This window comes from Ochotona curzoniae, unplaced genomic scaffold (genome assembly GCF_017591425.1).
Source record: "Ochotona curzoniae isolate NIBS_2020 unplaced genomic scaffold, NIBS_Ocur_1.0 contig_1014, whole genome shotgun sequence".
In the NCBI taxonomy this organism is placed as follows: domain Eukaryota; kingdom Metazoa; phylum Chordata; class Mammalia; order Lagomorpha; family Ochotonidae; genus Ochotona; species Ochotona curzoniae.
The window spans coordinates 23,265,986-23,338,074 of NW_024464920.1; the positions used below are offsets into that span (position 1 = coordinate 23,265,986).

General features: G+C 40.0%; 1 protein-coding gene across 1 annotated transcript; it reads left to right on the plus strand.

Moving 5' to 3' along the window:
- Positions 1 to 6,155: 6,155 nt before the first annotated feature.
- E2F7 (E2F transcription factor 7) lies at positions 6,156 to 36,651 on the plus strand. Its single transcript, XM_040989981.1, has 13 exons — positions 6,156 to 6,372; positions 7,085 to 7,177; positions 12,554 to 12,829; positions 17,171 to 17,339; positions 21,807 to 22,097; positions 23,344 to 23,502; positions 24,816 to 24,950; positions 28,538 to 28,720; positions 29,231 to 29,303; positions 30,115 to 30,610; positions 31,938 to 32,193; positions 34,147 to 34,565; positions 36,398 to 36,651. Exons 2-13 carry the CDS (start codon positions 7,085 to 7,087, stop codon positions 36,566 to 36,568), a joined length of 2,721 nt encoding a protein of 906 aa, XP_040845915.1. The 5' UTR covers positions 6,156 to 6,372; the 3' UTR covers positions 36,569 to 36,651.
- The last annotated feature ends 35,438 nt before the right edge of the window (positions 36,652 to 72,089 follow it).

Genomic DNA, 72,089 nt, shown 5'->3' on the forward strand with positions numbered 1-72,089 from the left:
GTTTCAGCCCAGCCATGGTTTGTCCATACCCACATATGGCTCACACATGGCTCAGCAAGGGGTTGAGACCTTGCCTAGTCCGTCACACATCTATCCCAGTCCTCCAGGACACCAGAGGGTGTTGGGGTCTGGCCCGGCTTGGTGCATCTAATCCCAGTCCACACTTGTGCCAAGGGAGACTACAACCATTTCCCAATCAGAAAGCAGCCCCTATTCCAGGTCACACGCCCCTTGGTGGGAACCTCAACCCAGCTGGGGTTGTCCCCTTAGCTCCCCAACTGGGCCTGTTCCCAGCCATAGATCACATGCATGCCAGTGGCTGCTCTGACTCAGCTTGGCAGAGCCCCTCACCTGTCCTGACCTCTGCCTTAGACACTGTGGCTTAGCATTCCTGGCTCACGCAGACGAGTAGGTGCAAGAGCCTAGCTCGGCATGATCTGTGCTCCCTCAGGGGCTTTAGTTTTGCTTGTGGGCTAAGGTTTGCTCAGTCCTGCCTGATCTAACCTGTTCCATTACCAATTGACACATTTTCCAGCTGTTGGAGCTGCTTTGCCCAGCTTGTCCGACCCGTAGGTCTGGACCACATGTTCACCAGCAGGAGCTATGACTCAGTAAGGGAATTTCCCAAGTTCCTCCATTAATCCACTCCCAGACCCAGTTCTCATACATGCCATTGGGTTTAGGCCAGTTCCCGGCACAGTCTGGCCTTCTATTTGGCCTTGTATGAGCTGGTGAATGTTGCAGCCCAGCCCACCCCACACCCTATTCAGGATGCATAATCGGGTGCTGCTGCACTGACCAGTCCAGACTGTTGGGAGTTCCTTTACTGTGATTGATGGCAGGCTCCTTGGTCATACCTAGCTTAGTCCATCACCACCCCAACTCTTGGGATAACCAGTGGGGCTAGAATTTTCACAGGGCACGGCCCATACATCCCTCACAGAATTTACCCCCGGTTTGGTTCTTGAGTGCTAGTTAATCTAATGGCTTACTTAATGTGACCCTTCTCCTGATCCATCATCATGTCAGGTAACATGATATTATTCTGCAGGACAAGCCCCAAGCCATAGCTTTTGCATGGACCGGTATTTGGTGGTCAGCATTGCTCAGTGATTACAAGTTTTACAAAGGAAGAGTTACTGTCATTGGGAACCTTTACGAATGCTTCACATCCTAGAAGCACAACGGGTTCAACCTGGAGCTAACTAAGCAGTGACTCAAAGAACCAAAACCCCAGAGCTCCCCGGCTGGGCGGCCAGCAGGCAGAGCGCCTGGGGACAGCTCGCCACGTGCACATGGTGGCTGTCGTCTGGGATCCAGGCATGAGACGCCCCATCCTGAGACTCCCAGGCCCAAGGTTGCACCCCTCCACAATCCCATTCACCGCCCAATGAAGGTGGCGGGTGAGTCCTGGACCTGCCCAGTCACGGAGACCTCCCCCCTCGGTGTACTCACCCCAAAGGGAGCAGCCCCCGGAGCGCAGGCAGGCCCCGGGGACAGCTCACCACGTGCAGATGGTGGCTGTCATCTGGGATCCAGGCATGAGACACCCCGTCCTGAGACCCACCCTGTAAACACATTTTGAATATAAATGTCTCACAAACATGACTTTACTTCCATTATGTCAAGTGCTGCAAGAAAAGTAAAGTATCTGAGGAAGCTAGTACATTAACTAGATAATCCAGAAGGCCTGGCCCTAGGGCTGACAGGCATGGGTTATATTTCATTACTGTATATTCTGTTATGAGGGATAAACCTGTTTGAAAAGCATGATAAAGCTTGCGATTTGGATCCCAAAGGGTGAAAGATTATTTACAGCCTTCAACAGCAATGGAGAAAGTCTTCAGTCAGAGAGAGACATTCAGAGAAGAATGTCATAGACCATACCATCTGTGTATTCCTCTGAACAGAACATTGTTACCCCCTTTTCTGTGATATACCCACCCTGCCCATGAGTTTTCTTGATCCCAAAAATCAGTGACATAGCTAAGAGCCAGCAATACCCAGCTTCATAAAACCACTACACCTCCTCCTGCCCAGCCTTTTCTGTCCCTTCTGATGGGACCTGAGGATCCATTTCTGAAACCACCAGGTCGTAAACAATTGAAGGCTTTAACACCAAAGGATATTCTAGGATAATGCTAAGGAACAAGACACAAAGTATTTTTCAAAAAAATAATTGTAATACCCGTAACCAATTTCACATCAGTAAAATAGAAATTGGTGGGTGTGGAATTCAGATACCAATATTTAAAAAAAAAAAAATATTCCCAGGTGACTCTAAAAGAGAAACGATGCTGAGTCACAGGCTGATATTACAGAACACGGGGGCTGTAGACCATGTAATACTATTGTTCTAAAATCAACATTTCAGGCTGAATTGTATGTTTTCATTGTTTTTATTTACTTCATTTGAAAAGTAGGGGGAGAAGGTGAGTAAGAGAGAAGAAGGAGAGGGGAGAGAGAGACAAGACAGAACTTCATTTTTTTTAAAGATTCATTTATTTTTATTTGAAAAGCCGATAGTCAGAGAGGAGAAAAGACAGAGAGGAAGATCTTTCCCGAGTGCAGGATCCCAGGCTTTGGGCCATCCTCAACTGCTTTCCCAGGCCACAAGCAGAGAGCTGGATGGTAAGTGGGGCTGCAGGGATTAGAACCGGCAACCATATGGGATCCAGGTGTGTTCAAGGCAAGGACTTTAACCACTATGCCATCGCACCAGGCCCAAGGACAAAACTTCTAGCTGCTGATCCAGATACCCACAATAGCCAGGGCTGGCCCTGGCTGCAGCTAGGAAAACCAGGGCTTCCCCTAGGAGACAGGGAGTCAAGTACTAAACTTGCTGATTCTCAGGGTGTACTTTAACAAGCAGGTGGATTTGACAGTAGAATAGAACTCCAATCCGGGCATTTTGATATGGGTTATGGGTATCCTAAATAGCATCTAAACTCTTAGCTCAGATAACTGGCCCCAGACCGTAAGTTATTGAGTTAGAACTGTATTTTAATTGCCATGAAATCTGATGTGGCATGTTTTTTTTAAATGACCCCCATTTCTCTGACACTTACTTCACTGAGAGGTGTGACACATCTTTCCCTTCACATATGGGATGGTTTCTTGATTACCTAATCCAAAAGAATATAGCAGAAATGATGCTATTTTATTTTAGATCTCAGCCTTTGTTACCATAAGTGATGGGATTGTTGGGAAGCTCATTCTCAATCCCTGAAGACATCACGAAAAAGATACTGATGCTGTGTGCTACCAGGCTTGAAGGAAGCAGAAACTATCCTTGATGTTGACACTGGCTCTCAACTCAGTAACAGTGAGACTGACAGATCATCTACAAAACCTGAGACTTAAAAGCATAAATATAAATAAATGTGTAGGAATAATACCACTGACTTTGTCCATCAAACATTCATTTTCCAATTTACTTTGAAATCTAAAAGTACTCTAACTTTAAACAATGAACGAAATTGCAAGTGTCTGATGCTGCGTATTAATTAACATTTTCTCGATTTGAACAGAAGTCCCCTGGATTGTTCCAGGTGAGACCTAAATCTAGGCACAAATGTCCTTCAGAGAGACACACAGACGAGTGTCTCTTTTCAAGAGAAAAAATGGAGTCAATGTGATTACAAGGACAGACACTGCCATAAGTCAGCCATATGTCAGGGATTCCCAAACGCCCCAAGAAGGCAGAGGAGGCAAAGGACAGACTCTTCCCCAGAGCTCCCCAGGGTGCATGACCCAGTCAACACCTTGATTTAAGACTTTTGGCCTCCCAGAACTGTGAGACAGCAAATTTGTTCTCTTGGGCTAACCAGTTTGTGATCATTTGTTACAGCAGTTACAGAAAATTAATACAATCGAGGGGAAAAAAATCCTTAAATGTTCTGCTTCTATATAACTGCTTTTTCATTCTTTACAGTCTTGCCATTATGCTTCTATATCAAAGACAGGTTTCAGCTCAAGATGTTACCTTAAAAATAACATTTATTTATTTATTTTGAAAGTCAGAGTCAGAGAGAAAAGGAGAGACAGAGATCCTCCATTCACTGATTCATTCTCAAGATGACCACAACAGTCAGAGCTAGGCTAAGGCCAAAGTAAGGAGCCAGGAAGTCCATCCCGGTTGGTCTCCCAAGTTGTCAGTGGTAGGACAAAGACTTGCGCCATCTCCCTCTACTTTTCCCAGCCAATTAGCAGGGAGGTGGAAGTGACGTAGAGCAGTCAGGGAATGGACTGGCCTCCATACAGGATGTCAGCATCTCAAGTAGGCCCTGTACTGCCATAGCACAGTGCCAGCCCCTCAAAATGTTATTTCTATTACAGAAATTGTCACGTACTATTGCTACATTTCATTACATTCAATGCTTTGCATGCTTTTTTGGTTTCTTTTTAACACCTGACTTCTGACTTTTAGGCTATACTTGCTAACAATCTAAACAGAGCATAACGTAAGGGTGGACATTTAGCCTTGAGGTTGATTACTGGATTCCACATCAGAGGACCTGGGTTTGAGTCCGGGCTCTAGTTCCCCTCTGCTAAAGCAGACCTTGGGAAATGGCAATGATGGCTCAAGTGAATGGGTTCTGATCACCAATATCAGAGACCTGGATCGTGCTCCCAGCTCTGGCCTACCCCTACCTGCTATTGGCATTTGGAACATGAGCAAATGGATGGGAGCTCTCTCTACCTCTGGCCTCCATGTTTATGCACACACACACACACACACACACATACTTAAAAATTGAAAAACAAATACAGTACAAAGTAAAGGATCTGGTTGCACGAGTTTTCTCATAGTTCATTTAAAAACACTTGTTTTTATGGGTGAGCAGCAGAAGGTAGAGCCTTGGTAGACAGGATCATGAGAAAGGTATCTTTTCTGGAAAGCACATGGCTTGTAGTGAAATATGAGCAGACATGCTTTAAAGAAGGCTACTGGGAAGCACAATGGAGTAATATACCATACAAAACACTGGAGCAGAACTTCTCAAAACAGGAGATCATCAAAATCCATGAAACCAGAAGTTGTCACAGGTAGGCATGATAATTTAAAGGACTGTTGTAGTCTGGAACAGGAAAAAGACAATAGATAAAAAAGAGGATCATCTAAGTTAATGATTTCAGGTAAGAATAATACACCCATATTGGTCTACTAACGTTAACAAATTATCACCAGAAGATAATACTAGTTGGTGAAACTATTAACACATGGAAACTCTGTAGTATCTTTTCCATCTTGTTAAAAATTGTTCTACTAAACAGTTTACAGTTCTACATCTAAAAAAAAAAAAAAACAAAACGCAGGTGTCTCTACCAACATATAAAACTTACATAAGAAACTTAAGTTGAAGGAAGTGAAACATTTAATACAAATCAGTAATGTTGAGGAACTGTTCATTGAGTCTTTCCCAGAATAGGAGTGCAAGAATTATCTATTGGTGCCTTTTCTCTAATTATTTATGATATCCTGGGGGGGAAAAGAAGGAACCAGGAAGTATTTCCGGATTTTAAAAAATTGGCTGGGGCTAGCAATCCAGTTTCCAGGACTAACTGGCGCGCCATCTGCTCTCACACGAAGTGGTAACCATAGATCACAGGGCCCACCGGCGTCCAGGACTTAAGAGTTCGCCCGGGCAAGCCTGGGCAGCTTCGCTTCCGCACAGGTTGCCGGGCGGGTGGCGGCGGCAGCATCCAGGGGGGCTGTGTGTGTGTATCGTTTTTCCAAAGCCCATCTGGTCTTCCCTCCCCTGCCTGCGCTCGCGGTCTTCTGGCGCGGTAAAGCTCTGGGATCGAGCGGGTCTTTTATGCATAACAAAGGAGCCCTGGGCCTCCGCCTCCCGCCGCCCTGCGCCGCCCCCACCTAGGTTTCCCGCGGCCGCCCGGGCCCGCGTCCCCAGCAGGAATTGGCTCCCAGGCCCGAGGTTTCCAGGTACCCGGAAGGAGGAGGGGGTCGAGGCGGCAACAATTGGGCGGGTGTGGGCGAAACGCGCGACCCGGAGCGCCAAGACTCCGAGGGGCGGCGAGCCCGGGCCGTGCTGCCGCGCGATTGGCCGGGGCCATCCCAGCCAGCCACCGCTGATTGGTGGATTCTCAAATTCGGTCTCAAGGCGCCAGAGGAGGTGTTTTAGCGGGGACTGCAATCCAGGCAGGAGTCGTGTTCGGCGGGTCGGAGCGCAGGCGCTTCCCGGACGCCACGGGGTCCCCGCCAGCGTAGTGCCTTCAGAGCGGGTGTCTGCGCCCCTCACTTTGCCTTCCCGATGTCTCCGTCAGGCTGCTGATCACTGCACAGGCGTCCCGCAACCGTGTGGGGCAGTGGGGGTCTCTGGAGAGGCAAAAAGCCTCCTTCGCAAAGCGGGAGTAAGTAAGCGTGTGGCTTCAGCGTTGGTGGGGAGGCGGGAACTGGGGGGGAAAAGGGGTTTTCTCCTGTGCTGCCAGCCTTTCCCTTCCCGACTGTGGGGCAGCCGGGTGTTCGTCTGCGGGACCCGGCAGGGGCTGTGCGGTCTCCAACTCTCCCTCCTGCCAGGCTGTACAGGGGAGTTTCCCCTTCCCAAGATATCGGTATTTTCTTTGGATGAGTTTATCTTGGGGGTCTGCCTTGGAGACCTGGGAGCGAGCTGCGCCCAGAGCTGAGCGGGTTTGAGCTGAGCGATCAGGTTTCCTTTACCCCCACCCCCTAATTCAAACTCCCTCTTAGCAAAATTCCTCCCAATTCTTTGCGCCAAAATTAACTGACCCGGGAGACCCTCTACTTTATGACAGATTGGCCCAACAACCTCCTCTCTTGGTAACTTCGTTTTTGCACTGGTGGCTTTGCAGAAAGAATGGCTGCTTTTATCGATTTTTTTTTCTTTCTACATTTTCAGTAATTACTAAGCACACTTTAGGTGTTGGTATTTATTAATGGGAGTCTAAGTAAAAAATGGAGGGTGGTTTTAGAGAGAAGTGGAAATTCCCAGGAATCATTTTGGGAAGGGGAAGTTCATGTTCACCAACAGTGAATAGATGCTTTTGCTAGGGCAGAAAATATTTAATTGTAAAATCATTTTTCTAATTCAATTGTGCTTTACAGATGGAGATAAATTGTTTAACACTAAAAGACTTGATCAACCCCAGGCAGCCCAGACTAGATTTTACAGTTGAAGATGGAGAAAATGCACAAAAGGTAAGCACCACACATGTACCTTAATTTCTAAGGTGTTAAGGAGACTGATGTCTAAACCAACTAGCTATTTCAGTATGGCACTTGTATTTGTCTTACAAGCATCCTAATTATAAAATATTTTTTTTAAAAAATGGGATTACCCAAGCCATTATTGTTTTCATTTCTAATCTCAGTCATTGTGCAGTAGAAAGAGAAACTAGGTTAACCAACTCAAATAAATCACAGAGATGCTGGACACAGTAATCCAAAGTTTGTTATACAGTTGTCAAGGCTGGCTTGGCTAATGCTTTGTCAGAATGTTAAGCCTCGGGTCTAGGAAAATAAGACTTTTGTAATTACGAATGCTGGATTATTAAAGTTCTGTGAAATGTTGTCTTCATACCAGCGATCCTAGAGACTGATGCAGTCCTGAGAGTAGGACTCCTGGGTGCCACAGGGGAGGATGAAGTGACTCAGCCATGTGAACAGTTGGCAGTGCTCCTGCTAGTTTTGCACTGAGCCACCTCTTCCCTTTTTGTACCTCTTCTGATCTCCATGATAGATCATGGTGGTGTCTCTAAGGAAGGTTATGAAAAAAATTGGACATCACTATATCAAAGCCACCACCTTGGACACAGCAGCATTGTTACACCAATTATCCCATGTGGCACTAGAAAAGTTGGGTAGCTTATTAGCTTTGAATATCTGAGTATTTGTAAGTAAAGGCAAAATAGATACAACACACCCTGTCTTAGAAACTCTTTTTTTGTGTGCTTTAGGAGCAACGGTGAACCTGCCAGGTTGCAAACAACTTGTTTTAGCGGCCTATAAGAATACTTAAGAGTTGTTGATGTTGGGTAGATGAGAAACTGTGTGCTTCTCCAGCAGTTGATTTATTTTTATTTTTTTGTCAGGATCAGAGCTATATTAACACTTCAATCTTTTAAATAGAGCTTTTTTTTTAAGAAAAAAAAAATTACCTATATGACAAGAGGGTAGAAATGTCTAAATTTTACGCGTATAGCAGAGCAAAATGTTGTCTTTTCCTTTACAATTTGAATGGTTGAGCCTTCAGAGAATTATGTACATTTATATAAAAATTTGAGCCTGTCTGCCAAGAACCATCAAGACAGATCCTTTTATTATGTTTAGCACCAGTAAGCCATGAGTCCAGTTGTACTTTCATAACATAGCAAAAATGGAAAAAACTGGAAGGACTCAAAAGACACTGGAAATGTAGTTGAAATATTGGAAATCGAATGCATGAATAGGATATTTTTCCTTTGATTTGACCTGGCAACTGAAGGTGACCTCAGTGAGAGCTGTGGATCACAGCTGACTATGGTTGTTTTAGAAACCCTTGGAAACCACACATACACACAGATATATTTAAACACACATACGCACACACACATATATACATACTTTTTGTTTGTTTTTGAGGCAGAGAGAGCACTCATGAGCCCCCATCTACTAGTTCATTCCCTAAATATCTGCAAAGATTGGGTTGGGCCAAGCCAAAGCCAAGATCCAGGAATCCAGCCCGGCTCTCAAAGGTGGTAAGGACCCAACCACATGAGTCACTGTCTTTTGCCTTCCTGTATGTGGAATTGGAGCTAGGACTCAACCGAGACACTTCAGTATGGGATGCAGGTATCTTAACTGGTACCTTAGCCAGTATGCCAAATACCTACTCCCAAAATATATTATTTGAGATGACATCATCCAGATAATACCTGGGTCAGAAGTGGGACCAAAACTAACATATTTTTAGCATCCAACCTATTTATCCATAGTCTTGCTGCTGGTCCTATATTAATAATGAACATTTGTGAAGTAGTTCACAAATGACTGCTTTAACTTTGTTATCTCAGATAATATTCCCAGGAAGTCTGGGTGGTAAGCCAATGTATCTCATCTCCATTTCTGTATAAGGACTGGAAGACTAATAGGCTACATTTCACCAAGCCTTCTAGTCAAGGAAGTGACTTCCTAGATGTTGCAGGTTAATAGCTATCAGAGTTTTATGTACAGTTTAGAGAGTGCTCTTGGAATCAATACCTAAGGACAAGAAGAGCATGGAAGGCATAGCAAAACGACTGGAAGAGAAGTGGAGCTGTGGAAGTTGGGTTTACCCTAAGGAAAATTCCCAAATGTGAAGTGGTCCTGAGTTGGAGCAAGGAGGCCAGGCTTTTACTTATTAGAGCTGTTTATACCAGCCATTCTGAGTCCAATCCAGGACTCCCAAGAAGGGGCAATCATGGACTTGTCAGCCCTCTGTAGCCAAGACAATTTGATAAAGGGATTGTTGTTTGTATTACTTTGAGCAGCTACGGAACAAGTAAGTCATTTGTGAAGAGATCTGGATGTAGCTCAGTGTCTGCTACACAGCTGGGTAGCCTTGTAAGAAAGTCTCAGACCCCTTAATTATACATATAAAAACTTACACCCAGACAGAATAAGCAATATGTCTACTATCAAGAAGATATAAATGAGTGGTGGTTAGTCTTGGTGATTAAGACACTGGTTAGGATGCCCATGTCCCACATCCAAGTACCTGGGTTTCACTCCTGGCTCCAGCACCTGATTCTAGCTTCCTGCTCACACTCTGGGGGACTCTGATAGTGGCTTAAGTTGTTGAGTTTCTGCCACCCGCAGGAGAGACCTAGATTGGGTTCCTGATTCCTGGTGTCCAACAAGCCCAGTCCTGGCCACTGCAGGCATTTGGGGAGTACAACAGCTAAGAGTTTTCATTTCTCTCTTTGCCTACCTCTTAAAACTTCTTAAAAGATGGAAATAGCAGAGTCACACATCAGGTTTGCAAATTTCCATTCTAATCCCTTTCGTACTACCATATTTAGTATTAGGGGAGTAAGACAGAATGGAGAGGGAAGGACTAGACTACAATTGACTTTCTTCCACCCAAGACCTCAGAACACAGCTTGCTTCGCACTTTCCCTTTTGATGTAGAGATAAGTACAATCATAACCTAACACATGAGCTAACTTCCCTCCTGCTTTGAAGTATTACTTTAACTGTAGTGAAAATATATCAAAGTACATGAGTCCATTCTAAACCACTCCACTAGGAAGAAAGTTGGAATTCATTGGTCCTGTGAGGACTGCTAAGAAGCAGTAGAGAAGATGCACCCAGCTTTGCTAAGCCATCCCCTCCTCTACCATGAAGATACCTTTTGGAATAACTAGATAACCAGGGCATAGTGTTCTGTGTGCATCTGTAATGGGAAGGCAATGTATCCCAAATTGTGAGCAGTAAGATAAGTGGAACTCGCTTCCTGTCCTCCACAGTTACACAGTCTCATTACTGAGACATGACACATACCCAGGAAGTAAATTGCAATATGCTGTGTATATTAGCTCCAACTGCCAGAGGGAATGATAATACAGAAAGGAAAGATGGGGAAAGCTATTTTATTGAGTGCTCACTGTATGCCAGAGACTATTTTTAGAATTCTTTGAGGTCGGTATTTTTACAAATTTCATTTTCAGTTGTAAGAGTTAAAGTACAGTGAGGTGGGAAGGAACCTGTCCCTGCTCACAGGGCTGATAAGTAGCAGAAGCAGGTAAGCTGGCTCTAATTCTTACATATGTCGCTGCTTCCCCATATAGCCTCTCCCTAGACAATCTTTGGGTATCAGTGACCTGCCGCTCTGGGAAAGACAACTTTCTCCCAGTTTACACCCATGAAAGGCTCATGTTTAAATGCAGAATTTCCAGAACATCTGTTTTTAGCTGTTTCTTTTAGACCAATGATTTTTGCCTTGGATGAAGTTTTATGAGGGCACTTCATAAAGTTAATGGACTAACGTGCAAAAAGTTTTCAGATCCACACATACTTTTCCCATAATATACACTGTTCACAAAGTTTTGGAAGACCTCTCATATGTGACCTTAGGTAGTTACTGACCCTTTTTGTGCTTCAATTTCTTCATTGGTGGACTGGAAAGATGATAGTATATATGCCACCAGATCGGATGAAAAGTTCATGCACATAAAGTATGTGAAACAGGGTCTGGCATCTATTGAAATGCTTAATAATTTCCATGAGAGTTCATTTGTGAAATGAACATAGGTGGGCAGAAGCAGCACTCTGGGCTGGGATCTTACTTCTGCTACTGCTATGGCAGACATCAGCCCAATCTCCTGGCTGCCCTTGCGTGAGGATGGGATGTTACATGGCTGCAGCACCTGCCAGTCTGAGGAATAACAGTTAGCTTGTGAGCACAACCTCTGCTCTTCCCGGTTGTCATTTACCTCTTCACCTGTTGTTTATATAGTTAGCACTTTTTATTTAAATCACTGCTCAGCCAAAATTGAGCATGTGGTTGCTGTAGAGCAAAATGTGTACTGATAATTAAATCCTCTACTTTCATAATTACGTAAGATATTGTTGACTGGAAGTAAATCTTACTACAGAAGAAGCAGAATCTTTCTATGAATTAATTATTTTAGAGGAAATAAATTTTTATGAATTACTGGCTTGTTTCAAAGGTGGATCTGTATACTTAGTGTTTTTTCATGGTGGGCTCATCATTCATCTTTTCTGCATAAGTCTATCCCCCAAGTGTTGTCTAGGGGCAGGTGTTTATCCACAAACTATTACCAAGGCTGCAAAACCTAAGAGCAAAATTTAGGAATTAAACATTTAGAAGTTCCAAAAGCAATCTACTGTTGCCAGTGGGCCATCTAAGTCTCTGATCAGTGGTTTCATGTAGGTTAGTTTGACAAACTCAAGTGGCAGATCACTTGTGAGGCAGATACAGATTAGTCTTACAAAGTGGAATTGCATGTCAGTATGCAGAGTCTGAAAATCAAACACTGGTCCTTTACTACAGATAGTAGTCCAGATAGAGAAACAGTGTTCTGACACAACAACATTAGATTGTTCTGTAGATTTGCTTAAGATGTGGTGTTTCCTTGGATGGTTTTCCATTAACTGATATTACTACTCTTTCAGCGCTGGTGAACATTGAAGTACAAAAGCACAATTGCTGTTCACTAGCTAATGAAACTGGTAAACAGTGTTTTTAAGAACATAGCACTCAGAAGGAACATGGATTTCATCCACATTGGTTTTCTTCATCTCTGATTATTATAAACATTGGCCAATTATAACTACAACTATGACTCTGACAGAGATGGCATAAAAAATGTTTAAAAGGAAGAACAGATTACAACCTATTTCTCATTTTAGAACCACTCAATAACCCGTGAATCTTTCTGTCTTATCATTAGTCCTGGTACTTTTCAGCCCTGAACATATGACCTTGTTTGTATTTTCGAGTGTTACAGAATGATGGAAGCAAATTGCATTTTTAGTTTATACTTGTCTTTGTTCATCCTTGCTAAAAAGTCTCTTTTTTTTCTGTCTTAATAGGAAAATATATTTACTGATCGCTCAAGGATGGTCCCAAAGACTCCAATCAAAAATGAACCAATTGATTTATCAAAGCAAAAAATCTTTACTCCAGAAAGAAATCCCATTACTCCAGTCAAGCTTGTTGACAAGCAGCAGGCAGAACCATGGACACCTACAGCAAACCTGAAGATGCTCATTAGTGCTGCCAGCCCAGACATAAGGGACAGGGAGAAGAAAAAGGAACTGTTTAGACCCATTGAAAACAAGCATGATGCATTTACAGAATCTCTCCAGGTAAACATGCTAAAGACTAGTAAAGAACTGAAAAATTGTGTTTTAATATTAAAAAAATGTGGAATTCTCATTATGTTGGTTCCTGTTGAGACAAAAGTAGTATTAAAATTAATATCTTTATTTAAACCTGAAATCTTGCCTTATACCTTATTTTCATTATAAACTCTTCTGTATGATACTCCTGTGGCCCACATACATTTGAAAATAATATTTTTTTAAGTATACATCTTAAAACTTTGTCATGGAATCCATGATTCTGGATTTTTAATGTTTCTGCAAGTACTACTGTGAATTTTAATTTTGTGCTGATATAAAAGATAATATTAAGCTAGATATTTTTGGTCCAGGAAATTCCACTGTTGTCATATGTGGTTCAATTCAGTGGTTTGGGGCTTTACCAAAATCAGAACAGTACTGTTAATTTGCATCAGAATACCTATTCTCTTCATTTTGTGTTTATGATTTCTTGGCCATACTTAACTCACTATGTTACATATGTATGCATTTTGGGGGAAAGGAGTTAGGATCTGTAAAACAGTATCCATAAAGTATACAGGTTTGAGTAACTTGATTTTGTTTTTTGGTTTTTGGTTTGTTTGTTTGTTTCAGTCAGCATACATCCATTTGTGTTTTTCTGTGTGGTCATACTTCTCATTTTTAGTGCTCTATGGTATTCCATTGCATGTACATATCATTATCCACTCTTGTTTATTGCCACTTTGGTTGTTTATGTAATTATGAAGTTACGATATGCCTGTTCTTGATTTCTAGTGATTACAGGCCAAAATTTGTCTAAGACAATGGTTTTCAAAATGTGATTCAGGGATTTCAGTGTCCCATGGATTATTTCTGGGGATCAAGGAAGTCTAAACTGTTTTGATAATACTACTGAAATACTGGCTGTTTGAACTTTTTTTTTTTTTTTTTTTTTAGTGTACTGTGGAGTCTTATACTATATTATGTTGATATTGCAACAGATTGAATAAAAACTAAACTTGGGGCCCAGCATGGTAGCCTAGCAGCTAACGTCCTAGCCTTGCATACACCAGAATCCTATATGGTTGCCAGTTCTAATCCCTGCAGCCCCACTTCCCATCCAGCTCTGCTTGTGGCATGGGAAAGCAGTGGAGGATGGCTCAAAGCCTTGGGATTCTGCACCCATGTTGGAGAGCCAGAAATTTCCAGGCTCCTGGCTTTGGATCAGCGCAGCACCGGCCATTGCAGCCATTTGGGGAGTGAATCATTGAACAGAATACTTAACTCTCTGTCTCTCCTCTGTATGTCTGCCTTTTCAGTATAAAATAAATCTTTTAAAAAAAGAAACAAAGCAAACATGATAATCCAGTTCTCTTATGAAGCCAGGACTGAAGAAACTTGAAATAATATCTAAACTTAGCCTTTTTCACTAAACATTTCGTTTCTGTTTAAATTCCTTGAGTTTTTTTTTTTGTTTTGTTTTGTTTTTTAAGATATGTTTATTTTTATTGGAAAGGCAGATTTACAGAAAGAAGAGAAAGAACTTCCTTCTGCTGGTTTACAACCCAAGTGGCCACAAAGGCTGGAGCTGGGCCAGTCTGAAGCCTGGGGTCAGGAGCTTCTTCCGGGTCTCCCACAGAGGTGCATGGTTCCAACACTTGGGCCATACTTTGCTGCTTTCCTAGGCCATAAGCAGGGAGCTGGATGAGAAGTGGAACAGCCAGGACACAAATTGGTACCCATATGGGATCCTGGTTCTTTTAAGGCAAGGATTTAGCCAATGAATCATCAGGCTGGGCCCCTCTACTTAAGTTTATTACAGTCAATATCAGTACATAAAACCAGTAAACATGAAATAATTTCTTAAGAATATAAAGAGATTCTGGGCCCTGCGCGATAGCCTAGCAGCTAAAGTCCTCATCTTGAACATACCGGGATCTCATATGGATGCCTGTTCTAGTCCCAGCGGCCCCACTTCCCAGCCAGCCCCGTTTCTGGCCTGGGAAAGCAGTCAAGGATGGCCTAAAGCTTTCAGACCCTGCACCCATGTGGGAGACCCGGAGGAAGCCTCTTCGCTCCTGGCATTGGATCGGCTCAGCTATGGCCATTGGTGCCGCTTGGGGAATGAACCATCAGATGGAAGATCTTTTTCTCTGTCTCTCCTCTTCTCTGTATATCTGAATTTCCAATAAAAATAAATAGATCTTAAAAAAGAAAGTTGGAGAACTGAGCTATATATACACTTAGTGGAATTACTAAGTCATTAAGTTTATGTTCACAGGATAATTCCAAATGGCTTTTCAAAATGCTGTTTGTTTCCACTGGCAATGTGTAAACATTTGTTGATCTCCATAGTAGATAATGTCTACAACACTAATCTCTGCCAACATAATGGTAATACAATTTGTGTCAGTGTGATACATTCATTTTCCTTTCCTTGATTACTCATGAGTTCAGTTTGCATATGGTTACTGGTCACCAGATTTCTTTCCTCCTGTGCAGTGCCTGTTTCTGTTCTTTGTTCATTTTTATTGGGTTATGTTTTTTTCATTACTGATCTGTAGGAACTGATTATGTATTCTTGATACTGAAGCTAATTCCTAAGAGTACTTCTATATATAAAGAAATGGATATTGTTGTATAGCAGGTTAAGCCACCACTCGGGATACTTATTGGACCCCTGCCTTCCATATTAGAGAGTTGGTTGTACTTCTCTGCTCCAACCAGCCCTGGTTCCAGGGATTTGAGGGGTGAACCATTGGATGGAAGATCTTTCTTCTTTCCCTTCTCTGTCTTTCAAATAGTTGAAAACAAACGTTAAAACAGGCAATCTCTCCCTATCCCAAAGTTAAAAAGATATTCTCCTGTATTTTCTTCATTTAAAATTACCGTGTATGTTTAATTTGAGATTGCTTTTGGTATACTGGAGTCTGGAATACAGCTTTGGTTTTTTTCTGCATGGTCAGTTATCTCTGTCCCATGTATTAAGTAGTTTCTTCCTCTTGTGATACACCACCACCTCTCTCAGGTGCCTTAAGTTTCATATATATGTATGTCTGTTTCAGTTGCCTATCTCTGCACCAGTGTCAACCTTGATATGGAGCAAAGCAGGACCCTCACCTTTCTTTTCTTCATCATCTATGGGCTCTTTTTAGTTCTTTATTTTTCCATACATACTCTAGGTTGAATTTTAGTTGGAATTATGTTAAATCTATGCATTATTCTGAGAATTAACCTCTTTGTGGTGCTGTGTTCCCATTCATTAAAACACATGCTGCTCCAAAATTCTGTCATTTTTCTGGTTTATTACTAATGGTTTATTAATTCTCTATTACTGTTATATGGAAATGCAACTATTTTGTTTTGTGTTGAACTTCGCTAAGTTCTTAGACTATTATTTTTAATAATGTGATCGAAGCTTTTTTTATGTGAAAGTCTCATGTTCTACAGAGTGAAAATTCGCTATTCCTTCCCAATCTCTGCCTCAATTTTTTTTTCTTGTCCTCAGGTTCTTACTGGGCTCTCTAATATGATGTGGAAGAGGGTTAATCAGAGTAGATATATTTACATTTTCTTGATTTTAGGGCAGTGTTTACAATGTTCTGTTAGATGTTTGATTTTGGCTTTTCATGAATACACTTTATTAAAGGAATTCCTGGTTTTCTAAGGACATTTTTGAAATCATCAATGAGTCTTAAATTTATTAGATGTTTTCTCTGAGTCTTTAGAGATAATCATATCACTTTTATCTTTGAATATGTTTATTGAAAAGCCTTGTATTTTCTTGGGGCTTAAATAGAGAGCCCTTTTCACAGATCAGTTAGTGAGTCAAGAATGGTAATTTCATGTACTTAAACATTAGAAATAATGAAGATGAATGTGACTTAACTACTCTCGTTCAGTTTCATCAACCTTTCGTTAATTATAAAACAGAAAACTGGTGATACAGAATAGGCCAGTGCTTTTCAAACTTCAAGATTCTACTGCACCAGTTCTGGGATGAGGCCCAAGATTCTGCATCTCTAACAAAATTCCAGGAAGCTGATTCCACAATTCTAAGAAGCACACTAGTATTCAGGGTGGAGATCTATCAATGACCACGTTTTGCATGTGCCAAAAAAAAAAACAAAAACTTATCCAGTGGACTGAGTCTCAGATTGCAAAAGAGATTTTTAAAATTCAGTTCTCAGAATATGACTGGTTAAACATGAATCACAAACAGATTAGGAAATGTATTCTGGCCAGAATCTTAGATGGTTTACATTTGAATATTCCCTCCAGATAACCAGTACCAACCATTGCAATCTCTCCTTTAGAATATTAATTGTGAACATCTTTTCTCCCCCTTTTTTCTGTCTTCTGTAGCTTGATGTTGTTGGGGACAGTGCTGTTGATGAATTTGAAAGACAAAGGCCAAGCAGAAAACAAAAAAGTTTAGGACTCCTGTGCCAGAAGTTTCTAGCGCGTTATCCAAGTTATCCCTTATCAACTGAAAAAACTACCATCTCCCTAGATGAAGTTGCTGTCAGTCTTGGTATGTATCACCAGATTACTGTCTCAAGTTGCAGTGGGGAAACCGGTTTCCTTGGGCATGTGGAAGTCTTCAGGTTCCCTCCACAGCAGCAAGAACAGGGGAGCAGGCAGAGCTTCCTTTGTCATTATCAAATTTCTCTTCCTTATACAAAGGATTCTAGGGAGGCTGCTGAAAAATTCCAGGGTTGTTAGCCTTAGTAATTTTGTTAAAAAGCAATAGTTTTTTTGTGGCATATATAATATATCATATTTTAAATTCATCTTCAGATTGATTTAAGTAGTGTTTAGAAATATATCTTTGTTTTTCATAATGCTTCTAAGAAATCAGGACTGGTATTATTCCTGTTTGTAAAGCAGAATTTGAGAACCTGAGAATTATGTTTGAACTCCATAGCTTGACAGTCTGGAAGGCTGTCAAACTTGAAAAAGCACATCAGGACAGAGACAGCCGAGCCTTACAACAAAGAGGAGCACATGTGCTCACATGGCATGACTGTGTGTGTATACCATGCCGCTGCTGCAGAATAGAGACCCCTAGTGGACATGGACTACAGTTAGTCTCAGGATATATTTATGTGGGTAATTCTGAAAAAGCAGAAATCACAATGATTTCAAAGTGTCAGAGTATTCTGTTTTAAATTGCAAAGTTTTGGGCCCAGAACAATGGCTCAGTGGCTAAATCCTTGCCTTGTAAGTGCTGGAGTCCCATATGGGTGCTGGTTTGTGTTTGGCTGCTGTACTTCCCATCCAGCTCCCTGCATGTGGCCTTAGGAAAGCAGTGTAGAGAATGACCCAGGGCCTTGGGACCCTGCACCCACATGGGAGACCCAAGGATGCTCCTGGCTTCTGGCTTCTGGCTTCAGATCGGCTCAGCTGCAAGTATTGCAATTACTTGGGGAGTGAACCAGAAGACAGAGGGTTTTCTGTCTCTCCATCTTGTAAGTCTACCTTTCCAAGAAAAATAAAGAAATAAATCTTCTTGAAAAATAAAAAATTGGAAGATTTTATATATAGGAAATAGAAAATTCTGGGAAAAAAAACAGCCAAATAAGTAAATGACCAATTAGATTTTTATGTTCTTAGTTCAAGAGAAATGTTCCCCAGGAGGTGGTTACTAATGTGAGTTATTTCAAGCAACAAAGAAGATTTTGATTATTGGAAACTGAAATGAAGAGACAATAAGTTGTGGTAGGAAGGCCATAGGGTGGACTTTGGGCTAGACATGAAGCCTACCTCATCAACTTATAGGCCATAAGAACTTTGAAAAGCTAATAGAGCTTTACTTATTATTTTTGGTCTGTAATGAAGGAACTATAGTACCTACAATGTAGAGACATAGCAGAGTTAGGGAAACGCTAGCACCAGACATTTTTTTAGTGTCTGACCTGGGTAGCTCTTTCATCTGTTTCTAATAAAAAATATTTTCTACTAAAATCTTACTAGGATTCTTGTGTGCTACTTTCCTGTCAGATTCTAGAACTGGGAGGAGGAAGTAGAGTACTAAAGTGGGGAGTCATTTCGTATATAAGACAGTGTTCTAGGACTGGTGACAATCAGAATGACATGAGAGTGAACCAGCTGAACCGGCTGGGTAAGGTGAAACTAGTAACAGGGTCATGGAAACAAGTCTTACAAAAGAAGATGAGGTGAGGGAAAAACAACATCATGTTTCCAGTGTCCTTTCCATTGGGGCTCAGGAAGCCTACTTCCCCCATAAATCCAGTTTCTACCAAGATGTCTTGTGCTGCTGTTATGGAAGACATAAGACGTTAGAGGGTTAAGTTACAGGCCCCACAGGAAAAACAGGGGCACCTAGTTTCAAGGGGCTGCAGGTTATCCTGATTCTTGTATTATGGCTGCCTCTTGTTGCTGGTCTCCAGAGAGTTTTACAGCAGTTCATCTGATCACCTGCCAAATGAGCATTTCCTCTTTCTTCATGTGAGACTCAAATGGGGTCCATTCCTGGAAGCTGTTTCTCTTGGGGTTAAGTCCCAACTCACTACTCCATCTCATGTTATAGGCTGTAGGACTAGGGTACAGAGCGTATTACACTATTTCCCAGATTCTGGTGCCATGTGGATTTGACAATGATATTATGGGTATGAATTTAAAGAACTGGAAAATAGGAGAGCCTACGAAGCTATTTTAGTCAGTGGAAAATAGCACATCTTAGGTAGCTATTTTAATGGACTGAGAGTTGTTCTTGATAAAGTCCACTGGGAACTAAGGAAAGCACAGAAACATTTGGTAATAGGATGACCTCAATATAAAAGTAGAAGTCTGAATGCAGGGAAAATCTTCTGATAGCAAGCCTCCAGAGTAAACTATAGGTCTTGGTACTTGTGAACCAGAACTTTGTAGTGCACCTGCTAATGATACAGCTGAACTCAGTCCAGGATGTATAGATGAATGATTATTCAGACAAATGACTGCCACAGTAGTTTTCACCAAAATCACCTACTAAGCACTCATTGGGGATATCAAGCATCATCTCACTCTGCTGGTGGTGTTCAGAAACTTGTGTTTTTTCCTTCTTGGGCTGTCTGGCCACTAGATGGAGACTTAACAGCTTATTATCAAATATAAAATGACAAAACAGCTTGGCATATGACTAGCTCTGGGGTGTCTCAGTTGCATTCACATGACATTCCTAAAGGGAAGGTGTGTAGATATTACTTTGTAAGCAAGATATAATATATGAAAACAAACTGGCGGGCCTGGCAGCGTGGCCTAGCGGCTAAAGTTCTCGCCTTGAATGCGCCAGGATCCCATATGGGCGCCAGTTCTAATCCCGGCAGCTCCACTTCCCATCCAGCTCCCTGCTTGTGGCCTGGGAAAGCAGTCGAGGACAGCCCAAAGCTTTGGGACCCTGCACCTGTGTGGGAGACCAGGAAGAGGTTCCTGGATCCTGGTTTCAAATCAGCATAGCATCAGCCGTTGCGCTCACTTGGGGAATGAGTCACTGGACGGAAGATCTTCCTCTCTGTCTCTCCTCCTCTCTGTATCTCTGACTTTCCAATAAATAAATAAATCTTTAAAAAAAAAAAAAAAAGAAAGAAAGAAAACAAGCTGGGAGAAAGAACCAGGCAGTTCTGGATGAAGGACTGCTGGCTGCTTCTGCCAGAGCCTTCTAACAGGCATCTGGCAGTGAAGCCTGAGCTTCCTAAGGGTGACAGAGCCCTTCAGAGTCATGAGCTGAACCGTCCTAATAATAGACTGTGAAATGTTTCTTCCGTGCATGACATAGAAGTTCCTCAGCTCCTGATTTTTCATTATGATTCTGCATTTTTCTCATTTTAAATCAGTAGAGGGCCAGAAGCTAGTCACTGAGTATTTCCTGATTTTATAACAGCCTTTGGCAAGAGAAAGGAATTACAGCATCTTTTTAGGTGGTCTGTTTCTCTGCAAGATGCCTGGAGGCTTTTGTTATGATACATAGCTGAGGGGAAAAGGGCCTGTGGCACAATAGAATAGTCATAGACTTGAGAATATCAAAACCTGTCTCTACTGTGACCTCTTATGCTAGCTGGAATTTTAGGTATCTCCAATGCTATGCAGAAAGCATTTAGGTACAGTTAACATCTATTGGGAAGCCTTTACATTTATGTTCATTTTAAATCCTGATTAGTTTATAGGATAAATATTAAGACTTGGGAAAATAATGAAACTAGGCGATCTAACCATACATATTTCTACCAAATTTGGTATTTATAGCTGTTTGGAAGTGTTGGGAAAGTGTGTGTAGGAAGTTGATGAACTTCATGTACAACTTATACTAGGATCTCTGTGCTTCACTTTTGGGCTCCTTGGCAGAATGTGTTGGATGGGAATACAATCAGGGTTGTTGATGGCCACAGTGACCAAAGGATGCTGGTAGGTAGCACCAGCATGGCTATTGACTGCTCTTGCCATTTGAGAAGGATACTCCTTTCTTCCAGTTCTCTGGAAACTGAGTTATTAGACTCCCAAGTTTCCAGTCATAATATGAAACACTTGCCATCATTACTGAGCCATTAAAAGTTATCAGGATAGTTTTTCCATTGTCCCAAACTCCAACAACGAAATGGCAGTTGATGGAAATAGTTTGTTCTATAGTCTGCATAATTAGAAGTACAAATCAAAATCAACTGTCCATTCATCAAGTGTCTGTCAAGACCAGCAGTGGTTTCCTAAAAGAGTAAAAGTCAGTTGCTATGTTCTAGATGTTATACAGATAGAATTATCATCATCTCTAAATATATGTTTTATCCTTGATCATTTTGGAGGATTGGGTATCAAGAAGAAAAAAGAAACATTTCCATTGCTTCTTTTCTTACTATTTGAATTTAATTATTGTGTACTCTTGCTGAATGTGACAATGGGCACAATACAAAGTAATTCACAGACATGATCATGGCCCTCAGTGAATTTATGAAATTTCAGAAATGTTTGGCTTCATCATGTCTGTTGCTTCTGTTTGTCCAAACAGGTGTTGAAAGGAGACGCATCTATGACATTGTAAATGTGTTAGAGTCACTGCATCTGGTCAGCCGGGTGGCCAAGAATCAGTATGGCTGGCATGGAAGGCACAGCTTGTCCAAAACCCTAAGGAACCTCCAGAGATTAGGAGAGGAGCAGAAATATGAAGAACAGATGGCATTCCTCCAACAGAAAGAGCTGGACCTGATGGAATATAAATTTGGAGAACATAAAAAAGATGGCTATCTGGACTCTCAGGATCAACAGTTGTTGGATTTCTCAGAACCCGACTACCCCTCATGTGAGTTTGTTGGAGCCTTGCAAGTGGTGTCTCTCCTGAAGAGATTCCCTGTGGAATTAGGAAGTGGCAGATTGACAGCCTGCGAAAAAGATGTCCTCTATACTCTCTGCTCAAGAAAGCAAAACAGAAATAAAAACAGATGGCTCCCCACTCAACCTGGCTTAAAACTTGTCGAATGTTTGGGGCCACCCAATCAACCTGGCTTAAAACCCTGTGTAGTGAAAGTTCACTTGGTGTTTGGCAGATTTGAGCTGTACATCACCCACAGTGCTCCCATTTTAGATCTAATAGCCCTGTGCTATTTTCTTTTTATGAGTTGTTTAGTAACATTTATCATGAATGAATTTTCTTTTTAAATAATTGTATTTAGTTATGTATTGGAGTAGATTACTTAGGAAAAACAGTCCCTATCAGAAAATGTTAAGAAGAAAGGCTGATAACCTCAGTTTTCATTTGGTACAAAAATTTGATTTCGATCTGCATTCACCACCACCACCCCCAGTTCATATTTTTCTCCTTTTATAGCCATTTTTACTACCTCACCTGTTTCAAAGATGACATAGTACAGGCATCAGTCACATTTCAGTTACAAATACAAAAAATAGAAATGGAAAGATATGGGCCTGTTTTCTGCTTTATTCGTGACCTCATGCTTTTCATTCCACCCCATGGCCAGTCCTTATCCTAACTACCAAGAAACACAGCTATCTCTATTAGGGTTTGTCTGCCACCCAGTGGAACACACACTTTATCGGTCTCCTATTTAGATATGGCTTATTGATTCACCTGTTTCTGAAAAGAAATAGAAGAGATGGACATCTACTGTTGTTTGGATTATGGACACAGAGAAGTAAAACAAAGTCCTCACCTTTGAGAGGAGAGCTAGGTCTGGAAACAGTTGCAGACCCCACCCTGTCCTCTGATCTTTCTCCATTATTCTGTTCAAAACATTGCTTCAGGAAAACTTCATGGGTTCTGTCAAAATGATGTGTAAATAGGAAGTATTATGAGAAGGTTACTATGGTCATTTTCAGATTTTAGGCCAAATGTGGAATAATTTTATCAGCTGTTAAGAAAACCTGTTTTGTTTCTTTAGGAACTGAGCTTATGTGGGTCCAATATGCTGCTAACTATGAAGTTCATCTTTCCATCTGTCGGTAGAAGTACACAGTTCTGACAAAGTGTAAGAACAGCCTTTCTTGTGGTAAACCTATGATTTTGATGTTTTGTTTCATTTCCTTTGTAGCATCTGCACACAGTAGGAAAGACAAATCTCTGAGGATCATGAGCCAGAAGTTTGTCATGCTGTTCCTGGTCTCTAAAACCAAGATAGTTACCCTGGATATGGCTGCCAAAATACTGATAGAAGAAAGCCAGGATACCCCAGACCACAGTAAATTTAAAAGTAAGATTTTTCATCTAAATCATCCACTTAACAACACAGAAGGGATTGGGTTTCGTATGCTGCTGTCTTCTGCCTCTGAGATAATGTGTGTGTGACTTAATAAATCTGCTCATTTAGAGTTAGAATTCCTCTTTAGCTGTTACATGCCTTGTTCGAGGGTTCTGGTGGACCATGAGAAGTACGGTGCCATCCTTAACATCAGGGAGAATATGAATTTCTTTGCATTTTTCTCTATTTTTGCTTGCATTCAAGATAGAATGTCTGAGTTTTCTTTCCCCTTTTCTCCCCACCCCCTGCATACTACTCTGAAGGGTGGAGATGGGAGTTGTCTACAGGTAAGACCCAGAAGAATGGCCAGGGAAGGGTGGTGGGACATGGCTGCTGGGCTGGGAGAGTTCAAAATTCACACCCAGCAAATCTTTCTTCGTGTTGAGTTTGGACCCTGTGCCACTGTCCTAAGAAACCCTGAAATCAGTGCTCTCTGACTTTTTGTTTACACATGGATTGGCAGTCACCTGTGGAATGGCTGGATAAAGTCCAGCCCTATCTGAATTGAAAGGAAAGTTGCATTGAGGTGAATGACTGATGTTTCTGGACAATAATAAAGCTCCTTTGCTTCAGCTGAGTGCTGAGGTAAAGTGGACTTCCTTCCTGCTAATCAACTTAAATAGCAATTACTTTGTGGTCATCATCCTTCCTGTTTAATGTGTCTCCTCCTCCTCCTCCTGAATTTTTCCTCTAGCTGTGCCTTAAAATCTCTTTAAAATTCAGGGAGTGCACCCACCACACAGCCCTCTCCGCTCGCTGGGTGAGAGATCTCCCGAGTTTCCAGTGAGGAGCTGTCTGTCTGTTTAGCACAGTGTCTCCTAACCTTGCATTCTGTGCATTCTGTGCCAGCAGTGCAGCCTCACTGGAAGCTCCAAGGAATCTCTGTCTTTGTCACAGGCTGGCCGCACGATGGAACTAGTGCCATGATCTCCTGTGAGAAACCCAGGGCAACCTTTCCTTCCAAACTTTTAATTAAGCCCATTTTCTCCCCTGTTGTTTTTGTAATATGGTGTTCCCTACTTGTCACTGGGTGCTTCTTGTCAGAGGTGTGAAGGGCACACTAACCTTCCCTTACTGTGTGCCTTAGATATATCAGATGTGTAAATCCTGGGTGGTTTCATGACAGAGCCACTGGTCCCTAGCCTGTTCTGCTACTTTCTACGTGAGGCTTCATGTGGTGGCTAAGAAACTTCACGTGTCACATAAGTTAAATTGTTGTGGTTATCATACATGGCATGACCATCACTGTATTTTATATCTTCAAGCAAAGGTACGGCGACTCTATGACATAGCCAATGTTTTGACCAGCCTGGCTTTGATAAAGAAAGTGCACGTAACAGAAGAACGGGGCCGTAAACCAGCATTCAAATGGATTGGGCCCGTGGACTTCAGCTCCAGTGGTAAGGAACATGATTGTGCTGGGGACCTGTATAATTTTAAATTCCCAATGCCTTTTTTCAATTCCTGTGTCTACCATATAGTGAAACTGATCACCTCTCCCATAACCCACACCACATACAAGATTGAACTGGTGTCCCCACTCTAGGAGCAATAACTGTTAGCCTACAAATGGTTTGTGATGTTGGCTCACAGAGTAGGAATGAAAACTTTCATGACTTACAAATGTGGGAGTTCTATAACTACTAAGTTAAAACTCTTGAGAATATTTTCTTTCAAAGTTTTTTCTGGAAGTTTAGAACTGAGAATTGTTTTTTAAATTCAGGTTGTTTCTATTAGCAGAGTAAAATCTTGTTTTTCTCTGAATGGCAGAAAATGTAAAAAGTATATCAATTGCTATCTCAAAACTAGTATGTGGCTTCTAAATTAGTACATATGCAGTGAACACTCTTTTTGCAATTTATTTAAAAGGTTACAAATACCATTTTGCTAAATTGGAGTGAAAAAGGTTATTCTCTTCTGTCATGGTTAATATCTGAAAAGTCAAGGCCTAGATTTATCTGTACCAGCTACTTTACACATAACTGAGAACATTCAAGTTTTCTAGTGTAGTGGTTTAAATTCAAGCACTTAATCCTGGTTTGTAGAAATGCAATTCTCTATCTCATGTGTAAAAAAAAAAAATTCACTTTGTATCTAGCTGAAACCACTTAAGATCAAGTATAACTAATTCAACTTAGTAAGTACTTACAGACCTTATGCCACGCATAATGCTACATGTTACAAGAGATCAGGGGTGTGTAATATCCCTGCCTGTCTGAATTACACAACTTTGACATTTCCTTTTCTGTCTTTGCCTCGTCCTATCCTTTTCCCTGTAAAGCCCACTGCTCCTTTTCAACATAAATGTATTCTCAACTTTCAAGATCTGGCTCAGATGCCAACTTCTTCATGAAACTGGTCCTGATCATTCAATGCAGAGTGTCCCATGTGAACAGTGGCCATTTAGTAATGTGCTGTTTTCCTTGGTATACTAGACAGTGTCATCTTTCCACCTGCCATAAATACTTGAAGATTAGACATCAACCTTACTCATCTTTTGACTGCTTCCTAGTTCCCAAAACTAGGCTACTCACTTTAGTCATTTCTTTTACAGGTCATTCTTTCAGTTTGTATTTAAGGAATCTTTGCCTAACCCATGGAAACAAATATAGGTGTGGATAAATGGGATGCGCTTTTTTTTTAATTTTTGTTTGTTTCTTTTGCATTTCCAGTATGCTGGCATCATTTGTTGAAAAGACTATTTTTTTCTTTTCATTGATACTGAAAACAAATTTGCCCATTTATCTGTGATACTTTACAGACTGTATTAAATTATTGTATTGATTTGTTTATCATGGCAATCTAGGCCTCTTAGAATGAGTTGAGAAGTAATCACTTGTGTGATTTTCTGTGTAAATTTGTGTAGAATTGGTATGGTTTTGGGGATGTTTGTTTCTCTTAAAGCTCTGAAAACACTTCATCAGTGAAGCCACCTCACTCTAGAGTTTTCTAGGCAAAAAGATTTGCTGATTATAATCTCCTTTATAACTATAAGGCTACTGAAATTGTCTCTAGTAACTCCTTCTGCTTTGAGTTCAGTTTTTTCTAATTCTGGCTGCTGAAGTTGGAACCTGAAGTCATTAATTTGAGACCATTTTTTTCATTTCTAATACTTTGTTAGTCCTATAAATATCCCTGTTAATATTGTCTTAGCTGTATCCCACATCTTGTGCTTTATGTGTTTTCATTGATTTCCAATTCGAAATACCTTTTCCCCTTTTGATTTCTCTGACCCATGACTTAGGTGTGTGTTACGTAGTTTTGAGATAATCTAATTATCCAAGTATCTTTCCCTTGCTTCTAATTTTGGTCCATGTGATCAGGGAACATACTTGGTATAATGAATCCTTTTAAATTTTTTTATATTTGTTGTGTGTCACAGAGGTGATCCATCTCGGTAAATGACTTGTCACTTATCCTGTCACTTATTCCTTTGTGTTGGGTGACATATTCTAAAAATGAAAACATGGTCAAATTGGTTAACAGTGTCACCTGATTTTTTTGTATTAATATTGATTTCATGTTTACTTATTCCTGGTTTATATTCCTTGTTTTTTTTTTATTAGTTAGCATACGATATGTTGTTCATCCTTTTAAGTATTTTATATTTATATTTAAGATGAGTTTCTAGTGTAAAGAATATATTTGAAGTTTCCCCCCTCCCTCAATCTGATATTTTTTTTTTCTTTTGAATTGGGATGAAGCTATTTATGTTTCATGTGGTGCCTTAATCTGGGATTTTAATGTGCCTTCTTGCCGCTTGTATTCTGAGTCGCAATTGTTTCTTTTTTTTCTTTACAATTTAATTAGTATTTTTTTATGCTTCCACTTGAATTCCTTTGTTGACTTACTATCTACATTTGTTGTGTTGTTGACTGAATGGGTGTACCTCATGTTAATTTTAAGGGCTGCTCTTGGATTTATGGTATGCATCCTTAATTTAATACGGTCTGATATTCTACTGTACATATTGTATAAGAGTCTTACAGTAACCTTTTTTCATTTCTCCTTGTCTGGCTTTGTGCTACTGTGATGGGCTTTCTTTACTCTTGTATTACAGGTCTGCTAGTGATAATTATTTTAGCTATTGCATATCTGAAAACATTATTTCACCATTTTGAGGGTGGGGTGGGCATTGAATTATAGGTTGAAATTTCTTTTGTTTCTCTTTTGGTACTTTAAAGAAATTGCTCCATTGTCTTTTAGTTTGCACTGAATTTGACAAGGAATCTACTGTTACCTGCTCTTCTGCATATGATATATTATGCTGCCCTGGTTGTTTTCATCTCTGAGGCAGCTTGCTGTGTGTTATATGATAGACTCTTCATGTTTCTTGTACTTACTCTTGTTGAACTTCTGTCTTAACTTCACACGGACTCCTTTAAGCACAAAATTAGTTCCAGGTTCTAGCCTTCTACTTAGATTAACCTCACTGTTCTGCCACACTTCAACCTTGACTTTTCTGCTGGCCGTATTCCTTTGCTCACTTAATAACTAATCCTTATACTACATATAAAAGAAATAATAAGGCATAATTTAAAAATCAAGTTTCTTGAACTCACCGTCCTGGAGCTGTGGCATAAAGGTTGATCTCATTTTTTCTTGAAAGTGAATCTCAAAATGTTTGGGCTGAGTGTGATTGGATTTACTTTGGTACTCTCTATACCAACAGAGTATGTGAATATCAGGCCCATTCTAGTTTGGTCTAAAGTACATCTTGCTCTAGTTTTTTTGTCATTCTAATAATTTTAGAAAAATATGGTTTCAATCTCACTTTATAAGTCTTCCACTAACTTCCCAAAAGTACATTGAAAATAATTGGGAGTTTGAGACAAGGCTCATAAAATTCCTTTGATGGTCTTAGTTTTTGATTTATGGTATAGCTCTATTCCAATCAGAGGTTCAAAGCCATCCCTTTAAAAAGAATAAAATGGCATAAATTACAGTTACATAACAACGTTACCAATTCTCTCATTTATTTATGTAGATGAAGACGTGGTGGATGTTTCTGCATCTGTCTTACCAGAACTGACAAGAGAAACATACGACCAGATCCCAGTTGGTGCAAAACAGAGGCTGGCTCGTTATGGTTCTCTTCACACAGTTCAGGCTTCTGAGAGGATCCAGAGGAAAGTAAACTCAGAACCCAGCAGCCCCTGCAGAGAACAAGGTATCTGCTGCACAAGCGCAGTGCATGGAACCCATCCATCACCAGGTAGTCAAGGCCACACTGTTTCCTGTGACTCTACTGCATGTGCTGACTCCAAGTCCTGCCAGTTTTAGCCAGAGATCCACACTTCACTTGTCCGAAGTAAAACAGTGATTGGGCGTAAAGGAGATGAATATCTGCTTCACAGTGTGTGATCACAATCCCAGTCCTGCAATTGATACTGAATCACCTTGTCATGGTTGGCCTATTTGGTGTTAGAATTTATCAGACTTAAAGAGCAATGCTTGTTTTATTATATTTGTTTACTAATTCTTGAGGAGACTGCACTTATCATTGTTGGAGACTGTTACCATTTTAGATAGCTTCTGGAAATGTCTCAGAACTAAAACAGATTTGAAATGTTTTTGGAATCCCTGAACTGTAAATAGTACATTGAGCAGTCTACCCTCTTTTAACTAGTGTGTGTTCAGTCTGTTGGTGTCTGTGTTAAGCTTTCTTTTTCCTTTTCAGGATCAAATAGCTATACCTTAGAAATGGGAAGTCTGGCAGCTGTCTATAGACACAAACTAGAGGACACTTCACAGTAAGTATTCTTTAAAATCTATTCTTTCCTATTTCCTTGTGTTAACTTTGACTTACTTGAAATGTCCCCTATCAAAATATAAAATTATCTAATTCTGTATTAAGAATTTGTGCTTCCCCTTTGTGTCTGCACAGGGACAAGAGCTGGGCCATAGTTTAGCTGTGGTAATTTTCCCAACAGTATAAAGGAAATATTACCCACAATAACTTGTATGTTAGAAGTGGTTATATTAGCCATAAGGTTTGATAGAGAGGCAGAACATTTGGATTTTTCAGAAAGAACTATTGTAGAGTCTGTGAAGATTATTCTGGCTGCTGTGAGCAAGGGGAATTAGTACTAGAGAAGAAGCAGATGTGATAGGAGCCCAATTCTACTTGAACAATTGAGAGTTGGGCTTCACTTTCTGCATTAGTATACTGCCAGAGGGCTTTGGGTTAAGAAGGGTAGCTCTCAATATAGTAAGTGGTTAAAACTGTTACACTGGTTCATCATGATAGCATCTGCTTGCCCACTAAGGGAATAAATGCTGAAGAATTGATAGCTAGTAAAGGTAGGAGGCATGGAGGAGGAGCCAGTGTGTGCGCTTACCTGAGGTCTCACATGAGCTCCACCATCCCATCTTTGACCTGTCCAGATTTCACCCAGTCATCTACTGCTGGGGATAGCAGATAGGTGCTCAGGGAACGCATTTGGGTATCAGCTTAAGCCATTCCCACACTCCTAATATGGTGTGGCTCTTTAGGAAAGCAAATAATCAGAGGCTGATAGAATGTGGTAACTTACTTGGACTCTTTGTTTCTTTTTATTACAGAAGAAAAGTCTTTGCCAGTAAGACAGTGGTGCCTCCATCTAGCAGTTTGAGCACTATTACGCCTTCCCTCTCTGTTGACTCAGAATATTATGCCAGTCCTTTAGCTCATCAAGTGTTTTCTGTGGCTCAGGCAGATTTGCAGGCTTTCTCTGTGCAAAAAGGTCTGAATGGCCAAGTAGGTGCCTCCCTCACTCCTGCGGCCTCTGACCTGGAGAACCTGAAACCAGCTCTGCTAGCTGGCCAGCCCCTGGTGTACATGCCCTCCTCTTCATTGGTCATGCTGTATGGGAGCTTGCAAGAGGGACCATCCCCAGGGTTGACATCCGAGAAGGACAGCAGAAGCTCAGAAGTCCCTGTTGCACAAGAGCTATCATCTCTACTCTCTGCTCAGAAACGCCTCTGTGAGGATAGGAAACATCAGGAAGAAGATGAGCCGGCCACTAAAAGACAAAATTGGAAATTGGAAGACAGCCCCCTCTCCCTTGTCATGCCTAAGGTAAGCAGAGTGGGTGGGTATATCTAGCAACATCTTGTCAACCTGTGCTGATTCCTAGGAACACCCATGGATACCATGAAAATATTTCATGTATCATTTGCATGATTAATTGAGCACTGAGCTGGGTATCCCAAACATCTAGTCATAACATAGTACTATAGAAAAGTGGTTTTAGTAAAAGTCACACTATAAAGTCTGAAGAAGCTAAGAAGTGAGAAAAGCTAAGAATTACCTCACAACATAAAGGTAGTAATCACTGTGAACATGGCTGCATGTTTCCTTCCTTTCATTCTTGTATACTTTTTAAAAAGTCTTTTGGAACCTGTAAAATAATCATTTTCATCCAGGATGCAGCTGAGTGCCAAAATCAGAAATGTGGCCAGTGTCTTGCTATCAGGGGCCACACTCAGTTCTCTTTACTGCTCAGTAATCCCATTATCCTAGCAGTAAAAGAGAAGACCAAAAAACTGAGCTGTGTTTATCTCCTGCTTGGTAGCTTTTCAGAGGTTAAGGAGATGTGACCACAGCCTCAGGAAGCAGACACACTGTGATTGCAGCAGAGTTCAGTGGGTCAACCAGAAAATTACAGCATCAGAAACTTTTTGTGAAGCCAGCTCAGAACTTTTATTTCACAATGTAAACACCATGGCTAGTTTTCCATAACTAAATTCTCTCATTTCTGCACTTGGGAGTCATAATCCTACAAATCCATATGATGTTCATTTCAGACAATTCTTTTAATTAAAACTAGAACAACTAGTAGATACCTATCAGTGTGGGACATAGCTGTATTTGTTTACAAAGTAGTCTTCAAAAATTTCATTAAAAAATCACAGTACAACTAAACAATGCATGATATCATGGTTGGAGATAGTCTGATATCTCGTGGAAGCCCATATTTGAAGGCTTGCTCCCCAGTCTTAGATTAATGGGATGAAGAGGGGTAGAAACGTAGCATAATGAATAGTGTTTAGAAGTGGACTTTTGGGATGTGGTTAGATTGAATTTTGTTGTTAGGCTAAAACCTCCCAAGACCAAATTATGATGGGTTTACTAGAGAAGGCACATGCTCCTCTTACTACCTGACAAACCGGTGGCACCACCCTATCTTGAACACCAAAACCATGAGCCAAATAGATATTTTGTTATTGTCATGAAAAGCTAACATGAATGGATATTAAAACTACACCAAAATAAGCAGATCTGTTAATTCCTTTGTTCATGAATTTTTTTAAATACCCTTATGAAAGCTAATTTGAAAAAGCTATTAGGATTTATTATTAGAATATTGATTGGCTTTTCTTTTCTCTTGTTTTCTTGTACTTAGAAATTATCAGAATCCACAGACCGTGTCTCTCCAAAGATGATGGCTAGCAGTGAAACTATACCTTTCAAAGACTATCCTGTGAATAGTCACCCCCCTGCTTCAAAGGAAGTTTCAGGAAAGGCTACAGCTAATGGCTTTGTTTCTTCTGAGTGGGGAAGTTCATCAAGAAATATAGATGCTGAAAAGCCTATGAAAGAAAATGAAAGTCTCCAAGAGCCTTCTCTGCTACAGTGCCTTTATGTGCAGTCTCCAGCTGGTAAGGGATGGCATCATGTGCTGGAGGCCTTGGGGAAGCCAAATCAGAAGGTAGATTGTTAAATAGTTGTCCATGTCATGTAGCCGAAGTGGTTCCTTGGATGGGTTACTGTCTGTTTGCTCTAAGTCATACTCTGCCCCTTATTTCTTCCATCTTATAAAATGAAAGGTGAGGCTATGTCTAGTTTCATCAACTTTAAGTATAATAGAAAAATAATTTGGACAGTTATCTTTTCCATACATTAAACTTCATTGCTTAAAAAGCATAACTTTCAAAAGTAATTCTGTTTTTATAATTCTGCTAATTCTGACATTCAGCATAACAGTTTGCACCTACTGGTTATGATTACACAGCTACCCATCTGATCTCAAAAATGTAGATGTAATGAGTATATCATAGTTATCAAGTATCAAGAGTAGGGTATGAGGTTTTGACATTCAATAACCACTTATCTATAGCAACGTAAGACAGGTATTGAGCCATCCTCATGGGCAAAACAGCAATAATATACTCTGCTTCCTCGCAGTGCTGTGGAAACTGAATTTAACCTAATAAGATAGTATATTTAAAGCACTTAGAAAAATAATGCCTTGCAAGTAGTAAGACTCAATAAATGCTTACTATTTTGAATTAAAGCTAACATACAATAGATTCCTAATTTTTAACCTAGGCACATTTTTACATAAAGCAGCTCTTGATGCAGTGGTACTCAAGCTGATCTTCAATTCTTGGTTGGGTTAAGTTTAAATCTACCAGAACAGACTAGATATTACTGACATAGAACAGATTGGGTAGATATTTATTATGATTCACCTGTCTAGAAAATATTTTTTATGCCTTTAGCATTGTGTGCTTACATTAGCATGGTAATCAGTGTTGATGGTGATGAACAAAAACATAGTCCCTGTGGAAGGAAAATTAGACCCAAACACAGGAATTTTCTTTTTCTGTGGTATAGACCCTTTGGCATTTTGGCGGGGCCCGTAGATTCCCCAGCCATTTATAAATGCAGAGAATAAAGTTATAAAGAAAGCCAATTATATTGAAACACAAATTAGAAAAATTATTTTTTAAATTTATAGTAATAAAAATCTAGTAGCAGGTCCAATATTGTCACTTCAAAACTGATTAGCTTGACCATGTTTATTTAAACATGTGCAACGGTTATAATGTAATATGATCATAACTATACTTTTTACTAATGTAAAGGTCAAGGAACTGTTAATATTTTATTTACTGTCTATGATGAACAATGAGGGATATATCTAAATTTTCAGATAGAAGTTTGCAAAAAGTGAAAATAGACTTTTTCCCATCCCAGTTTTACTTTGCTCCTCCCTTTGAACTCAGTGGAACTCAGATTGAGAAAGCTTCAAGGGGTGGGGGACAGACAGACAGTGGTTACAACATTGCTTAGGACTACGGCTTCTCTATCAGAGTGCCTGAGTTTGAGTCCCAGCTCTGCTTCTGATCCAGCTTCCTATTAATGTGTACTCTAGAAGGCAGCAGGTAATGGCTGAAGTACTTGGTCCTTTTTACCATGGGAGAGTGCTAGATTGTGCTATCAATTCCTGTCTTCAGCCAGGCCAAGTCCTGGCTTTTGCAGACATTTGGGAAGTGGAGGGCATGAACCATAAGATGGAAGATCTATCTCCATATCTCTAGCTCTGTCTCTCTGACTTTCAAAACAAAATAAAACCAAAAAAAGGGGGGAAAGAAAGAAATCCTTTCACAGACATACCCACCAAATGATCATGTAGATAGAAGTGAGTTACAGTCTTGCTCACTACTGTGAGACCAATGTGGACAGGCAGAACATAGAAATGGGTTTGTCCTGGTCAAGCAGGGAAAGGTTTTGTCATCCAGCAATTTGCCATGCATTGCCATGTAAAAAGGCCATGAGTAGCATCTTAACCCTCTGTTGAGATTCACTTTGTTTTGCTTCAGTTTCAGGAGTAAATGGCTTCAATGTGCTTGTATCTGGCAATCAGCCCCCACCTAGTGTGGGAACATCCTCTGCTCAGATGTCCTCCTTCGGCGTTCCATGCATGGTCTTACCGTCTCCTACTCTGGGAGCTTTTCCTGTCCTGTATTCTCCCTCAGTGCCTGGGCAAGTGTCGTCTTCTCCTGGCACCCTCCCAAATACAGGACCTGTGAATTTTGGCTTACCTGGCCTTGGATCAACAGCTCATCTTCTCATTGGCCCTGCACCAATGGTTAATTCGAAGTCATCCACACTTCCTTCTGCAGACCCTCAACTTCAGGCTCAACCCTCTCTGGACTTAAGTCCCGTTATGTCAAGAACATACAAGCTTCAACCTGAATCTCCTGTTTATATGGGACATCCAGTCTCAGTAGTAAAACTGCAGCAGGTGAGTTTTTGGTTTCACAAAGAAGCTATCACTTTGTGATTGGGAATGCTTTCATTTAGTTAGCTTTTGTTTTAGTTATATGACTACAGGATAAAGTTGGTACTTGGTTAGGCTCTCCCTGGCTACCATTGTAGATACAACATTATTGGTTTATTTCTGCATGGGGAAGGGGATATTACACCTCAAAGAGAAAAACAACACAATTTTTATTGTCATTCTGTTTCATAGAATTAAAAAGGGATCTATTTTAAGCAAAGTTAAGAAAAAATTATGAATATTTTAATGATTTTATGATCTCCAAACTTCATTTCATTGTAAGGACTAACCTATATATTAATCATGCAGTCAGGAGAAATCAAAATCTTTTTTTAAAACTTCCTAATTTAAGGATTATTAGCACTTGTAATTTCTTCAAATGTGATATATAGGAGGCAATGGAGGTGGACATATATGCACAAAAATACTTATATTGGGACGGGTACTGTTAAGGTGTCGCATGGAACATTCAGATTTTATATCAAAGTGCCTGGCTCAATTCCCAGCTACTCTGCACTTCCCACCCAGCTTCCTTCTAATGGAGGGCAGCAGCTGATGGCCCAAGAACTTGATCAGAGTACTTGGGGTTCTGCTACCCACATGGAATAATCAGACAGCTCCTGGCTCAGCCCCTACTGTTGTGACCACTTAGGGAGAAATTCAGCAGATGGAAGAGCTCTTATTCTCTCACTCTTCCTTTCAAATATATAATTTTTTTCATATAAATTTCAAATATATATGTTGAAAAGGCAGGTTTATAGAAAGATAGAAAGATCTTGCATCTACTGGTTCACTCCCTCAAATGGCTACAGCGGTGACAGCTGAGTTGATCCACAGCCAGGCGCTTCTTCCAGATCTCCCACACAGGTGCAGGGTCCCAAGGCTTAGGGCCATGCTCCCAGGGTGTAAGCATGGAGCTGGATAGAAAGTGGAACAGCTGGGATACAAACTGGTGCTCATATGGGATATGGTGTTTAGAGGTGGAGGATTAGCCAGTTGAGCCAACATGCTGGCCCCAAATAAATATTTTTTAAAGCATATTATCGAAATAGATATAATAAATGTCAATCAGCACTGTAATTGTCACCTAATCTGTTTGTAGTTCAGTATGTCAACTGTTGAATTCCCCACATACACTAAGGCACTGTTTAAAGTGATGACTTGTTCTCCCACAGTAAACCAAGAATATTTTAAGTTATTCAGAAGCTCAGAAGTATGCTCCATAGTGAAATAAACATGTTAGTTGTTCAGAAGATTATTATAGTATAACATAGTTTTTGCTAACTAGTTACATGCCAGGAAGTGAAGACAGCAGTAAACAGGATAATGGTCCCATCCACTTTAGGGCATAAAGAGGTAGAGTTAATATTTACCATGACTGAGCATCAGGATGATGACAGAGTTAACACACACTTGGTATTTGTTTTACCTGCTCCACATTACTTATGGATTTTGCTTCATTTAATTTGTAATGCCCTGTGATGTTGGTACTGTTTTCATTTCCATTGCATAGATGGAGAACTGGGATAAATAACTTGCCCAGAGTTACACAGCTCCAGGTGTCATGCTTGTGACCTCTTCGGTCAGCTGCCTTTCTGTACCCAAATAGGCATCTAATTTTCAGCTCTGACAACCATGCTGTGAGTGTTCAGTGGGATTATTGTGATTGAAAAGCAAAGAGTAAGAACACCTGCCTAGGGGGCATAATAGCAAAATCCTTATAAGGACAAGGTCAAGAATTTCCAAGTTGTAGAGTAAATACTTAGATTTCACTTCTGCTATTTCTTATTGTTCAGTCACCAGTTCCGCTGACCCCCAAAAGCATCGGACACACAAATCGTGAGACGTTTTTCAAGACACCTGGGAGCCTCAGAGACCCAGTCCTTAAGAGAAGAGAAAAGAATCAGTCACGGAACACCAGCTCCGCCCAGAGGAGACTAGAAATCCCCAGTGCTGGGGCTGACTAGCCAGACACTTTGGCGAGTGAGAGTGGCATCAACCCATCTGCACATCCCTATTCCAGACTACAGTATCCCAAGCAGAATGCAAACCATGTGTGCCTCAGTGCATCCTTCCCCTTTGTCATCCACTTGCCATCATCATGAATCATTTTATCAATTGTGCATGTAATACAAGTTAAAGTGCAGACTCTGCCTGGTGTCACAGTGAAAGCACCTACTGACTTAACGTGGTTTGTTTCAAGGTTCATCTTATTGCTGAAAGTAGATCTAAACAGACTCCTGGAGCCATGTGGTTATTCTAAATGGGGAGTGTCTAGCACTTAATTTGGGGAGCAGTCTCCACATGTGTTTCCACTCACCCTGAGCAACCCTGTGGTGAGGGAAACTTGTTTCTGCAGTTTACAAAGCTACTGCTTCCTTAGGCTTCATCAGGAAGCCACCTTCAATTGTGAATCCTATGGTATTATTTATTTTGTTCCTGAAATGGGATTTAGTGCAAAAAGTTTACAACTTACAGCCTAACACATTTTTTTTCAGGGTATGACGACTTGAATGTTTGTATTTTCTTCTGTAATTTGCCCTGCACTTATTCTACAACCTAGTAATATAATAATGTGGATGAATGTGCCTATGTGACCAATGTTATGACCAAAATAACTGTGAATTACACACCTTGCTCTAAAGGAACTGTGCCATCCTGACCTATAACCATGAGAATCGAGATGAATGCTGGCAGCATGGTCACTGCTTCCCACATAACCGTGTGAACCATGAGATTGGTTGTTTGTTCAAAATAACCCCAATGTTGCGTCTCTTTCATTATATGCCCTACATGGTTTTTTGTTTTTTATTTTAAATGGCAAGTGTAGAATATCAGGTATGGATGCCATATAATAATTGCTCTTTCCAAAATAAATCAGGATGGTAGAAAAGACTTTAGAACATTAGAACCCAGATAGTTGAATTTCTCTACAGTCTTGACGTGGAAATTGATACAGATACAGGGCAACAGGGGTTATTTTAGTTTTCTTTACTTGTCTTCAAGTTTGGAAGAATAGGAGGAAAAACAGATATATTTTGCTCCATTTCCAAGAGGGAATTCTGATAAATAAGAATAATGAGTGCAGGGCTTCACTGTTCTAGCATGAATCCAGTTCTGGAAACTATTATGCAATTCCCCTTTGTTAAACCATATTACTTTTAGGAGATCATTAAGTGGCCGAACTAGTTCCTTGTATTCCTAGATTTAATGGTATTTACCTCAGTCTTGGCTCTTCAGAGGAAATGGTTTTCTTCCTTCATCCCTTCCCACATCCCTCCTTTCTCTCCCACTCTCCCTCCCTTATTTCCTTCCTTTCTACTCCCTCTAGTCTTCATTTTTTTTTTAACTCCTTAGATTTTAAATCTCAATATATGGTTTTTTTAAAATTTTGGATCCAATAAAATGTTATATGGAAAAATAATATTAAGTTAACAGACTCTGGGAGTCTTAAGTAGCTTTATATTAACTACAGGATAATATTAGTCTTATTATTCCTACAAGCTGTTCGAAAACTTGAGGTAAGTAGCCAGACTAAATAAATTTGCTACTTATACAAACTTTTATCAACACTAAACTTTTAAAGTTTCCAAGATATTTTTCCCTTTTTTTCCCAGTCTTTAGAATTAGATGGAAAAAATGATTTTATCAACTGCACGATAATGATTATTCTCATTAATAGTAATGAGTTCCCCCTTTGAAACAAGTAAAAATAGCCCTTTTCATACAGATTTCACAGAATGTGCAGCTCAGAAGTCTGTATTTGCATCTTGAATGTATCCCCAAGCATAAGAACACGACTAAATATTCTTGCTAAGAAGTCTACATTTAGTTGGAAACACAAACTCTGTTTTCCCTTCCTGTCCCTAGATGTCCTCCACTTATCTTAACTTTTTTGCTATCCTTTTTTTTTTATTCTGCCCACTCATATGACTTCATTAACCTCAGAGCATTTGTGCTTCTTGAGAGGTGTTAAGAAGCAACCCCGTAAGTAAAAATATTCTGAGATTGTGATAGTACATAGCAATAGAAACTAAGAACAAATTACTTCTGTCTTCAGCACTGGCTTGTTATACATAAAAACAAACTAATAATGTAGTCACCGTTCCTGCCAGGAAAATAGTCTTTCTTAAAGAATAGCTGATGGCAGTGATACTGCTGAGCTAGACTGTGATATGTTGGATAGTGAAGCAGTAATGGCAATCTTGAGTCTATCATTATATAATTTAAAATTTTTAAAAATCACTGTTGGTGTTCCTGTTAAGGACATGCAGCTTTGAGTTGGCACTGGGGGCATGTGTGCCCTGTTACTGTCCAGGGTTTTTAAAACCCTTTCATTCTGGTACAAGAGTTGGGGGTATAACTTTTATACTTGAATCTACCTACCAAGTTTACATTTCTCAATTCCTTTTTTGGAAGGTGCTATTTCTGTATTTAAATAACTTAAATTGTAAAGCTGCTTTCTGCTTATATTATTGCACTGCTAGTTTTATGTAGGTATTAATTTTATTGCTGCTCACTGCTTTGGTTTCATATTATTTAGCTCTGCTCTTTCTCCTAATGACTGTATTATCCATGACTATCTACTTACAACTTTACATGTACCTTACTATCTACTTACAACTACAATTTTACATGTAAACTGAGTTGTATTCTTCTAGAAAAAGTATTAAGCTTTATTAAACGGCAATAAAAGTTAGTTCATTAAAATGGTGGTGGTGATATTCCTTGATGAGTGCTTTTTTTCACCCCAAAAGGAAAATAATTAACAGTTACAACATAGGTAACCAAGCCCTCATAAACCCAATCAGGACTTTGCAGAGAACTTCCTGTGGTTCCCAAAGGCTAAAACTGACAACATAGGAACTACATGGCAACTTGGGAAGGGTGTGGGATGTGCTGTTGATTTCTGCAAATCCCACCATTCTATAATCTAATGCTTACCTATTGAAGACATCAACTGAAGGCAGACCTTACAGTGTGTATAAGGTTAAATGGCCCCAATTCCTGTCCCAACTGCTCCACTTCCCATTCAGCTCCCTGCTTGTGCCCTGGGAAAGCAGTCAAGAATGGCCAAAAGCTTTGGGACCCTGCACTTGCATGGGAGGTCCAGAGGAGGTTCCTGGCTCCTGGTTTTAGATTGGCGCAGCTCCGGCTGTTGCAGCTGATTTGGGAGTGAATCATTGCACAGTTCTTCCTGTCTGTCTTTCCTCCTCTATCTGACTTTCCAATAAAAAAAAAAATAAGTTTAAAAAAGATTTATTTTTACTCAAAGGCAGATCTACAGAAAAAAGGAGAAAGATCTTCCATCTGCTGGTCCACACCCCAAACGGCCCCAATGGCCAGATAAAGTGATTCCAAAACCAGGAGCCCCTGCCAGGTCTTCATGGGTAGAGTTCAAAGGCTTTTGGCCATCCTCCACTGCTTTCTTGGGCATTTAATGTTAATTGCTTGTTATGGCATTTAGTATTTTACATTTTTTAAAGTCATTTTTAGTATAGGTGCTGTCCAAGCAAGCACCCAAGTTATTTTTAATGGCCACTCATTTGTTTCTAGTGTTAAAATCAGATGCATATGAGGCAATGAATGTCTTTTGACCTGAAAATACTCCTGAAATTAAGAAATCATGCATAAACCTAAGTCATTTTCTTCTGTTAATTCTTGCACATCTAGACCCTTTTGTTTGTTTGGTTTTATTTTCAGTCAGCACTCCACTGGTCACTATCAGTTATCAGTTGAAGAAGCTCTTCTCTACAAGCTTCCAGTCTTTGCCCACCTGTATTCTGGAAAACTCAGCTGTCAATGAATATTAAGAATCAAAAAAAATTAAGTTCTACTGGTTTTTAAAAAGCTAGTCATTTTTCTAACTACAGAATTTTTTTTTTGCTTTCAATTTATTTATTTTTTATTTTTTTTAATTACGTTGCATTACGTGACACAGTTTCTAACTACAGAATTTACCACGTAGGATTTATCGGAGGAAGTTTATATGAGTATTCATTATTTTTAAAAAATGATTTTATTTTTAAATCTTTTTTTCTTAGCGTTTACAAGGTTCAGCAGAAGCTATTTTGAGTTCAGTTTTCCAAATAGCCCTCTAAAGCTTTCTGTCACTGAAAACAAAAATAGATCAATACTAGCTTCTTAAAGACAAAGGCCATAGATAATTTATATCTGTAGTTATCACACGTACCATAAAATGTGCACCCAGTAAAATATTGGGGGAAGAAAATTGAATAGATGAGTTACTACAAATTTATTTTTATGTTAGAATGCTCATTATATGAATCCAGGTATATAATAACTAATAAATAATTGTGACATATTATTTTGTTTTATTAGATTTTAGTTTAGAAGAATAGTTTTTATGATACAACCAGTGTTAATAAAATGCATTTTTATAGTCATTCTGCTTTTAAGCGTTTAGAGACATCCCATGTTATGATGATATGTTTCTGACTCTATCTTTAGAGTCCCTTCACAGTCTTGTTCTTGCCAGGTATGTATGATATCTGCTGCTGTTCAACATTCATTTTTACTCCCTAAGTTCTCATCACAGGAAGCCTGCCAACTGCATTTCCCATATTCCATGCTACTAGATTTTACATATGCTTTTTGTCAATAAAGTATATTGATGCAAGACTGGTAAACATAAAGGAAGCTAAGGCTGTTCTTCCTGCTCTTGCCATAGTAACATTTTATGCATAAATGGTACAGACTGGTTTTGCAGCAGCCACTCTTTGGCTACTTAGTCCAGGGCTATGCACTGGTTCTATGATGCTAGAAGAAGTTTCATAATGTTTCCAATCATCAAAAGGAAAAGACATCATCCTATACCAAGCCTCTGGCTAATATCACATTACTATATAGTGCTAATATGGTCTAAGTTTTTGACAATAGGCCTTTGGCTCCTCCTTTGCCTCCCTTCCAAAAAAATTTCCAAGAACCTAGTCTTCTATTTTACAATCTTCCTGGTAGGAATACTTATTTTATAGTTTCTATGTAGAATCCTGCAGTCCTAGCTGCTACCTCTTTTTTTTTCTGTCCTCTATTACTCAACATTTTTATAAAAAAAAAAGATATTATTTATTGAAAAGTGGATTGACAGAGAAATGGAAACACCTCTTCCATCTACTAACTCACTCTCCAAATAATTACAACAGCTGGTGCTAGGCCAGGCTAAAGCCAGGAGCCGGGAACACTGTGTCTCCTGTGTGGACAGCAAGAACCCAAAGATTTGGGCCATCATCTGCTGCCTCCCAGTTTCTTTTTCAGATGGTGGATTAGAAGCAAAGGTGGACCTCTACCTCAAAAATTCCAATCATGGGATGTGGGCCTCTTAAGAGACAGTTTAACCTGTTGCACATTAAGACCCAACCCCATTACTTAATTTTCAATGCCCACTTTCTTCATACTCCTTTCTGTGTCCATGTTATCACAGTAACCATTCCCTCTTCCTGACAAGCCCTGCTCTCACCCACTTCCCACCATTTTTCTTTGTCTATCAGGCTGTCTTATATGCATCTTCTCATGCTTCATTCAGGAAGGATTATTTCTTTTCTTCGATATACACTGAGATTCTGCAAGACAGAAATAAGCTTTACTCACCTAAGACCTAGCATTGTGCTCAATGAAGATATGAATAAATGGTTCACCAAGCTGAAGAAGAAACCATAACAGTGCACTAATGGCAACAAAAACAAAGCAAACAAACAAAAGCTGATAAGATCAACAGCAGCTTCTCTCCAAAATCAACCCTTCCAACAAAGTCGACGCTGATCGTTTACACACTTAGCAAACACTGACTGTTCCCAAACAAATAGGTAAAGATGTACCCCTTTCCCTCTTAAAATACTGGTACAATTATACTGATTCAGTGACCAAAGGATCTTTGAGAGAAAACGAGGAAAAGTGACTTGCTTTGGAGTACACAATGATTTAGCCACAAAGCCAAGACCAAAATGCAAGACTCCCCCATCCCAGGGCACTTGCATCAGCATCACCACTACCAGCTCTTTTTTCTCTAGGAAGAATATTTACTTATTTATTATTTGTTTTATTTATTTATTTTTATTGGAAAGGCAGTTTTATAGAGAGGAGAAAGAGAGAAAAGGATCTTCTATCTGCTGCTTTACTCCCCAAATGGCTGCAATGGCTGGAGCTGAGCCACTCCAACGCCAGGAGCCAGGAGCTTCTTCCAGGTTTTCCATGTAAGTGCAGGGACCCAAGGACTTGAGCCATCCTTTGCTGCTTTCCCAGGCTCAGAGCAGGGAGCTAGATCTGAAGTGGAACAGCTGGGACTTGAACCTGTTCCCACATGGGATGCCAGAGCTACAAACAGGGGATTAGCCAGTAAGCTACCATTCTGGCTTCTGGTTACTCAGTCTCTTGAAATGTCACAAGTTTTCATCATTGGGAAACACAAAGGCAACTTGAGTACATGCTTGCAATCTGCACAAACAGACTTTGTACATTAACAATAAACTAAACGGTCAGATGGGTCACTGGTCATGACAAGTGTCTGTTATTTATATAGTAGTTTATGGACTGAAGCAGTAAAGTTCATACTTCATGCAATTAAAGGCTAAAAATGCCTTTTGTGAAAATCTGAAATCCAAAAAGCTCCAAAATCCAAAATTATGAACTCTAACATAATACTAAGTCTACCATTCCATGCCAGACCTCAGCTATCAAGTTCTAGTCCAAACAGATACTCCAGACATACTATACTGCACAAAATTACCTTCAGGGGGCCCCTGTTGTGGCACAGGGTTAAGCTGCCACCAGTAATCCTGGCATCCTGTAAGGAATGACAGTTTGAATCCTGACTACTCCACTTCCAATCTAGTTTTCCGTAAGCGTGCCTCAGCAGGCAGCAACCCAAGTGCTTGGGTTTCTGCCTCCCACATGGGGAGCCCAGCTGGGATCACTGCTTTGGACTTTGGGTCTGGTCATTTTGGCAAGTGAAGCAGTGGATGGAAAATCTCTGTGTTCCCCCCTTTCTTTATATCTACCTTTCAAATACATAAGAGAATTTTTAATTGCCTTCAGGCTCTGTGTGTATGGTATATATGAAGTATAGGTGAATTTCATGCTTAAACATGGGTCGCATCTTCCAGATAACTCATCACCTACAACATCCTACAACCTGAAAAAAAAAGAACTGTGAAAACCTGATTCACAGTCATTTGGGATAAGGGATACTGAACCTGTATTCATAGTTAATTGATGAAATCTGAACCATGTTATTGGAGAGCTGGCATTAGTTAAACCATGAAACCTGAACTGTATGCATTTCAGAACCAGCAGTTCCAGGGGTTGCCTGTGCATATGCCTGAAATTTATTTCTATTTTTATCTTTGTTACACCTTTGGCAGAAATTAATCTAAATTCAGGATGGAAACTGTGATAGACAAAGATAGATGTGCACATGTGTTTACTGTACCATTGCTTAGAATAAAAAACTATGAACAACCTTGAGCTCCAACAACACAGTAAAATTTTCATCTCTTCACATTATGTTATTCTATTGAATAGTTTAAATGTAATAAAACTAGCTATTTGAAACAAAGATACATGCACTTTTTAAAAGTTTACTTATTTTATTATGCTGTGATACAGTTCTATAGATTCTGGAATTTTCCTCTCTGCCACTGATTTTCTCTACATTATTACTATATCCCTTCATAAACAGTCATTTGTCCATCATCATGATATTTAAGTATCCTGACATTGTAGGTATGGATAATGGCAGAGTTCAGCATCCTATTGTCAAACATGCACTTTTTCAGTTAATAAATGAAAGAACAGACACATACATACATACATACATACCAGCATCAACATAAAGTTATTGCTCAGCAGATTTTAAAAGGAAATAGCTCAGGTTTGCTGGGAGTATGTCAGCTCTACCTACTAAATTCTGCTTAATAACAAAGAGTTCTTTTTTTTTAAGATTTATTTATTATTTTGGAAAGGCAGATGTACAGAGAGGAGAAGAGACAGAGAGGAAGATCCTCCATCTGATGATTCACTCCCCAAGTGAGCACAATGGCTGGTGCTGCACCAATCTGAAGCCAGGAGCCAAGAACTTCTTTCTGGGCCTCCCACACGGGTGCAGGGTCCCAAGGCTTAGGGCCATCCTCGATTGCTTTCCCAGGCCACAAGCAGGGAGCTGGATGGGCAGTAGGGCTGCCAGGATTAGAACTGGTGCCCATATGGGATTCCAGTGTGTTCAAGGCAAGGACCTTAACCATTATGCTATTGCGCTGGGCCCAATAACTAAGAGTTCTTAAGTCACTCATGTTTTGGTGTATTAAACCCCACTTTTGTGGTATATTTGAGATACTTTGCAAAATTAAAAATAATTCTAATGTAGAAATTTTTGGAAATGCTATTCATGCTCTCACTACAAATCAGTGCTTCATGAAGTTGGAGTTGCCATGGATACTTGGAAGTCTGGGTAACTGCTACCTCTTTTTGAAGGTAGCCTGCTCATCTTCACCATTGGGAACTCACGAGGGTAACTAACTTGCTTTTTCTAAACAATCAGGCGACCAGTGTTGAAGTTTAATAGCTTGGGCCTCTGTTGTCTGGTATTTGTATAAACATCGGTTTGACTCCCATTTGCTCCACTTCTGACTCAACTCCATCTCATGTTACTGGGAAGGCAGCAGAGGATGGCTCAAGTGCTTAGAGCCCTGCAACCTGGATGGAATTTCAGGCTCTTGGCTCCAGCTTCATCCAGCCCTAGATACAGTTGCCATTTGGGGTTCTGAACCAATGTATAGAAACTCTAAAAAGGAAAAATGAAGGCATGCAGAGAGAAATAAAGCAATCACTATTAACATTTCTCAGCATAACTTTTTTATTCTAATGCAGAAAAGTTATTTAACTTCAGTGTATTCCAAATGAATAACTTAATTCTGCTCTTTTTGTCCCCTACAGCTAAAGCCCAATTTAATATCAAACTTACGGAAAGCTGCAGTTTAGACTGGCTATATTATCCTAAAGGATAAAACAATCACTTCAGCTTGAGGTCTTTTTCCTTTTTCAAAGGAAAAGTATATTTAAATGATTTAAAATAATAATCTTTGGTGGCCTGCATTGTAGTGTAGCTGTAGTTAAGCTGCTGCATGCAGTGGTGCTGACATCTCATAGGGGGTTAGATTCCTGGATGCACCACTTCCAATCCAGCTTCATGCTAATGTGTCTGGGAAAGCAGTAGAAGATAGCCCAAGCATATGAGTCCTTGCACCCATGTGGGAGACCTAGAAGAAGCTCCTGGCTTCTGGCTTTGCTCTTGGTCAGTGCCAGTCTGCAGCTCCAGCTGCAGCCACTTGCGGAGTAAACCAATGGATGGAAAATCTCACTTCTCAACTAAACAAAAACAAATCTTTGTAAAATAAATAAATAAATAAATCATTTTCTTCATATCTTCAGATTTCATCTGTATTTGTTATTAAAAATCTTTTTGCCTAGGTAATCTCTAGCCATCTGTTTTGGTTAATTCTCTGTCTCCACCTCCACTTTGTTTCCTTACAGAAGAAGACCTCACTTCCCATATATTTGAAAGCTATTGAGGTTCTCTGTCCAGAATGTAGAAAAATCTGGAACATTCATCACAAGGAGGATTTGAAATTCTATCTCTGTTTCAAGAAAGAAATGATCCTAATGATGGGATAAAAGCAAATGTTTTTATAGGCCCCATGCTTTCTAATTTTTCTGTTTTTAATAATTTTGTCTCAAAATCAAACCTAGTTGTCCACTAATCATTAAAAAGAAAATTACCAAAAATATTCTAGGCCATTTAAAGCAAATAATTTGGAAATGATATATACAATTGATTTAACATTAATAAAATTTCTTCCAACCTTGCCACTTAATTCTGTGAATGAAACTTCCCAAGATTTCCAACTAGCCAAAAAAAAAGATAATCCTATATAGTATTAGTGCTGATATTGTCTCATTCTGAAAATAATGAATCTTCATATATAAACTAATTTTAACAAGCCTAGATTATTACAAAGTAGATTTTCAAACAGAATTCTTCAGATATACATGTTTTTAATCAGTTGTATACCAAAAAAGTATAGAAAAGTGGGACTATGCAATTAGTTAACTGGCTAATCCTCCACCTTGCAGCACTAACATCCCATTTGGCACCAGCCCTCTCCTGGGAGGTGGTTTCCCCTTGCCCCTTCTGTCTGTCTATGTTCATTTGGACACTACACAAATAAAACTGTCTGCAACCAATTCCTGGCTTTTTATTTCTATACTAAGCTGGGGAAAGAACCCACCGAGCTTTTCTGGTAACATAAGTTACATAATTACTGTTGTTACAGAAAAATATATGTAATGCCTTATATATGTAATGTATACATATAAACAGTACATATATAATACATACACAAATCTAAACTATCAAGAAATAAGTTTTGGAATTTAAGTTTAAGGAGGGAAAGGAATAATCTGAACATTATTCATGTATTTTTAAATGGCTGCTAGCCCATGTCCAATCCCTATAGTATGTGGACTCTTGGACACCTAAAGGAATGCTGTTAAGAGTTTTACTTTTAAATGTCAATTTTCACAAACCACAAAGAAATTATACTTCTTATGGATATTTAAGTTTAGAATCCCTATGTATTAATTTTAAAATGTGTCAGAGTATTTCACAATTACTCTCAAGGACACTTGAAAGAACCATCTGAATAGCATTGCCATATTCCTTAAAGAAGGAATCGCTCAGATCTATTCCGCACACTTCTGCTCCTCAAAGGCTCCCACTGTTGTCCACGTGGTGGCAGTAGCATCTGTATAATATGATGTTTCCAAAGCCAGATGACTTCTGAATCATTCCTGTATTTCACTTGTAATCAACATGTTAAGCATTTTACATTTACCTTGCACTAGAACAACACATTTACATCCTGTTATCAATATGTATTTAACAATTTCATTGGGAGTTCTCCTTTTACTTCAGAGTGGAGATGCATACTGCAATGTATCTTCACTTCCGTATATATTTTGTTCTTCACGTTAAACTGTAGAGTACAAGATTATTATTCCCAGCAAGTGATCTTGGTGTATTCAAGTAAAGAAGAAGTATGAGGACAGAATGTAAATTCTGAAGAAAATCTTAGTTAAGTTCTTCCATAGAGATTTGGAGATATAAATGAGAGGAACTGACAACATTCCCTTTCCTCTCCTCCTTAGGATCTCTATCTCCAAACAGAAAAGTAGATTACTGAACATCCTCTTAATCATTACGGTCATCATCGTTGTACTAGCATTCGGAATCCACCTGCAGTATCGTACAGCACTGGGATTGCTCTTTCTGTCCTGACTTGATTTGTCTCCACACACTGAAACCAACAAGAGCTAACACTTCCACCTACCACTGTATCCAGGATTGTGCCCGGTGTTTCACAGGCAAGCTCTCATCTTTCCTATGAGATGCGATTCAGCTTCCCAAAATGTGTTGAAGGGCACACTGTATCAGAATTACTCGAGATGTTTATAAAATGTGCAGACTCCTAGGGCTTGTCTTCTAAGAATTTCAGATAAAAAGAAAATAAATCTTAATAATAATAATAACAATAATAAGAGATGCAGTAACAACCTAAATGTCCATAGTGGTCATTATTAACGAATGGCTATGAGGATGTGGAAGAAACATAATCTTAGTGCAGTGCTGGTGGTATTGTCAGTTGGAACTGTTATTACAGGAAATCACATGAAAGTTTCTTCCAGGATTAGAACCGGTGCCCATATAGGATCTCAGTGCTTCAAGGTAAGGACTTTAGTCACCAGGCTACTATGCAGGGCCCTATTTTCCTTTCTTTTCTTTTTTTTTTCTTTTCTTTTTTTTTCTTTTCTTAATTTTATGATATAATTCCATGGAGTCTGGGATTTCAGCCCACCAACCCAAATTCCCATCCCTTGACTGGTTTTCCCCAAATTATTAGAATAGTTTAGTCCTTCATAAAGAGTAATGATGCCATCAGTCTGTTATTTTAAGTGTGCCCGACACTGCTGCTACAAACAATGTCAGACAGTCCAGCATCCCATTGTCCACGTATGTCCAACAGTTTCATTAGGAGTCCACCTTTATTTGGAAAAGGGATGCATATTGCATTGTATCTTCACATTTGCATATCCTAGTCTCTACTATGCCATCACTATACATTCCCTTACATTTTTATTTTGTTTTCTTATTGTCCCTAGGTTTCATTCTGAAGATCTTTGTAAATCCTGGATATTAGTCCCCTATCACTTGTGTAGTATGCAAAGATTTTTCTCCCATTCTGTTTGTTGCTTCTTCACTTTGAATTGTTTCCTTTGCTGTACAGAAGCTTTTTAGTTCGGTGTAGTCCCATTTGTTCATTTTGGCTTTGACTGCCTGTGCTTTTGGCATCTCTTCTAAGAAGCCTTTCTCTGTTCTTACATCCAGTCGTCCCAACAGAATTTGTTGAAGAGACCAAGCTTTTTCCCTGGATTGTTTTCAGTTTTCTTGTCAAAGATTAGTTGGCTATACATGTGTGTGCTTCCTTCTGGTGTTTCTATTGTGTTCCATTGATCTTCCTTGTTTCTGTAACAGTTTGACTGCTTTGATGATCACTGCTCTGTAGCATGTTTTGAGGTTTGGAATTGTGATTCCTCCAGCTTGATTTCTATTTTTCAGGACAGCTTTGGCTATTCATGGTCTCTTGTGTTTCCAGATTAACTTTTGCATCTTCTTTTCTATTTCTCAGAAAAATGCTGTTGGGCTTTTCATTAGGATTGCATTGTATCTGTATGTTATTTTTGGTAATATAGACATTTTGATGATGCTGATCCTGCCAATCTAGGAGCGTGGTAAATTTCCCCATTTTTCAGTGTCTTCTTCTATTTCTCTCTCTCTCTCTCTCTTTTTTTTAAGTGTTTTATAGTTTTCATCACAGAGGCCTTCTACATATTTAGTTAGCTTAATTCCTAGGTATTTAGGATTGCTCTCCACTGACCTCCATGCTGTGAGATTCGCCCTGCCACTGATCCACCCACTGGAGTCTGCCACCCCTCCGCTAGTTGCTGGGACAAAGTATTCAGAAGGTCTCAGTTTGGGGCAGGTCTCAGTCTGTACTGGGCTACCAAGTTTCACGCATAAACCCATGCTGCCACCTGGCTACAAGAGCCGTGACCACCACTGGATCCCTGGCTGAGACTGTCAAAATGGACAATCTCAGACTGCCCACAGAGAAGGATGTTAACAGACAACCACAATGGTTTTTTTGTAAGCTAGGGTTGCAATTCAAGACTGTGAATGTTTATACAAAATATTTTCAATAGTGATTTTACTAGCAGTTCCATCACATATGGACTGACACATAAAGTTAAAAGTATCATCATAGCTGTGACCAATATTCCCAGGACTGACCAAAGTCTGAGAAAAGTATGAACCAATCCTCATTAACAAAGTGACACTTGATTATTCCATTATAAATTCTTTTTCTGTAAACTGAACCTTATTATTTTATAGAGTCAATCCAGATACAACTTTTCACTTGAACCTACAGTGGCCCTGGAAGTTTGCAATTCCTTACCATATAGATTAAATAACGTGAACAAATTGAAATATGTCACTGCTGGTTCACACCCCAGCTGCCCACAGCGGCTGCGGCTGAGCTGGAGCCAGGGTCAGAGCTAGGAGCTAGGACAGTGACTTCTAGGAAACCAATCACTTGAGGCACCACTGCTGGTTCTCAGAGTCTGCACTGCTGGTGGGAGTCAGGATCGGAAGCTGGGAACTATACCCAGGAACTCAGATGTGGGTAGCAGCCATTTTAACCACTAGACTAAATATCTGTTCCCAGTTTTGTATCATTTTTTGTAGCTCAAAAAATGCCATTATAACAAATTTTAAATTTAAGAATACTAACATTAATGTGCTATTGATTTGATGCAACATAGTTATTCTGTCGCACAGAAAATAAATTCACATGTACACCTTGCTACAAAGAATTACATCACAAAATTCACACAGTGACCCTTGTGGAGGGGAGATTTCAGTTGGGTGGTTGCTGAAAACTATAGTTTTTTTTTTCTCCTTGTGTCCAAAGAAACAAAATAAAACAAAACACCACTCATTTCCTACTACATTTTGTAAATCCTCAAATCCTTAAGTATACACACATTTCAGGCTTTTCTGAGTTCAAACCTTTTTCTTCAATTCACCATGGAAAAAAGGAATGTTAACTGCTTTTTTCAGATCTGTTTCTAATCATGGATACATTAAAACTAAATTTCTGGTTTTAAAACATATTCTCTAGTTTGTTAGAATGGGGATTGGTGACTGGAGCTTCCAATTTCATCAAGAATTGACATAATCAGACATCAGAGATTCCTTTGCACAGCAAGCTTGTCTCTGTGAACAATGGATCATTTCATTTCAGAGGAAAGAGAAGTTAGAACATGTAATACCACAAGCTAGCAAAGGGAAACCCTATTTTCTCCACTATTTGTTTTTTGTTTAGCAGGTTTTTCATATGGTTTCGGTAAGGTCTTGCTAGAGAAAAAGAATCTCCCATGCATTTTTAGGAACCTGTTCATCAATGCGACCATGACTGATGATGAGCTAGTAAAAACAGTTTTCTTGTATTTAGTTACTTTTCTCCAGTATTAAAGATGCTTTAGTGAACTTGTACCTGTTCATTTGCAGAAAGCCCTGCTTTCTCTGATGAATGTATAGCACTTACAGAGAAAGAAGAAATTATGAAAAATTGTCATTCTGTATTTAGAATAGATTTGTTGAATACATGGGTCTATGAGTATTCATTAATTAGAATTAATTACTGGGATGTCTGTTGGCCAAAACACTTGGCCCAGGGAGTTGATGAGGAAATGGGGTTAAAATATGCATCCCATATTCTAGAGGCTGGGTTTCATTCATTCTGACTTCTAACTGGTACAGGCCCCTGACACCAACCTGGGAGATGCTGATGAAGCTTCTGGCTTCTGACTTCAGCTTAACCCAGGCCTGGTGATCTGGGCTATCTGGGGAGTGAATAAATAGAAAACATCTCTCTCTTTCTCTAACTTTGCCTTTCAAATAAATACATAATTATTTAACACAGTTTAAAATAATTACATGTGGACATTTTAGGGTCTTCACTGAATATTTTCAGTGATATAGAATCCTCTGATAAATAGCTAGGATTTAAAATATCATAGAAACATGATTATCTGACTTAAATATCTTTCTTACAATTTGACATTGTAAATACTCTAAATAGCATTTTGAGTATTCTTCTCTGGATACTGAAAGGTTTCTAAATGCTGACAATTTAACCACTGCTCCTTTTTCTTAAATCTTGTAAGAAAGCCTGGTACAAAGGCTCAGTGGCTAAATCCTCACCTTGCATGTGCCATGATCCTATAAGGGTGCCAGTTATGCCCTAGCTGCTCTACTTCCCATCCAGCTCCCTGCATGTGGCCTGGGAGAGCAGTCAAGAGTATCTCAAAGCACTGGGACCCTACACATGGGAGGCCCAGAGGAGACTCCTAGCTCCAGACTCAGCTCTGGCTGTTGCAGCCACTTGGGGAGAGAACCAGCAGACAGAGGATCTTTCTCTGTCTCTCTTTCATTCTGTAAGTCTGATTTGCCTTTCCAATACAAATAAATAAGTAAATAAATAAATAAATCTTTCTTAAAAGACTTACGTTTTCTTGGATGAGAGAAGTATAATCATCTAATAAGCCAAAAAATATTCCGGTTAGAATATAAAATAATACAGAAAAAGGTAGTATAGTTTGCTTACAGTTTTGCAAATACATCATTTGATCCAAGGTTTTATTTTACTGGCATTAATTAGTCTACCTGGGCAATCAAGCCTTTTTCATTATGAGCACTGTTTGGATTTCAATTTCTTTTCCTTTGTCTTCTTTCACTCTGCCAATATTCATGAAGTATCTAAAATATTCTCAGTCTTACGCTAGGTGCTGAGTATTTGAATGAGACAAATCATCTTGGCTCTCAGAGAACATGAAGTCTAGCAAAGAAATGGACAAGAAGGAAGAACAAAACAGTGGTTACACTGGATGAATTTAATTACATATGCCAGCATTGCCCTAGACGTTGTCTTACATGGTAGAGATATAGCAGAAAACAAGCACCTCTCCTCATAAAGTTAAATCACAAGAAACAGGTGTTCGTCATATGTGTCAAAAAGAAAATGCGTAACTTGGATCTCATTTCCAAGTGATAGGAACACCAACGGGCACTCACACAACAGCCTGTCTCCAAAGTGAAAGAACAAAGGAATAGTTGCAGCACACTTGGTGTAGACATTCAAACATGTACCAGAACTCGGCACCTCCAATTCTTTTACCTTGTTCACCCTGCATTTAGATTTCATTCCTACATGTAAACACATTGCTAAAAGAAAGTATCCCCCTCTCCACAACAAAACCTTATTAGGCACAACCTTCATCAATCCCCAAAAGATCACACACAAACTCCTGAGCCAAGGAATGTGGTACTCTGATTGCCCAGACCAAGCAATACACACATCCTCAGAGTTTGGAATGGAGCCAGTCCCAGGGGAATTATGAATGGAAACAGCATACTCCTAAAGTCTTTCGCAACAACGTAAATCAAAAAGGTTTTATGTAAAATCAAAGCCAGCACTTTTTCTAAACATGTAAATATAGAATTTCTAAACATATTAAAAGGAGTTTTTTGTTAGATTGGGCAGAGCAGGATACCGGTCTGAGGCAAAGTGAGAGTCCAGGATGGATTTTCAAGGTCTTATCTCCTTAGGAATGTTTGAAATGCCCTTTAGGAAGCCCTCAGGCCTAACAGCCCAACAGGATGAGTTCCTGGTACTGCATGACAAATCACTCTTTACCTGCTCAAACCAAGAAGCTGCTGCCATTTCCCATCCCCCACACATAAGATGCATAAAAGCCCAGTGCTTTATATTCTGGGTGGCCATTTCCCTCATGAGGTCATCCGGCTATGTGGAAGTGGTCCCAGACCATCTCCCACCAAGGAGCAGTCAGACTTTCTCCTGACTAATAAAATTCGCTTAAACTAAAAGTCTCTCTCAATCACTTCCAAAGCTAAAATTTTTATCTTTATAAAAAGCATTATCCTTATTTTTGTACTTTACTTTCTGTACCTTAATGACTTTTTTATGAGAAAAGCACTGTAGCAAGGAGATGCTGCCTGTTTTTGTTTTTACAAGACAAATTCACTTTACAAATGACTTTTAATCCCATATATGAGGATTATACAAAACACATCAGAGGCTTACCCATTATATAATTAACAATCACAGCACTGTATTTTGTTTTTTTAAGTACAGTTAGCTTCCCTTATCTTAATTCCCAAACAAGAACAACACACACACAAACACACACATTTTAAGTGGAAATATTTGTCGTGTTGTCTTTGGAACTTTTGCCTAATGATCAAGATACATATGAGAATCATAACTATGTTTAAAATAAAATGTGCAAAGGAATATTAACTTTCAAATCCTGAATTACAATGCTTTTTTGTTGTTGTTGCTGGCAGGGAGCCAAGTACTTGAACCATCACTGATACCTACCAGAATATATACTTGCAGGAAGCTGGAACCAGAAGTGGAGGCAGGACTCAAGCCCAAGAAGTTAGTTATGGATTAGGATATCCAACTGGCCTCTTAACACTGCACTAAGTATTGACAAGGGAGAAAGTTTGAAATTCTACAAATAGCAGAAAATTCCACCCAGAAACATCAAATCCCCCCAAAACAGATTAGATCTTCCATTTCTGTCTTCCTTTATGTGTGATATCATCCACAATTTGTCTTCCTGCTAATAAACAGGCCACAACCTGAAACCTCATATATGCGTGCTGCATTTCCGAAAGCATGTGAGCAGGGCTCTGTCTTATTACCTTAGCAGAGCGCTAAGATTGACTCTGATTGCATGAGATCAGCAGCCATGCTCAGCCTGCCAATTCAAGGCAAGAACTCAAGCACCCTAACTGGCTGTGGCACTCCATTCTGGGTTGTGGAATTATTTCTATGAATCCACACAGATACTAATCAAACAGAAAGTTAGGCCTTTGGAAGAAAAGAAGACTGGTTGTTGCAGAAACAATCAAAAAATACCTACTAGAAGAGATAGGGAACTTGAATCAGCTTTTTACTTATATACTTATTTGAAAAGCAGAGACACAATGGCCAGATAGAGAGCAAGCTTCCATCTGCTTGCTGGTCACTCCTTAAATGTCTGTAATAGCTAGGCCTGCATCAGGCCAGAACTACAAGCTAGGAACTAAACCCAGGTCTCCTACGTTGGGGGAAGGAAGCCAAGTGAGCAATCACTTGTTGCCTCACATAGTGCATATTAGAAGGAGAGTAGCTGTGGAAGTAGAGCTGAGATTTAAATCCAGGAACTCCAATGGTGTGTGCATGTGCCCAAAGTGGCTCCTTAGAAAACCTACCAACAGGCTTGTATCCCAACCCTGGAGACTCCCGGACCCTCACCAAGGACTACCAGTACAGGCACCAAGGAATACATCCCAACTGCCAAAGAGACCACGAGGAATTGGAGGCCAAAAACTCTGAGGCCACCCACCCCCATTTGGATCTCCCACATGGGATAGCAAAAGCCCAAATCCTTCCTAACAGGATCCAAAGCCATCTGAACAACAGCCAGGAGCCCTGAGCGGTCTGCAGAAACAGAAGAACAGTAAGCTTCCTTTGGGACTAGGGAGAGGAGCTTTCTCTGGTCCTTACTTAGTTCCAACTTTGGATCCCCACCCTCTCTTGCAATGACCTCAGGGTTGCTCCGGAGCCTCCCACCCCAAAACACACACACACATATACTCACACACATTAGAATAGATAGACAGAGAACAACAAGGAAAGCTTAGAACCAGACAGGAAACGGTCAGCGGGGACTCACACATACCTTACTATAGGACACAAAGATTAGTTACTCCTCACTGAGGTATTGAGGATTTCTCTGCACATCTCTCCTAAAATTATTCTGCACTTCAACTGTTGACATAAGCCTTATTAGAGTTATAAGCCAGCTTAGACTATCCGAAAATCTGCCAAGTTCAGCAAAACCATGCTTCAACCTATAAACCACTAAATACTAAAACAAAAAAAGACATGAGACAGCTGAATAGTACCCTATAGCCATTTTAAGGTGTATAGAAGCTGATTGTATATAAACTAAAATTGAAATGTTAATGAAGTAGTCATAGGATGTGGTTGAGAATTTGCATGTTGACGGGTCCAGCGGCGTGGCCTAGCAGCTAAAGTCCTCACATTGAATGCACCAGGATCCCATATAGGCACCAGTTCTAATCCCAGCTGCCCCACTTCCCATCCAGCTCCCTGCCTGTGGCCTGGGAAAGCAGTCGAGGACGGCCCAAAGCCTTTGGACCCTGCACCCATGTGGGATACCCAGAAGAGGTTCCTGGATCCTGGCTTCAGATTGGCATAGCATCAGCCGTTGCGCTCACTTAGGGAGTGAATCATCGGACAGAAGATCTTCCTCTCTGTCTCTCCTCCTCTCTGTATATCTGACTTTCCAATAAATAAATAAATCTTTATATAAAAAAAGAATTTGCATGTTGTAACATATTGGTTACTCAATACCATGTCAAATAATTCCATAATATTGTAAATTGTTGTTCATGTTATGTTGTAGCCTTTAATTAATTGGGATGATATTCTGCCAGCCCTGCCTTCAGACCAGAGATGGTCTCCTCAAGAAACCATTGAATTTATCTGGACAATAAGATGCTGGATTTTGTACCTGGTATATGCTTGTAATGAAAGAATCTTGACTGAATTTGAACTATAATACTGCAACAAGGTGGAGGAATCCACCATGGGGGGAGAGTACAGGGAGGGGTGGGGGGAATCCCAGAGTCTATGGAATGGCGTCACATCATGCAATGTAATTAATTTAAAATAAATAAATTCAAAAAAAAAAAAAGAAAAGAAAAGAAAACCTACCAACTACCCCCCCCCAGGTTTTAAAAATTCAGAGTAGGCAGCATTTTTTGTCATGTAAAGGAAATGAAATAGTAAAGATAAAAAAAATTGAAAGCTAAGTATAACTCAGGAATATCAAACAAATGAACTATAACCCCAGGATGAATGATTTCTTTTGGTTTGGAGTTGAGGGTACGGGTATTAAGGACAGCAAATACAAACATGAGCGAAAACAAGGTTACTTCCTGGCAACATGGAGGAAAGCTGAGAAAATGCTGGCTGGTAGCTCTAAACATGAGTGAAGGAGGCGATGCAACCAATGGAAAAAAAGGTTGAAAAGTAAAATAGAACACTTGGATGTCAAGTAAGGGGTAGATTGTATTGTCATGGAGGTTAATGTTAACAGTGATTTTTCAAACCAGTAGAGCTATAAACCATCCCAACTAAAAAAGAACAAGCAAAGCTAGAAAACTGCAATGTTATAGCAAAAAAAGAAACATAAGTGGCACTGTGATAAAAGTAATAGTGGAAAACAGTACCTACTAGAAAAAGAGGTTTATTCTACCATTGCTGCTAAATCTTGGTTAAGAAGTAAGGCAGAAGAAGCTTCTTTTTGGGTTCTTGCAATAGATTAGCAACATAAGGCTTCACTTTTTCCTACTTTATTTAATACATGTTAAAAAGTTCCTTCCCAGCACAGCCTAGTTGGCTTTTAAGAATTCATGCCTTGGGCCTGGCGCCGTGGCGCAGTGGTTAAGGTCCTCGCCTTGCACGCCCAGGATCCCATATGGGCGCTGGTTCTATCCCGGCAGCCCCGCTTCCCTTCCAGCTCCCTGCCTGTGGCCCGGGAAAGCAGTCAAGGAGGCCCAAAGCTTTGGGACCCTGCACCCGCGTGGGAGACCTGGAAGAGGCTCCTGGCTTCGGATCGGCATAGCATCGGCTGTTGTGCTCACTTGGGGAGTGAATCATTGGACGGAAGATCTTCCTCTCTGTCTCTTCTCTCTGTATATCTGCCTTTCCAATAAAAAAATAATAAAAATAAATCTTATAAAAAAAAGAATTCATGCCTTAGAAGAAAATAAAGAGGCCTCATGTTTTTATTAAGCTTATCTGATTCAGAGTTTTGTTGAGAAAAGGGGGCATGATATAAAGACATTTGAAAAATCTCAATCAGGCATACATAGTTATGGGAAAAGACACTGTCATTAAGTTGACTTAGGACAGTGACCCTAAAAGTTGTCAATGGGACATAGGGAATGATGATGGATCAATGCACACTTTGAGCTGGAGAAACAAACACCCTGCGGAACATACTTAATCTCTAATTTTGTCTATCACAATGATGAACGGGTCAGAGACAAGACCGTGTGAAATTAAGCGGGTATTCTCAGTGAGATTAACTGTCTCCAATTTTCCCTTTATAATCTCACAAACTATTTCCTGCCAAAATGTCTTAGCTTTGCTGAAAAACATTTAATAGATTTTCACTATAGAATCCTCAAAAACGCAGCCTAAAAAGAATGCTCACAAAGTACAGTTTCTATCTTTTCAAAGAGGCAGAAAAGGACATCAAGATACCCTTGCTCACAGAATAATAGCAGCGTGCCTGACATAGTGCTTGGCATTTTACCTAGATCATCTGATTTAATCTTCTTACAGTCCTTTAAGGTATAGTGTCATCACTGTACAAATAAACAGATGCCGGAGGTTGAGTGGTAGTCCAAGCCCACAAAACGAATTAGGTTGTAGCGGCGTATTTGAAACCACACTTGTTTCTGAAGCTGCATTTTCCACACTACCCCTCTCTTTTAAAAACACTTAAAGAATGAAATGGTCATAACTAAGAGTCAATAATTCACAGAAATAACTACAAAAAGGGGAAATATTTTTCAAATGTAAATCATACAATAACAGATTCATTCACAAATGTTGTGCATCATTCCTGAACTCATAAAATATAAACATACCTACAAAGCCAGATATCAGAAATATCTTTAGGCTGAAAGCAAGCTCAATCTCAAATGATACAACTGTGGAAGAAAGGGACAACACATTTTTGTCAGCAAGCAAAACAGGTCACATGTGGAAGTCGCTTTTACTCAGAAACATGGACAGAAAGCTAAGTGTACAATGGAACCAGTGGTGCAGTGAACCTCACTGAAAGAACACAGTTCCATTCAACATCAACACTACAAAAACCTACACAGAACAAAACAAATCAAAAACTTCAGGGAGTACACATGTCGACCTAAGGAACAGAACCTTCATGTTGGCCTCAGGAGCCAAGTTACACCTTAGCTTATTCCACAAAAACAAAGACTGGCTGTATCTAGAAGGATCAAAGGTATCTAGAAGGATGGCTGCTCAAGTATCAGGAGGCATCATCTATCACTATGCGTCTTTGTACAGTACTTGGTAGCCGGAAAATAAGGCTGCTATCATAATTAGATTAACGTGAATTGATCCCAGCACATAAATAAAACAATATTACACTCCAGTTCTGCACTGTCTCATGCAGATAGGTGGGTTCTCTCCCACTGTGTCCTGCCTCCCTTCATACGGTTATCTAGCAGTGTCTTCGGACATGTTGCACTGTCACAGCACGGGGGGTGGTATTCCCTGGCATCTAATGCACAGGCCAGCCCTCCCCATCCCAGCTTCCCAACCCCCAAGCAGAGAACTACAGCCCAGGATCTCCATAGCACACGGTGAGAACCTCTGGAGCAGGGGAGACTGTCACATTTGCCGCGTGAGGGCGCATTTCTGTCAGCCGCTTCACAAAGAAGTCCCCCATCCCCAAATGGCAGTGCTCGGGGCTGATTACTGCTAGCAAAGAGGTCACAGAGGTGGCATTGCTTGTTTTCCTTTTCATGTGAAACAATAAATCACCCTGTACCTCGGGTTTTAGATCCCTCTGGTTGTCCCTGGCACCTTTGGCATTTTCTGAAGTCAACAAACCGAAACCCAGAGCTCACTGGCGCCCAGGTTTCTGTCTGGTTTCAGATGTCTTCCCTCTCTGCAATGTGAGCTATGCCCTGCAGTGAGGAAAGCAAGACATTTCAGGAAGCCACGCTTTTAAAATGTCATTTAGTGTGGAGGAGGACTCTGGTTCTAGAAGAGCAAAGATGCAAAAGATGGAATTCACACCGGAGGGTCTCTGCTCAGACTGATGTTTACCAGAAAAGGTAAGGCCAGAGGGAGAGCGGTGGAAAGCCCTGCGTGACCCATTTTCTAAAGCTGAACGCCCACCGGCCCTAGCCTCCGAAAGCGACGCACCAGGCCACTGCTGGGCCGTGGAACTTTCCCCTGACGTGGCCGCGACACCCGGCCTCCAGTGGGCGAGGCTGTGGCCTTCACCACCCACGAGAGCTTCCGGAAACCGCAAGGGTCGTCTGGACGTACCCGGCCATAGCTGGAGGCAGCAGCCCTGGGACTCAGATGCCAATGGTGAGAGGAGCAGAAGTCTGGCCTTTTTGTGAGGGGCTTCAGTCCGGGGCCACAGTGTCGCGCTCAGGGCTCCTCAGTCAGACATAACCCTCGCGGGAGCCGGTCCCAACATCCTCCACGAACGCAGACCACGCCCAGTGCATGTCTTTAAATGGCTCTGACACGTGGTTGGCTGACAAGCGCATGCGCTCTGACATCACGCATGCGCTCTGACATCGCTGCTGCTTGTGGTGCGGTGCGGTGTGGTGCGGTGTGGTGCGGTGTGGTGCGGTGTGGTGCGGTATAGTGCGGTGCGTGGTGGTCTCTCCCGCTCTGGTGAGTGCGTTTCCAACATGCAAACCCTCCGACTCGGGTTGAGACCTCCTTCCGCCAGAGCCACGGTATCTCCTCTCTGTGTATGTTTGTTCCATGTTGTCCTGCAGCAGTGCTCCGCTTTCCACCCGCTGCACCCTCCCAGGTCCCAGGGTCAGATTGTCTGCTGGGAGCGCCGGCTCCCTGGCAGGGGCAGAACCCTGCCTGTGTCCCTGCCAGGTTCCCAGTGTCCGGAGTTTGCATTGCTGCTCCTCAGCCTTCTCCAGGCGAGGCTCTTGGGTCTTTTCCTATGGGAATTCCTGAGGGACACTTCCCCAGGGCAAGATCCGTGCCCTGAATGTGGGTTGGGGACTCCTGCCGCCGCGCAGAGGCCTTGGCAGCTCAGTTGTTTCTTGGTTTTATCTCTACCCAGTATCAAGTCTGAACTATTGAAGGAACAGCTGTGATTTCTTCGGTCATTTCTGGCTGTCTTCCGGAACTTTCTATCGCTTTGGCAAAAGCATAAGTGCAAGAATAAAAGTTGTATGAGTGTACTGAAAATTGAGAAGCATCCTGGGTGCTACAGAGCTGGGTTCAAAAGTTCCAGGTTGGCTCTGTCCCCGACCCAGCCACGGGGACAGGACGGGGATGGGGTGAGAGAGGATTTTCCATTCTAAGCCTGAACCTTTATTGAAAGATATAGGGTTAGGATCTCACCATCATTTTTAGCCCGTTCCTTTGCAGTCTGCAGACCAAGTACGTTTTTGCTTCAGAATGGTTTTTAGTACAGAAATTCTTTTAATTTGGGTGATTTTTAAACACCACAGGTGAAAAAATGGTCTTAGTCCTTGACTTTTCTGATTAACCAATGCCAAAGTTCTCCATAGAAAATGCCAGGAATTTAATAGACAAGCTATAGTGTTGGCCATAGTTTGATTTACAAAGAGTAGCTGAGATGATAATTTCTAAAAGGGGGAGAGGGAAGGGAGAGGAAATGTCACATAATTTCAAAACTGAAAACCAAATTGTAAGTGCCTTTTGAAATATACCCTGATCTCCTTTCACTACTACCTGAGTCATTATTGATTTCCATTAACACTTTTGTATTTCTCAGGGTTCTTTCTCTGCAACTTGTTTACTCTTTCAGAGCCATTGTTACCTTAGAGGCAGGATCTACTCTTGGTGTTTGATGTTTACAGTGCTTGTTTGCATGCCTTGAAAAGGAGCAGAGCCAAACATAAGGAATGAGGGAGAGTGTAGGTTGCAGGTGAGGAAAACAAAAAAGGTTATTTGATTCAGGCAATAGAGGTATGTTAGTGTATTTGGTCTGAAGTTTCCATCGTAAAGTTTAAAGGAATTCTAGATATATCAAGAAATATTGACAGTACCTGAAAGCAGTACTGGTTGGTGGCCTTTCTGATGACATTACAAAAATTGAATCCTTGAATTCTTCAATTCATAGAACATTCATGTGTTCTATCCTAAGACACCAATAATGTAACAGAGTAGAAGTTCAGCAATAAATGAAGAACTTTAAAAACCCTGGTCCAGATGCTGCTGTACTTAAATAGCTCTCATGATCTTGGTTCCTAATTTTTCTTTTGTCAAAAAGGAGATGAGTTCAACAAGAAAGACAGAGGGAACTTCGAGGACTTTTGGTGTGTCAAGAACTTCAAGGACTCTTTGTATGTCACAGATGCCTCCCACACACCCCTCCCCCACAAAGGGTGAGTAGGAATGACCTGGTAAAAAGAGGAGGGCCAAAACCAGTGAGACCCAAATTCTATCCCAGCTGCAGTGCTCATTGGCTTGATTCTCAGAGGCAAGTTGACTCTACTTTCTGGCCTCAATGACTTTATCATGTAAAATGGATTCATAACATATTATTTTTAGAGTTGTCATGAAGCACATTGCTTTGTAATGGATGCCGTTTAGATACTCTTCTTCCCCATGTTGAATATAGCAGTAAATGGCTGTTTGGGAAAGTTGCAGGAGATAAGTGACACACACTTCATCTGTTTTTTAAAATTAATCTATTTATTTTGTGAGAGAGAGCTGCAAAGGGCATCCCTGGTCCAGGCCAAAGACAGGAGCTTCATCCACCTCACATGTAGGTTTCAGGGGCTCAAACACTTGAGCCATATTTTGCTGCTTTTCCCAGGCTGTTAGCAAGAATCTGGATCAGAACCCATTGGGAGTAGTGATATGATAGGCAGAGACTTTGCCTGCTATGTCACAACTGAAGTAGCATTTAGCAGTATTTCCCAGGCCTTCACTAGAGACCACCATTCTTCCCTTGGCAGACAGTCACAGATTTGCTTGAGACACTGTTTTATTTCCTGGGGTGATACTGTCATGTGGTCTCTTGGGCTTTGTGAGTGGGGATCCCTGGATACTCTTGAGACCTTGAGAACCTAGATGGGAATTTCACTGTTTCACAGACCTCCTTCCTTCTGGGAGGTCTATGGACCTCTTGCAACATGTTTTCAAAAGCTTAAGATAAGGGCCCAGCACTGTAGCCTAGTGGCTAAAGTGCTCGCCTTGCATGCCTGGGATCCCATTTGGACACTGGTTCATGTCCTGGCTACTCCACTTCCCTTCTAGCTTCCTGCTTGTGGCTTGGAAAGCAGTTGAGGACAGCCCAGGGTCTTGGGATCCTTCACTTGCACGGGAGACCTGGAGGAGGCTCCTGGCTTCAGATTGGCTCAGCACTGACCATTATGGCTACTTTAGAGTGAACCAGCAGATGAAAAATCTTTCTCTCTGTCTTTCCTTCACTCTGTAAATCTGACTTTCCAGTAAAAGTTAATCTTAAAAAAAAGAAAGCATAAAGGGTTCAGCGTGGTAGCCTAGCAGCTAAATTCCTTACCTCGCACATGCCGGGATCCCATATGGGTGCTGGTTCTAATCCCGGCAGCTGTGCTTCCCATCCAGTTCCCTGCTTGTGGCCTAATGGAAAGCAGTTGAGGACAGCCCAAATCCTTGCGACCTTGCGACCTTGCACCTGTGTGGGAGACCTGGAAGAGGCTCCGGATTGGCTCAGCTCCAACCATTGTGGCTGCTTGAGGAGGGAATCAACAGATGGAAGATCTTTGTCTCTCCTCCTCTCTGTATATCTGACTTTCCAACAAAAATAAAATAAATCTTTTTTTTAAAAAAAGCATAAGATAAAATACATCTTAAATGCATAAAAATAAAGCCACATTCATCAATTCCCCAAACTTAAAGGGTTGTGTGGACCCTGAATTAGGAATTTTGGTTTAGAACAGTGTTTCTCAATTGTGGAAGAGTAGTTTCTGATTGTTAAAAGTTGTTCTGTGAATCACGGAGGGAAAACCATGTAGAAACATATTATGGATCATTTGGAAGATTATCAGGCTTATTTCTTCTTTGCAGTCATGTTACACTACTAGGAAGAAAAGAAAAGGTCAGACACTAATTAGTGCATTGAGGTTCAATGACTTTCCAGTTCACTGAAAGAAAAAAGATTTCATGATGAGTTTATAACTTCCAAAATTGGAAATGGAGAATTGAATCTTCATTGAGTTCACAGAATTATATGAAATACCTGGGTTTAAAAGAACCTGTTCCCTAGCCAGAGAGGACAGTACTATATTTGAGTAGCCAGTAGTGGTCTATTTTTAGCAAGACATCAAAGAATTTTTATTTATATTTTATTAGCACATTTTTAATTTGATTTGATACTTTTGTTTAAGAGTTATGAACCACTTAATATTCTATGCCCAGCTTCCCAATCCATACAGTGGGAATATTAAGATGTATCTCAGTTTTTAGGAAAATTAAATATGTTGGATTAGGTTCAGCATGTGGATTAGCAAGTTGTGCTGCTGTCTGTGATGCTGACAGCCCATAAATGTGAGTGCCAATTTGAGTCACCGCTGTTCCATTTCTAATCAGCTCTTTCTAATGTTCCTGGGTAAGCCCTGGAGGATGACCTAAGTTCTTGGGTCCTTGCCACCCACATGGGTGGCCTGGAGGAACCTATTGGCTCTTGACTTCCCTGGCCCAATCTTGCTATTGCGGCTATTTGGGAAATGATCCAGAGGATAGGAGATCTCATTCTTTATTCCTCTCTCTAACTCTGCTTTTTAAACAGATAAATAAATAGACCAACACTGCCTTACAATATAAATAAGCACTGTTTCCACTTTTAAACTTAGAAACAAGATCAACTAGGCAGCCTAGGATCATTCAGCAAATAAGCAGTAGTATGGGCATTTAAACAACTAGTTCTGACTCCACATGAAAAACACATGAATGTTAAGTTATTTGAATAATTATTTACCTTGTAAGTTTGGCGAATTGTGCATTGCTTTGCCTGTTGTTGAGGGTTATGGTAACCCAGCTGACAGCATAGTTGCATTTTAATTGATTATTGATTATTCTCAGTGATTTCAATGGTCTTACCCATTAGTGTTCTTCACAGATAAAAAGAGAGTTTGGTGATGGGTTTTGCTACTGGAGTCAAAGCATGGTTCTTGAGAGATCAGTGACCTCAGCAAGGCACCTGACACTTGAATGTGGTAGCTGATTTCATATCCAGTGGTACTTCTGGGAGAAAAGGCCACCAAAATTATTGGAGCTTTGACAAATTACCAAATACTTCACAAAAAGTGTCAATAAGTTATTAAATCACCATTGAGAGAGTTTTTACTCATTTGCATGTGCAAATTAAGGAAGATGTTGAGGCTCAGATATTCTGGACCTTAGCCATGTTTAGAAAGTTGATAACCGGCTTTCAAACTTAGATCTGTGTGACTCTACTTCACACTTTTCCAGAAACATCTTAGTGGCATGTACATTACAGCTTTGCTGGCAGATGTTATTAATGATAGTAATTTTTAATCTGGATCCTGTGCTACACTTCATAATTTCTGCAATGTGAACTCAGGAATGTTTTAGATTTGCAAAATGAAGCCATTTTGCCATCTCTAAATGTAAAGCATGAAAACTTCCAGTGACTCTGTATCATTGATAATGTTGTATTGCCATAATTCCCTGAGAAATAGCCATCTTCATTATCCTTTAGCCAAAGTTCCTAATACACTGTGAAATGTTAAAGCAATGCATTTATATGATAGGTATGCAATTAGTAAAAAATTGTACAGTGTTTATAAACTGTCCCTATTCTAAGAAAAAAGATTTGACATGCAGCTTAACTTCCCAAGCAACAGCACCATGCCCAACTTTCTTTAGGAAGTAAATTCCTCCTATATCTGGTTCAAGACTAGTTCATAATAAAATCTGCCTTTTTGGAAGTTGGGTTATAGCCAGATTCTAGTACACTAGGAAAAACTTGCATGCAATAATAGTGTCAAGACTTCTGAAGGAAAGCATTTAGAATCTGAATTGATAGATGAGTCACTCCAGACCTTTAGAATGACAGCACATAACTGAGACCGTAAGTGGGCATGGAGTTTTAAAATTCTTGAATTCAAGTCAGTAAGACTCTAAAGGTATTGAGTATACGACCACTGGTAAAAAAATGATCCTTGTAATTATTTTGCAGCTTTTAGTTGGTTCACTCAAGAATGATATAGCTTTATCATGAGATGATTCATATTTAGACTGAAAGAATTCTCCTCTGGGAATAAATCTTAGAGAGTTTTGGTAGTGACTTAGACCGTGGACAAGCTACAAGGGAAAAGTGAACTTAAGTGTTCAGAACCAGACTAGGCTTTTGAATCTAATATGGCAGAGAAATTCTAGTGTTTGAACTCTCTTTGACATAAAAAAAAAACAAACAAACAAAGAACAGAACTAAGAAACGTTAAGTTTGTGTTTGTTATTTTATTTCTGCAATTTTCATTCTGTAAATTAACACACGGGATTTGAGAAAAGCATGCAGCATCCATTGTTCAGTGCGGATTCAGTTGCTTTGGTGAATGGCAGCTTTCATCAAGTACTGAAGCCACAGGCTTGTTGGAAAAAACAAAAGCTTGCATTCTTACAGGCATAGCAATAGCATCAGTGACAGTAACAGAAGACCATCAATTTTCTTTTGTCAACTCAGGTAGTGTCCAAAGAGGTTCTGGACAGTATAAATTTGAACTTCATTCTAGACAGTGAAAATATGGTTACACTTATACTTTCAGAAATAAAGAGTAATCAAGTAGCGTTTTTCTTTGCTCAGTTTGTTGTTCTGCAATAGTGTTCCTTAGCACTGTTGTTGGACTTTCTTCAGGATTTGTACTATGAGATGCCATCCCATCTTCAACCTCTCAGTTACTAGACTCCTGCCATGTGACTATTTTATCTTCACAATATTTCTCTCTGAGGTAGAGAGAAACTACTTTCCCAATTATAGGGGTGAGAAAGCTAATCCCAAGACTGCACAACTGTTAAATTAGTAGAGTTAACCCAGTGCTATCTCAACCAGTCAACCTACCCACGCTCATTCCTTCCAGTATAGAGTACTTCAGACCTGCAAAATAAATAATATTAAGAACACCCAATTACCTACTATTTAATTTAGAAAGCATAAATGCATCTGTTGTTTTCTGAGAATGCCCTTCTGTTGCAGTATTTGTATCTCAGAAGAGGTGATTCAAAAATCCTTAGGAAAACTGATCAATTTAGTTGGAACTTTAAATACTTCGCTATAGCTAAGTCCTCTAATAAATGGTATAAGGAATGCAGAGATGTGGTCCTCATTTTCTGTGAGCAAAAGCTTATAATCCACAGTAAGTTGAGTGTTGTGGCATTTGATGACTGTTTCCTAAGGGATAACATGTTCATATTTAGTTAGTGTCACATGTACAACAATTAGAGTTAACTTCAAAGAAATGAATTTAACATTATTTGGGTTATTTAAAGAGAAGAAAGGTACAGATTCTTTCAAAAATTCACAATGTTTTTCAAAGGCAGGGAAGAATCACAGAAAGTGACTAGTTTTTATGATTGTGTTTTTTAATGTTTACTCAGGACAGGCTATCTTAGCGTAGGCTTGATAGAAATCTGGCTCCTTATTGATGCTTACTGTAAATATGTGTTAAAATAAATGATATCTAAACATTTTGCTTCTTAATGCAAATGCCTGGTCAATGCCTCAATAATATAAAGTGCCTTGGCAATCACCAGGTATTTCAGGAGGCAACTAATGTTTCAATGTAGTACAAGTAATTGTAATTCCATTACCATCTGCCTGTGTTTGATCTTTGTTAATCCCAGGAATATTCAGGAGAGCACCAACAGATATCTGGTGTATCCTTGATGATTCCAGAACTTGGAGGCAAGGAACAAAGTCAGTTATTGCTAACTTTACTCCAAACTGAAAGCTTTGCAGGCTGCTAGAACCAAAACCATGTGTCTCATTATTTACATTCAGGGTCATGTTTCATTCTGTATTTAAACTATGGAGCAGCTGTGTCTAAGGAAGGGAATAAAATCTTTATGTAACCACAAAGGAAAGCTTTCCAATAGGACCACTAGTGGCAAAGTACTGATCCCATGGGCATGCCCTTACAAGTAGGTAACATTTGTGAACTTTAGAATTACTTTGCTCCTGACTGGTTAAGAGAAGCAGACTTTCTGCAAATCAGGACTGACAGTGATAACTAAAGCCAGGTCTGCTTTGTGTGTTGTTTGTTGAAGTTGCTTGCTTCAAAGAACAGTAGCCCCAATTCAAAAATGACTTAAAGGAGAATTGATTGACTCACAAAACTGAGTGATGCAGGATAAGATAAGGAACAGTTGAATTCAGGAGCTCAAAGGATTTAAACTTTATTTTCTGGTTTCATTATTAAGTTCTTATAGTAGCTAGAGCTGTTACTACCTCCACCTTTATACTCACATTTCTAAACCAAAGCCTTGGGCTCAACTTTCCTTGAACTGGATTGCATCACAAGCCTATTGCCTCTTGCCGGTAATTGTGGTCAGTGTGGTGGATACAGTGTTTAAACTGTAGTGAAAGGTTGTGCATGACCTTTATTGGACAAAAAAATTTTCATTGAAGTAGATCTGCATTTCTTAGCTCACCAGTTTTATTAATTCTTTAGCACTTCATTTAATGTCTGAGCCCCATTTCTTCATCTCTAAAGGAAACAATAAAACCTTCATATTTATTTCAAGGCAGTTGGGTGATCATTTGTGAGAAGTTCTTGTTAACATGGTGATTGATAAATCCAGAAATTCTTCATGTGAATGTCATATGTACAAATGTCAACAAGTTTTTAAAAATGACCTTCGGGCCCGGCGCTGTGGCCTGTCAGCTAGTCCTCACCTCTAATGCGCCAGGATCCCATATGGGCGCCGGTTCTAGTCCTGGCAGCTCCACTTCTCATCCAGCTCCCTGCTTGTGGTCTGGGAAAGTAGTCGAATCAGGGACGGCCCAAAGCCATGGGACCCTGCACCCACGTGGAAGACCTGGAGGAAGTTCCTGGCTCCTGGCTTTGGATTGGCTCAGCACTAGCTGTTGCAGTCACTTGGGAGTGAGTCATCAGGTGAAAGATCTTCCTCTCTGTCTCTCCTCCTCTCTGTATATCTGACTTTGCAATAAAAATAAAAATAAATCTTTAAAATAAATCACCTTCAAAATCACTTTGGATTTCTATTGGTTTTTACAGTGAAATTTCCAGTGAGTAAAATGAGTTTATTTACTTTCCTATGTTCAAGATACATTTGGAAATTAAACAATCTGTAAAAACTGTTAACTTTTTAAATTACAAACTATTTTACCTACAAGCAGCATTGATTTTTCAATCCCTGTAAAAGACAGCAGTGGAGGCCAGAATGGTGGCATTGCAGACTAATCATGAGACACCGTGGAATGAAGATAAGGGAAAGATGTAGAACGACAAAATGTGTGTAGGAAAACCAAAGTGGAAAAAGAAGTTAAATACTAGAAACAGTACTTTACTTTCTTCAAAATGCAGCTCAGGGTTGACTTTGCCTTCTCTTCTGCATTTTGTTTTGAATGACTTTCCCTTGACTTTCAAAATTTACATATTTCTTTAACATTCATAAAATGCAGTTAGTCAATCCTATTAGAAAACCATTATATGGACAAAAAAATGGAGAAGGGAAAATACTTAAGGTTAATGCCAGTTGAAAAACATGATCCTGGTTTATCATTGGGATTCCTTTAATTTTTTTTAACTGTGAAAGGTTAATTACAGAGAGAAAGAGGCAGATCTTCCATCCACTGGTTTACCCCTCAAATAGCTGCTGTGGCTGCCGTGCCAAACTGAACCTAGGAGCCACTTCATCAGGGTCTCCCATGGGGATGTAGGGGTCCAAGGATTTGGACCGTCTTCATCTGCTTTCTGAGATATGTTAGCAGGAAGCTGGATTGCAAGCAGGTAGCTGGGACCTAAACAGGTGCAAATAGGAAGTATTTGTGCTGTAGGTGGTGGCTGAACTTGCTGCACTACAACACCGATGCCTATTTATTATTATTAATTGTTATTTTGAAACGTATTTTCATTTTATTTGAAGGGTGGAGAGACACCTAGATAGAGACAATGACCAAGTTCTATCATCTATTGATTTATTTAAATAATCACTATAGCCCATAAGACCAGAATTCAGTCTAGGTCTGCCTGGACTGTAGTGGCAAGAAACAAAGCGTTTGAGCTATTACCTGCTGCCTCTGAGGGTACAGAATAGCAGAACAGCAGGAATCTGGGTCAGAAGCAGAGCGGAGACTCAAATTCAGCAGCTTTAAGATGGGACAGAGTGTCCCAAGTGATGTCTTAATAGTGACACCTCTGGGATCAGTTATTGACTCTATTTTTTTTAAGCAGGAAGAAGACACATTTGTTTTATTGTGAAATCACTGGTTTTTTCCCGAAGAAAATATGTGCACTCTTTTTTGTTTTGTCCATAGTGAAATATAAATGTAAACAAAGATATTCGATGTATAATTGAGCAATGCTTCTGTTGTGATTTCTGCCAGCACTTACTGTACAGCATCTTTCCTCACCAGTGGGGATGCTCCTCTTCACTAGAAAGCTTAATGCGGGCTTACATTCATTAACAAAATTAATCTTGGCTTGATTAGCACTCAAATTTACATGTCCCTTCTTGTGAGGTAAGCCTTCAGAAATAAATATAAGTACCACGAATTGCCATAATCAGCTTGGTGATTATTTTTATGTGACATTTTTACTTCACATAAAGCAAAGAGAAATCGGCCTACTCCAGGTTACACACAGTCCAACTTTGATAAAGAAGTTGCATTCCTAATAACAGTGTGGAGAGTGGAAGTGAGAGGTGTATATGCACATAGGCACAAGACATGACAAGCTATAAAACTAACAAGGCCATTTCAAGCTATTTCATTTCTTCTGCAGTTGAATTGAATAGGAAAGAGATTTAGACACCTGGGGTTGTAAAATGTCGAAAGAGGAGCCAGACATCAAAGCCAGCATTAATGGAGCAAGTTCATTTTTCTTGGCCTAAGAAAATTATACTTGGAACACCCCTAAAGCTTTTTGACACATAAAGTAGTGATGCAAACATAGTAGCTGACATTTAATCATTTTGCCTTCATTTTTAATGGGTTGTTGGCAAATATATTTCAAATCTTTACCCATAAATCATCTGTCATTTAAAAAAATTACTTTGGTAAATGAAATTAGGGGATTTGAGCTTGAATCCCGATTCAGTTCAATTTTAATTTTGGTAACAGCAATCGCTCCCCCCAAAATTTGCCTCTTAGCAGTCACATCTGCTCATGTAATTGACAACATGGCATGGAATCGTAATTTTTTTCCTTTTGACTGCATCAGAAATTTATAAAATATTCATGAGTGTGTGGTTTCAGGAGCAGTACTGCTTGTATATAAATAATATCACCTATTCAGGTGACAATTGTTAATTTAACATAACAATTGTGCTTTTCTATGACAATACAATAATATGTGTAAATATGAACCACATTCCTTCCTGACACTGCCTCAGCAGATCTGAAAACTCACAACTGTACAGTAGGGGGATGTCAATTTGCATAAGTATAATAGACAGTGACTCAAGTACTTGGAACCTGGGGTGTGCCAAGACAGTAAGCTGGAAGTAGAAGCAGCAAGTCTGAAATTTAAACACAGACACAATGACACGGGGTACAGTCATCCCAAGTATAGCTTAACCACTGCATCAAGTCAATCCTGTTGGTATCAAATATTTTACATTTGAAAAAACAGTACAAAATAATTCAAGTTGAGCTTGAGTAACCTCAATCAAAGAACTGGAAAACTGTATTTCTCTGAATTGTAGTGAACAAAACCAAGAAATTCATATCTACAAGTTGCAGTTTAATCCTGGGAAAATTTTTTGATATTTATTTAGAAAGTACTATGTGCCAATCACCCTCTTATTCTAATTAACCCTCATGATAGCCTAAATATTATTATTGACATATCCATGAAATGCATTGGATAATAATCTAGGATAGGATATTTAGGATAGGGTATTTAAATCCAGATTTACTTTTATGAAAGTAGCTATGATTTTCCATGAACTTTCTGATTTGTTCATGGGTCTGACTATTCACTGTCATTATCTGTTGGCTTCAAAAACACAAGCACCTAGCCTATTCACCACTGTAATACCAGCAGGATTACACACTGAAGAAATAGCTCTTGAATTTCTTGTCAAATCTGGTTATATGAATAAATCCTTTCTTCTTGTTGAAAAAAATAAAGAAAACAGCTATCAATATAATAAAATTAGATTGTTTGCTATGAAACACAGAAGTCTATCTCAGTGAGAGTAGACAGAAAAGTCTCATTGGGAAGTAATTTTACAT

Excerpts from the sequence above, each read along its gene's own strand:
- E2F7 (XM_040989981.1), top strand. The coding sequence starts at position 7,085 with ATGGAGATAAATTGTTTAACACTAAAAGACTTGATCAACCCCAGGCAG. Across the intron at positions 17,340-21,806 it reads TGAAGTTGCTGTCAGTCTTG|GTGTTGAAAGGAGACGCATC; the intron begins GTATGTATCACC and ends TTGTCCAAACAG. Across the intron at positions 29,304-30,114 it reads AAACTAGAGGACACTTCACA|AAGAAAAGTCTTTGCCAGTA; the intron begins GTAAGTATTCTT and ends TTTTTATTACAG.